The sequence below is a fragment of the Nicotiana sylvestris genome, chromosome 8, assembly GCF_000393655.2.
Source record: "Nicotiana sylvestris chromosome 8, ASM39365v2, whole genome shotgun sequence".
NCBI lineage: Eukaryota > Viridiplantae > Streptophyta > Magnoliopsida > Solanales > Solanaceae > Nicotiana > Nicotiana sylvestris.
Window position 1 is genome coordinate 165,960,925 of NC_091064.1, and position 71,766 is coordinate 166,032,690.

General features: G+C 37.4%; 5 protein-coding genes across 6 annotated transcripts; 3 read left to right on the plus strand and 2 right to left on the minus strand.

The window, feature by feature from the left end:
* Positions 1–10,389: 10,389 nt before the first annotated feature.
* LOC104242743 (endoribonuclease YBEY, chloroplastic) lies at positions 10,390–28,135 on the plus strand. Its single transcript, XM_009797823.2, has 12 exons — positions 10,390–10,867; positions 11,823–12,074; positions 12,145–12,240; positions 19,130–19,304; positions 19,432–19,500; positions 19,593–19,693; positions 19,840–19,932; positions 21,510–21,581; positions 23,300–23,419; positions 23,501–23,551; positions 26,421–26,609; positions 27,657–28,135. The coding sequence occupies exons 1-12, from the start codon at positions 10,478–10,480 to the stop codon at positions 27,822–27,824; spliced, it is 1,776 nt and encodes a 591-aa protein (XP_009796125.1). The 5' UTR covers positions 10,390–10,477; the 3' UTR covers positions 27,825–28,135.
* Positions 28,136–29,908: 1,773 nt separating this feature from the next.
* On the minus strand, positions 29,909–31,209 carry LOC138876515 (early nodulin-93-like). The gene is made up of 4 exons (XM_070155582.1): positions 30,946–31,209; positions 30,723–30,784; positions 30,348–30,423; positions 29,909–30,255 (listed from the first exon to the last, which is right to left on the minus strand). The coding sequence occupies exons 1-4, from the start codon at positions 30,986–30,988 to the stop codon at positions 30,179–30,181; spliced, it is 258 nt and encodes an 85-aa protein (XP_070011683.1). The 5' UTR covers positions 30,989–31,209; the 3' UTR covers positions 29,909–30,178.
* A 1,136-nt stretch (positions 31,210–32,345) lies between these two features.
* On the plus strand, positions 32,346–33,282 carry LOC138875958 (uncharacterized). Its single transcript, XM_070154838.1, has 2 exons — positions 32,346–32,995; positions 33,051–33,282. Exons 1-2 carry the CDS (start codon positions 32,346–32,348, stop codon positions 33,280–33,282), a joined length of 882 nt encoding a protein of 293 aa, XP_070010939.1.
* Positions 33,283–33,285: 3 nt separating this feature from the next.
* Positions 33,286–35,802, plus strand: LOC138875959 (uncharacterized). The gene is made up of 5 exons (XM_070154839.1): positions 33,286–33,505; positions 33,618–33,983; positions 34,076–34,231; positions 34,507–35,141; positions 35,314–35,802. Exons 1-5 carry the CDS (start codon positions 33,286–33,288, stop codon positions 35,800–35,802), a joined length of 1,866 nt encoding a protein of 621 aa, XP_070010940.1.
* Positions 35,803–62,394: 26,592 nt separating this feature from the next.
* Positions 62,395–67,291, minus strand: LOC104242741 (early nodulin-93). 2 transcript variants are annotated; one of them, XM_009797821.2, is made up of 5 exons: positions 67,084–67,291; positions 66,819–66,967; positions 64,829–64,890; positions 64,340–64,415; positions 62,395–62,715 (listed from the first exon to the last, which is right to left on the minus strand). In XM_009797821.2, the coding sequence occupies exons 2-5, from the start codon at positions 66,928–66,930 to the stop codon at positions 62,630–62,632; spliced, it is 336 nt and encodes a 111-aa protein (XP_009796123.1). In that variant the 5' UTR covers positions 66,931–66,967; positions 67,084–67,291; the 3' UTR covers positions 62,395–62,629. The 2 variants fall into 2 exon arrangements, with proteins under 2 accessions (XP_009796123.1, XP_009796124.1); XM_009797822.2 differs by having other exon boundaries at positions 67,094–67,215.
* Between the last annotated feature and the right edge of the window lie 4,475 nt (positions 67,292–71,766).

Here is a 71,766-nt window from a genome sequence, read left to right on the forward strand (position 1 = left end):
GAGAAACTTAGTCTCTTTTAAGAAGGCTTACGTTGGAAACAGTCAACCGGATGTTGACTTATGTGTTAGAAGGCTCGGAAGTGAGTTCCAATGGTTTGGTTAGCTTCGGGAGGTGATTTGTGACTTAGGAGCGCGATCGGAATGGGTTTTGGAGTTGTAGAGAAGATTTAGGCTTGAATTGGCGAAATTGATATTTGGCAAATTCCGGTTGATAGGCGAGATTTTGATATAGGAGTCGGAATGGAATTCTGAGAGTTGCAGTAGCTTCATTGTGTCAATTGGGATGTGTGTGCGAAATTTCAGGTCATTCAGACGAGATTTGATAGACTTTTTGATCGAAAGTATAATTTAAGAGTTCTTGGAGCTCTTAGGCCTGAATCCTATGTTAAATTGGTGATTGATGTTGTTGTGAGCGTTCCGAAGTTTTGAGCAAGTTTGAACGATGTCATGATATGTGTTGGTACAATTGGTTTGAAGTTCCGGGAGTTCCGGGTAGGTTCCGGGATGTTTTAGTGCAAAAATCATAGCTGTAGCAGGTCTACAGGGGTTGCAGGCCCCAGAACTCACCCATGCGGTCCGCACAAAAATAGGTGCGCCCGCGTTGAGTGCTGTGCGCACCGCACAAAAGCGGACGTGGCCGTGGTATGTGTCATGCGGACCGCACAAAATGGTGTGCGGCCGCGGTGGGGAACGATCCGCTAGTCCTACTTCGGAAGCTCATATCTTTTAATCTACAAGGAATTTTGAGATGATTCAAAAACGAAAGTTGTAGCCCTTCGTGTCTAGTTTCCAGATTAAAGATGTCGCAATTTGGACATCTGTAGCAAAAGTTATGGCCAAAATACTAAAGCCTGTCACTGCAGAGGGAGGCCTGTGCGGCCGCACGTTGCCTTTGCGCGGACCGCATTGGCTTGCACGGACCGCGTGAGTTTTGGTGCAGCCTGCGGTAGCTGATACCTGAGGGGTACCTATAAATACGAGGTTTTGGGTTTTATTTAATATTTTGACCTAGAGAGCTCGGATATTGGCGATTTTTCGAAGGTTTTTCAAGAAATTCATCGGGGTAAGTGATTTTAACTCAGATTTGGCTAGAATACATGAATCTATCACTGAATTCATCATTTAATTCGTGATTTGAGATGGAATTTGGGAAGAAAATTGTGAAACCTTTCAAAAATGTAAAATGATGATTTGAAGGACCAAATGGTATCGGAATTGGATAATTTTGGTATGGTTAGACTCGTGAGGGTATGAGCATTCTGAAAATGTAAATTTTACCCGATTTCGAGACGTGGGCCCGGGGCTCGGGTTTTGCTAATTTTGAGATTTTTGATATTTTTCGAATGTTTTCACTTAGGCTTTGTTCCCTTAGCATATTGTGACGTATTCGTTCTGACTTTGGATAGATTCGACGCGCGTGGAGGCCAATTCGAGGGGAAAAGGCATCGCGAGCTAGAGAATTAGCCAGTTCGAGGTGAGTAATGGTTGTAAATGATGTCCTGAGGGTTTGAAACCCCGGATTGCACATCGTAGTGCTATATTGAGGCAAGATACACGCTGGATGATGAGCGTGGGGTCTTTCACCACTGGGGATTGTGACTTGGTCCATCCCGATTGATGACTTTACTGAATATTTGACTGAAATCCATTTGTTATCATCATGATTTGGGCTGATTGCCATATTTGGGCTTCGTGCCAACTATTTGAACCCTTCGGGGATTTTTATCACTGTTTCCTTACTGCTTGACTTATTATTTGAACTCAGTCCTGTTGATATCTACTGTTTTACAAACTCAGCCACTTTTACTCAGATTTGAAACTTAAATGATATTTCTACATCATGTTTTGGGCTGAGAACTACTGTTTTACTAATGCCCAAGGGGCTTATGATGATTTCTGGACTGAGTGATATGAGGCCGAGGGCCTGTGATACTATTTATGCCATGCGATGGCCTGAGTGATGTGAGGATATGCTGAGTGATGATGCCACGAAGTGGCTTGATATAGCGCTTGGGCCGTAAGGGGCCCCTCCGGAGTCTGCACACCCACAGTGAGCGCGGGTACCCATGTGATTTGAAACAGTGGTAACAATCACACTGTATGATGCAATTTGGTCAGATAAAAATGGCTGACCATTATGCTGAGTGATTGTGAGGTAGCCCGAGGGGCTGATACTGTACTGAGAGTGAGCCCGAGGGGCTGATACTATGCTGAGCGATTGATACTATGCCCGAGGGACGGATTTCTACTTGTTAATTACCTGTTAAATTACCTGTTTTACTTGTTTTAAAAAGGAATATCATTTGATTTCTTCACTGATTTACTGTTTTAAGTGATTTTATTGCTTGATATGGAATTGCTTTGTGCCTTTACGTGTTTTCATACTTTCAGCCATTATTTGTAATTATTACTCACTGAGTCGGAGTACTCACATTACTCCCTGCACCGTGTGTGCAGATTCAGGTATAGCAGAGTCCGCACCTGAGCGCTTATTCCTTCCAGGCTAGGCAGTGATTTGGAGTTACGAGGTAGTTGTTGACGTTCGCAGCCCCTTATCTCTCTTATCCTCTATCATTTATGTTTTCTTCAGACTGTTGTATCGGATTCCGTACTTTTTAGACCTATAGCAGATTCTGTAGTAGCTCATGACTTGTGACACCCCGGTTTGGGTTGTGTCGAGATGGTTCCTACTGTTATTATCGTTAAAATTCCGCAATTTATGAGTATTATATTATATGTTATTACTGTTTATGATGATTAACTGTTTAAAAGAGGTGTTCCGTTATGGTCTGGCTGGCCTTGTCTTTATGAGAGGCGCCATCACGACCGGGTTCGGGGATTGGGTCGTGACAATCACTCATCCAAATCATAAAATCTATCTCCCTCCTAAAATCGAAATACAACACACATAAACAACATTTCATATAATTTTAAGATAAAAACTTCAACATTTTAGAAACACGTACCTTCAATATCCTACTTGAAGATTCCATTTCTATAAAATCATGAAAAAAAACGTATTACAAATTAGATAAATAAACACAATCAGAATCCAGTATATATATGAGAAATAAATCACAATCACAACAAAGTCTACAAAAAGTAATGACAAATAAAACATAATTTTAGTCTAAACAGAACTCATCCAGTATAATATATTGGAGAAAAAGCTTACACATAACAGAAATCCCGTAAAATATACTGGAATGAAATAAAACTCAAACTATATTATAATATTCATCCAGTATAACATACTGGAAGACAAACATTCACATGACAGACTTCCAATATAGTACACTGGACAAAATTTTACTAAATTTAATAAACAAAAAATATAATAAAAAACCACACAGTATAAAAAAATTGGGATACAAGCCTTCAGAAGACACATTTCCGTATAAAGATGGCTCACTTCATTTAAAAAATACTGAAATCAAACAAAACTCAAGTATTATATACTGGATCAAAGAGCATAATTAAAAAAAAGACAAATAATCATTCAAAAAAAAAGTAATCACAAATAAAATAAAATTTAAGTCTAAACAGAACTCATCCAGTATAATATATTGGAGAAAAAGCTTACACACAGTAGACGTCCCGTAAAATATACTGGAATGAAATAAAACTCAAACTATATTATAATATTCATCCAGTATAACATACTGGAAGACCAACATTCACATGACAGACTTCCATTATAATATACTGGACAAAATTTTACTAAATTTAATAAATAAAAAATATAATAAAAAACCGCACAGTATAAAAAAACTGGGATACAAGCCTTTAGAAGACACATTTCCGTATAAAGATGGCACACTTCATTTAAAAAATACTGAAATCAAACAAAACTCAAATATTATATACTGGATCAAAGAGCATAATTAAAAAAAAAGACAAATAATCATTCAAAAAAAGTAATCACAAATAAAATAAAATTTTAGTCTAAACAGAACTCATCCAGTATAATATACTGGAGAATAAGCTTACACACAACAGACGTCTCGTAAAATATACTGGAATGAAATAAAACTCAAACTATATTATAATATTCATCGAGTATAACATACTAGAAGACAAACATTCACATGATAAACTTCCAGTATAATATACTGGACAAAATTTTACTAAATTTAATAAACAAAAAACATAATCAAAAATCACATAGTATAAAAAGCTGAGAAACAAGCCTTCAAAATACAGATTTTCCGTATAAAATACTACACCATATTTAACAAGAACTGGAGAAATTACACAACGATTACAACATTACAACATAAAACTAATAACAGAGTGATAAAATTACCAGAAATAAGACAAACTAATGAATAGAGAAAAAATCGTAAAAGTTAAAATACAACAAATATTTAAACCCTAACGGTACGGAAATCAAACTTAAATGTAAAGAACCAACAATAAAAACGAAAATTCAAACACATTATCATAAAAACAAAACTCACCCATATAATTTTGAAGAAAATTGGACCTAATCCAGACAAGATTCGAAGAAAAGTGCTCTCTCAAGAAAGCGAAATCCGTACACTGCTGTAAAAATAAAGAAAGGCGATAAAAAGTAACTAAACAGTATGTTAAAAAGGTCAAGGGCAATTATGTCATTTACCAATATATTTTAACTTAAAATGGCTAGAAATCGATTACATTTTGATCAGTGGCTATTTTTCGATAGCCAACCGTAAAAATGGCTACGCCATGCCATTTTGACGATTTTAATCAATGTTGCCCATGACTTTTGCTAAACACCGGATATAGAAAACAATCTCTTCCTCTTCAACTTCAATTTTGTACTTTTGTATTTGTAGTTGTTTCTCCTTCTTTTGCCTTTTTAAATATAGTTTTACCCAACATGCAAATTTTTTGGTTGAGATTAATGACTTCTCGATCCCAATCCGTTGATGATACTTGTATGCGTAGTAATCCTAAATTGTAGGAAGAAAATTTTGGCTATAGTGTTACAGCGCTTACTCAAGTTTCAGCGGCTCTGTTCATACTTCTTTTCTGCCCTCTTCAACTTCAATTTTGTACTTCTCTGTTTGTTTCTCCTTCTTTTGCTCTTTCAATTAGTTTTAACCTACATGAAAATTTCAGTCCGTTGATGATACTGGTATAGGTATTAAGCCTAATTAAAAGAAAGAAAATTTTAGATATTTGTTCATGGGTTATCTTAAATTTTGCAATGTCACAGCTGATTTTCCTCATCCTTAGCTTTTTCCCTTCTTCTAATTTTTGTCCTATCTTCTTTATGGTCTGTTCATGAATTTTATTTTTGCAACTTCGTTGTTGGTGTGTGTTAAATCAAGCGATAGAAAGGCATTTTTAAACTCGACCCATACTCAATTTTGATTTTTTTTTTTGATTTTCTCAATGTTCACCTTGCGACTGAACTTCTTATGCTGGATTTGAGAAAGCCCGCAGCTAATAAACTTGAATTTAAGAAAGGTGCTTGACATGGTTCTCGAATTTGATGATCTTCACATGTTAACATTTGTACAACTTGAATCATTGAGGATCTTAAAGCAACAGAAGCTCGAATGCATAGCAGCCCCACTTTTAGGACCTTTGATGTCTCCTTTCCCGGAAAATCACCTTTCAATAGAGGGTCTAATGCTTCAATAATTAATTTGTTGTGTAGAGTTTTCACACCTGAAAATTAAAATGACAAATTTACAAAGTTTCGGCAAATGTAACTTAATACTGAGAAGAACAGATTAATAACATATATGATTACTGAATTTTATTTATTGTAACGATAGTCACAAAACTGTATTTTTCCAAAAGTTCTTAATTTAAAGTTTTTACTTATGAAGTTATTTGCGAGGCGCCTTATCTTTCTGTAAATATTAGAGACAGTGTGATCAAACTGGTTGTTAACTCTGAGGATGTACTAACTTTTCAGCTTTATCCTTTATTTTGGTTGGAGTTATGATACTATTTGCCCCCGATTTATTCTCTTTGTTATTGCAGTTCTTGCAATTGTGTTATTCAATAGTCTTCAGATCATAAGGTAAACTTTATGATCAACTTCTTACTTTAAAGCTTTTGATACCATTCGCTCGATTTTGCTTATTAGTGGAAGAAACAAAAAAGTCGACGTTCTGAAATGCATTTCTTAGTATGATATCTTTAGTTTTGGCAAGAGTGAGAACTTTTATGCCCTCTTTGACCTTAAGGTTTCTCTCTTTTGTAATTAACCTTTAACAGCTTAAGCTTTGTTATGGCTCGCCACTGTTAGTGAAACAGCTGAATCGAGCTACTAATACTACTGGCCTACATTTTTTCCTTAACAAGAATCCCATATATAAAGCAAAAGCTATCATTCCAACAGTATTTAAAATGCTACAAACTCTTCCCAAGTCAAATTTATTTTCAACAGGTTCAAAAGAAACCCCTTCTGCCCTTTCTTTGACAACAGAAACTACTCATGTCAAGGTACAAATTACAATAAGCCATTGATGAGATTGAATCGACGAGAGAAATTCCAGCAATGGAATTCAAATTAGGAAGCTAAGCAAGAACTATGTCTGAGACAGCGAACACAATGTACCACTCTATTGTACTTGGTGGGGTTAAAATGGCAATGATCAGAACCGCATATTGCTTGAAAGAAAATCTTCATAGTTCTACCTCCGACCATAATTAATGTAATGCAAGTGCCGCCTGATAGGTACATGGTTGGAAATAATGCCAAAATCTTCCTCAGCTTTTCACCTGCAGAACATTTCATAAACTTGGTCCAATTTTTTTTTAAAGAGGAGAGATTAAAGGAGGAAAAAAGAGAAAAAAAGAAAAAGCAAATTGGTATATATTAGAACATGTGAGTCCAGCGTCTAGACTAACTAAATATTCTGCATCTGTGTTATTTTTAGTCTAAGAAAAACTTTAAAAAGAAGAGCAAACCTGCAGCTAGAACACTCACCCTTGGGAGCAAGAACACACAATTCTGAGAGTGCCTATGGAGACTGAAGAAACAAAGTACAAAGAAAGAAACGAAAACAGCTACTACTATGTTCGAATGATCTGCAATTTACACATACCGATACAAAATGAACGCTTAAAGAGACACGTAAACTATGTCATTGCAAAGACTGAAATGCCCTTAATGTTTTCTTAAAAGACTTTAAGCAGCCACGTCGAAACATTGGCTCGAGTCTATCATAAATTTGGTGGTATTTGGTGTTGTATCATGGACATCATTATTTTTGTTAACATGAAATCAACTTTGTAGTAATTCTTTTAACGTTAATGCTTGACAGGGACAAGACTGATATAAGAGCTGGGTTGAAGAAACCTTGAATTTCTTCTGGATAGTATTGGTCAGGCCCGGGTATGTGCCTTCCTCCTCCTCCTCCTCCTTTTTTTTCCAGACTTTCAGTCCTTAAAATTGCAACGAAATGCTGTACAATTTTTATTTTATTTTTTTGCTTTAGTGTTAATAAGTTCTTATTTTTGTTTTCTCGCTTTACCCTTTAATTGAAAAGGAGCTTGTCACTTTTCCTCGATTCACGCTTTATACAATACTAGAGATTAGTCGGATAACATAAATAAATTAATATAAGAAAATGAAAAAAAAGAAAAGAAATAGTTGTAACTGGAGGCGGTGAAAAGCTGCCACATAACTATGTCATAACTTTGTTTTAGAAAAGATGAGTTTAGTGCATCGTGGAAAATTAAAACTTAATAAAAAACGGGTCACTCCATGTTGAACAAGACAAGATAAACCTACTTCTACCATTGAATGAAGAACATGTGTTAATAAAATACACATACTGACCCGATATTTGCTAAAAACGCACCTAAGAGAAAAATTATCCAAGGCTATGCATCTTCCTACTGCTTTAGTCCTTAACATTGTTCAGCTTATACCTCAAGTATTTCGAAATTTTAAAGATTTCCAACTACACTTTAAACAATTGACAATGTTATTGTTCCCTTTGACCTTATCATGAAAATATTGCACTTTAGAATTACAGCTTTCATCTCACTGTATGATCAATTCTAAGAGAACAGAATAGATAGCTGAAACGTGAGATTTTAATACGAATACGACTGCTTTAGAATTTTGTGAACAATAGTATGGGATTTTGCAGATAATTTCCTTCTAAATATAATAAAGCAATTTGTTTAGATGTTACAATTATTAATATTTTGCATGCTAATGAAGCAACCAATTAATTAGTCCACATATTGTACCAACTACTGAATTGATTTAAATTATAGTTACATTCTTGCATTTCAATTCAGAATCTTGGTGGTTGCTTCTGTGCTTTGTTATTCCATTTCACTTTCCCTTCTTTTCTTTTGCAATTGGATAAAAATGCAATCTTGCTGTGAATTCTGCAGACGAATTTTCAATTGAAACGTTGAAGTTTTCCATTCTTTCAATATTCCAAGTGTTTGTGGTTGCTTTTGTGCTCAGTTGTTACATTTCAATTTCACTTCATTTTCTTTCTGCTTTTTTGGATATAGATGCATTTCTCCTGAGAATTTTGCTATAATTTGAGAATTTTTTTAGGAAAACTTAAAGTCAGTTCATTCTTTCATTTCTATTCAAAATCCTTTTCGTTGCCTCTTTATTTACAATTGCAGCTTTTATGTTTAGTAGTACTTTGTAACTATCCAGGAACTTATAAGTAATAGTGTTCTGTTTGAGTAGTTGTTACCTTTGAACAATTTTTTTTTATGTGTTTGCGTGCGCGCCAGCAGTCACATAAGAAATCCTCTAACAGGTCACTAAAGTTTATGTGTGCCCACATTTTGTATGTGCGTGTGTATGAAGCAGTCACATAGAAATCCTCTAAGAGCTCGCAAAGTGGATGTGTGTGTGCAACTAGAAGTGGCAAAGTGGTTCAAAGAAAATGATTATCCACGCATATTATCCATTAAAAATGGGTTGAATAATGAACTTTTTAAAAATGGGTCGAATATGGATAAGAACCATATCTTCCACTTAGAAAATGGTAAACCAAATGGATAACAAATGTGTTTAGCTTTTACATTTATAAAGCCACAAATTAGGGGTTCAACTTGAGGGTTCCTCAAATTTGGGAGACTAAGAATTCTGCCATAAGTTATTATATTCAAGAAGCCATGGATAACATGGATACTCATATTATCCGCCGGATAACCCGGTTTTTATCCGTCTCAACTGCGGGTCAGATCGGATAATTTATCTATTTTTTTAATTACCCATTTCGACCCACCCGTTTTCCACCCCTATGTGTAACTTAGAAGAATCTGTGAATATGTATAGCAGCTATTGCTGCTGTCACCGGAAGTGTTGGCACAACTGGTTACCCTACTGGTTCGTTATTTATTTTTTGCTTTTTAATTTTTGTGGGGATATTATCGGCATTGTTTCAATATTAATGGGTTTAAAGACATTTTAAAATTGATATTGGAATTGTCATATGCATCTGAACGAGATCTGGAAATGAAGTGAAATGAGCTGAACAGAAGGAAATGATACAGAGGATTCTTCTTATAGTGGGCTTCAAATACTTTGGGATTGAAGTCCCTATGATGTGTGAATCAGTCACATAAGAAATCTTCTAAAAGCTCACCAAGTCTGTGTCTGTGCGTGAAGCACTCACATAAGAAGAGTTATTTCGTGTTTGAACCAATGCACTTAAGGGATTGTGAATTTTATTTATCCATTTTTCATCTCTACTTTACTGTGTATCTGTGATACTACCATAATCTTTCTAACATAATTTCCTTTATTCACTGATTGACTATTTATTACCAACTTAACAAACACATTATTTGCATGAAGATATGTTGGCTTCTTTTGACAATGAAGTGTAACATATTTATTTATTTGCAGGCATTTTTGGTCAAGAACCACTAAAAAAAAGATCAGAAAGAAGACCAAACACCACATATAGAGCGAATATGTAAATAGTTATGTCATACCTGTTGTAATTACTATGGCACTTTAAGTATCCCTTAATTTGATGCTCTCATGGATGAAAATATATATTTTGATCAAAATGTATGTAAATAGGTATCTGCCAATTAACATGTAATATTGTCTACTTGATTTCACACTTACAATATCAATTTCCATTAGATCTGCAATTAGAAATCATACAAAACTAAATAATGTTGCACGGGCCGAGCCCACCTAGTAATCTTAATGAAAGATAGTTTCTTTGGGCACTTAGCTTATTTATTTTTGCTATAATTTTTATTTACTCGAAAATAATATAAAGATTAACGATTAGTTTTATTTTCTCTATCATTCTTTTTTAATATACAATGTCTTGATTACTTGACTAGTGTGCAAGTTAGTATAGAAGACGGAGGTCATTACCGCGCCGCCGTCTAACCCTCCGTCCAGCGCAAAGGGTCGCGCTGTTATCGCTAAATTAACGGCATTCGCAGCACCACACAATCGAGCGTTACATTTTAAGCAAAAAAGATACACAAATAAATACTACTCCTACATTTTTCAACCTGAATGCTATCTCTTCTTTGCCGCACTCTTCACCCTCCACCACCACTCGCCATGGCGGCGCGTGTTCTCCCACGCGCTCTCCATTCCGCACACGCCTCCGCCATGGCTTTCTCCGCAAACTCGCATTTTCTTACTCTTCCACTGCCTACGGTGGCTCATGTTTCCTTCGCAAAATCCTCGTCAATTTTTGGTCGGAAGTTTCACAATGGCTTGAGTTGCACAGGGGATAGGAAATGGAGTGTTGGCGGATGGTACGGTAAAGTGTTTGCTTCGCAGAGAGACTATCGGAAGTTTCGGAAACGGCCGCTGAAGAAGAGAGACAAAGAGAAAGAGTTGGAACTTAGTGTAAAGATTTGTATTGAAGAGCAATTGCCCGATGATCCTGAAATTCTGGTAATACCTGGGTTAATATTTTGCAAATTTGGTAATTTTGATTTGCCCATCATTTTTAGTTTAAGTTCTATACACTAATCATGTGGCTTAAACTAATTGCAGGTAGCTCTATTAAATTACATTGATTGGTAACCTATAATAAATGGTAATTAACCTGCTATAACAGGTTAAAATACACTATTGGTGTAAAAGAATCATTACATAGTGTATAAATCCTTTTTTATTATATGTGAAGTTTTGAACTTTAGTGTTCAATTGCAAATATCAATAGGAAGAGCAAATGCAAATCATATGTATGCACATCTTTGGCACCCATTGATCATTTGATGTCCCTCATCCGTGTAAACACGGCGTTTATGTGGATAAGATGAGAATATGTTCATGAGCAATATTTGAACTTCTTTACTCTTAAGTCTTAACTTTGTCTTAGTATCATTTTCCTCTGGGAAAAAATATCTACTTATTGTTTAGAATGCCAAGGACTCAACTGGAGAATAAGTAGGTCTTGCTAATTGAATTACAGGTATCTCATGATTTCACTTCCAAACTGGGCTTAGTAAGAAAGAGATTGAGAATTAGTACTTAGAAAAAGACAACGCAATGTAAATCCGATAAACGAGTTTCACGGGCCAGGAAGGAGATACGGTCATGCATACTTCCACAATGGATAATAGGGATTGAAGTTGCAAGAATTTCAGCATCAAATATTCTTCATCAAAAGAAAGAACTTCAGCATCAAATATGCCAAAATCAGTAATATAGGCAGGAACATATATGCATTTTAAGTAAAGTAATCCACCCCTTTTGAGCTAGTTGAAAATTCCAAGTAAAATTCCATCAAGAAAGTTTATGCACTAATTCTTTGCAGCAACTCTTATTTGTAAATTTGTTTCTTATTTAAAAAATGTAAACCCGTTTCATTCTATTTTATTCATTCCCAGTTTTGCCACTGCAGGATATTGCTGAAATGCTTCGTCTTAATGTTCCAATGGCTATGAAGTTAGCATTTGATAATTTGAAAGACTCAGAGTATCAAACGAGGGATAGAGTAATTAATGATGTTGGTTGCTTTGAAACTGTTGAATTATCAGTACTGCTTTGCAACGATGAGTTCATCCGCGAGCTTAATAAGGATTGGAGAGATGAGGACCACCCTACTGATGTTCTTTCAATGTCTCAACATATACCTGAACTTGAGCTTCCAATTGTAAGAACTAGCTGCATTATTCGCATGTCACACCTCATTTAAAAAGGCTTACCAGGTCCGTGTTCTACAGTTAATGTTGGGAGACATTGTGATTTCGGTGGAGACAGCAGCACGGCAAGCAGAGGAAAGGGGACATAGTCTACTGGACGAGATACGCATCTTACTGGTAGGTTTCACATACCTCTGAAAAACTCACTGTATGCTGCTGTTAAATCCGAGCTGTCTTACAGTTGATGACCGATTCCTGTCCCTAATTTATGATGCAATATGTGGTCATCTCGGAATATTTTCACTAAAAGAAAGGCTAGTCCGCAAGCTTGGTTGTCAATATATTTCCATGATAAGTACCCTTGGCATTTTTGTACTAGGTAGTCCATCCATTAGTGTCCATTAAATATGGACATGCATCGTTTCTTTCACTCCTTTATTTCGGTTGCTCGATTCATGCAGTCATATGGTTATATATTTAAAGCCTTTTGGATTGTCATTTTCCTGAAGTAGGAAGGAGCATAGTAGTTTGAACCAACGGTAGCAGAATTTGATACTCCCTCTCTTTAAAAAAGATAGGCACTATTTCCTTATTGGTCTGTTCCAAAAAGATTGATACCTTTCTAAATTTGGTAATCCTCTTACTTTTGAGTTCCATTACTACCCTTGCTATCATTCCCTTTAAAAAACCGACAACACCCCACCGAATACAACAACAACAACAACAAAGAACTCAGTATAATCCCACGAGTGGGGTCTGGAGAGGGTAGTGTGTACGCAGACGTTACCCCTACCTTGAGGGTAGAGAGGCTGTTTCCGGAGAAGATTTCCGCTGCCGGGGTTTGAACCCGAATTCCGATAATCATCATTGGATCCCCACCGAATACAAAAATAAATAATGTGGGATTATTATATTAGGTAGAAAAGTCCGTGTTTTAAAAAGTAGGGCTACAACGTGTCAGATCTCTTTCATTTTCTTACGATTTGGCTTTTACACTTTATTCTTTTCTACTCTTTTGTTGCATTCAAGCATTCAACATTGAAGACATAATACAACAAACAAGATTTGGATTTTACTTTATTCATTCTTTCTCACTTTTGCTGTAACTTGTTTAAGCAAAACGATATCTTAATTTGTGAATACTTTGACATTAAACATAACTAAAGAAACAAATCCATGGTTTAATCTGCTAGGTCACGTACGTATTCGACATTTTAATTAAAATATACTAAAACTTCATTAGATATGCACCATATTTAGACGGGAAATCCAAACAAAACAAGCCTAAGTTGAAGAAGATGATCTTAGCATCTCAAGATAAAGAAAGCAACTCCAATGGAATTTTAAATTTTTTGTCGGAAGTCTTCAAACTTCGGAAATTGAGCAAGCTTCTCCCCAAAGCAGTGAACCAAGAAGCACAAAATAATTTTGGGAGCAAAACACATCAGGATACAGTCAACATCAGCGAGATTAATTTCTTCGAAAAACTTGGCCTTCATATTTTTATCAATCTCTACCAACCTTCATTATAAACGGGGACAAAAACCAGATTGTTACGATAAATATAGTTTATTAAAGATACATAAACTTAATATTACCATTTCTTTAAATAGAGTACATGAGTCTTAGATTACAGACTTAATGTTTATACGTTTTTAAATACACCAAGTGTGTACAAAAAGTCAAAAAGAGCTAACGTAAAAGCTATACTCCAACTACTATTCAAGGTTATAAATCAAAAACAAACCTTACAAAAAAAGCTATAGATAACCTTGACGTATTACTATTTAATACCACCTTAAAATACAACTAGAGCTTCATTAACAATGTTAATTTCACAACAAACTTGAATAGGAAGATTTTCCCCGTCGTTCTAGCATCTCTTTTTCATATGTGGCATTTTGTAGTTGTTCCTACCTTTATCTTTCATCACCTCCACCATGCAAGATTGTAGATTGAGAAACACGTGATTCAACAGTTCAACTTTCATCTCATTAAAAGATCTCTCAACTACATTTATTAACTCATCAATATTTGAAGGAGCTATTTGATGTTGAAGGGATTTGATAGTTCTAAAGAATCCATAGTCCAAAACATTTAGATTGTTACTATTAGGAGGTTGAAAACATAGCCTAATATCAAATCCATCTTCTCGAGCAGCTTCAGTAAATTCCAAGTCATCAATACTAAGATTAGGTCTTGCATTATCTTGTTGATCAAAATAGGAGCATTTGATTGCGAAAGTGACCACTTTGATCGAATCGCTGGAAGAACTTTTTCTATTAAGCAAATCCAATGACCTTTAGTGACATATAAAATAGGCTTAGTTTCTAAAGTTTCAACAACTTTATTTTGCTATTCTTTTTAGCTGGTTCCTTGACTACAAAAGGAAAAATGCCTATTTTTTCGGAAAATAAGTCAACTCCATCTTCATCAAACCTAGGTTGCCGCAACGACACTCATAAACATAACTTTTGTCATGAAGCTCTTACTTTTGCAAGATCTCTATGGGTTTGGCTCATATGTTTTAGGAAGTTGGTAGAACTTTGCAGATTTTCGGTTAGAACGAACCATTTTTCGTCTATATAAACATAATTAAACATATCTATAAACATAAGATTTGAATGGAGTGCACCAGACTCAATCATTGATAGGTAGAACTGAACTATTGCTTTCTTATTTTCTTCTGTCAAATAAGGCTTTACGACATTAGTATGTGACCTTATAGATCCTTCTTTGATACGCCGAAAAACAGTTGATGTTGACATATTTATAACACAAGCCAAAGATCGAATATTTGTTCGACGACAAAGAGGGGTTTCCTTGACCAGATTAACATTGATGTGAACTCGTTTCCTCCCAACTTTGCCGGCATAATTAGTAGACACATCTAATGAATTTCCATTAGCAACACTTAATTTTGCCTGTTTCCAAATTCGTACCACTATTCTCTTTGGAGTATTAAGCAAAAATTTTGCTTCCTTTAGAGACCCATATTTAAGAGGTCCTCCTTTACTTCCCTTTAAAAGTCATTCTGCAATAACTTGGGGCTCCTCATTTTTTAGTTGTATCCTCATTTTTTAGTTGTAACAAGAATATAGATAAATATAAAAAAGAAACAGAGGAAGCAAAAATGAGTTCATCTCAATATCTATGTATAAATATATAAGACTTTGACTTAATCTAAAGTGAAATTCTGTGGCGCCACAACAAAAATTATACCCACCCTAATATCAGTAATAACCAAAAGCTGCTATATTTCAGGAAAAGAAATTTGGCTTCTTCTCCCAAAAATTAAACTCTGTGCCTAGTTAAACTAAGATAATCTTTTTGAAACAGAGGGAATAGGGTGAAATTCAAAAGTAGCCAGATTTACAACTGGTCGTTCAAAAATAGGCAGTTTCAAAAGTAATCGAAATTTAGCCACTTTTCATGTAAAGATAAATCTGAGCGAAAACACTGTTCAAAACCCGGAAAATACGCCAGTATATTATGCTGGAGTTCCAGCATAAGTATACTTGAACTCCAGCATATTATACTGGAGTTCCAGGATAAGTATGCTGGAACTCCAGCATAATATGATGGAGTTCCAGCATAAGTACACTAGAACTCCAGCATAATATACTGGAGTTCCAGTAAGTATACTGGTCCAGCATAATATACTGGAGTTTGGAGCACCGATGCTTCAGTCTCAGTCTCCAGTATATTATACTGGAGCCGGCAAAGTATACCGGTTCAGTATAATATGCTGGAGTTCATACACAGGTGCATCGAACTCCAGTATATTATACTGGACCGGTCTCTGTTGCAGCAAAATAATGGCTATTTTTCATTGACTTGGTAAACGCTAGCTATTTTTAAATGACCAGTCCGAAAACAGGCTATACCGTGCTATTTTTACGAGGGAATATACCAAGTTCCAATTATACTCTTAAGGGCCAGCTAACTAGATTTTGAATGGAAAATAGATAAAGTACTTGACATGGTCCATCTTCTCTCTCCACATTGGTGTCCTTTCCCCGGTAACTTACCCCATCCTGGAGCTTTCCCATTTCAACAAAATATTCACCGTAAGCGTTTTCACCAAGTCAAAAGGAAAAACTTTCTTTCTCTACGAATGGAGTGAACAAGATTTCTATGGATTTATCAGCAAACCAGGTTTGAACAAGATCTCTATGAATTTTTTATTCTAGATTTGGTGAATATTTTTAACCAACCATATTGATGGGATGAAAACATATTTCAAAATTTCTTTTCCTGAAATTCAGCAACTTTTGGCTATTACTGATATTAGGGTGGGTGAAATTTTTGTTAGTGGCGCCACTGTGAGATTAAATGAAAGGCTTATCTATTTATACATATATATTGAGATGAACTCATTTTTGCTTCCTTTGTTTCTTTTTTATATTTATCTATATTCTGGTTACAACTAAAAAATGAGGAGCGCCAAACTATTACAAAATGGCTTTTAAAGGAAAGTAAAAGAGGAACTCTTAAATATGGTTCTCTAAAGGAAACATAAATTTTGTTCAATATTTCAAAGAGAGTAGTGGTACAAATTTGGAAACATGCAAACTTAAGTGTTAGTAATGCTAATTCATTAGATGTGTCTACTATTTATGCTGACAAAGTTGGGAGGAAACGGGTTCACATCAAAGTTAATTTGTCAAGGAAACCCCTCTTTGTCATCGAACAAATATTCGGCCTTTGGCTTGTACTATAAATATGTCAACATCAACTGTTTTGTCGCATATGAAAGAAGGTTCTATAATAAGGTCACATATTAATGTCATAAAGCCTCATTGACAGAGGAAAATAAGAAAGCAAGAGTTCGATTCTGCGTATAAATGATTGAGTCTTGGTACACTCCATTCAAATCTTATGTTTATTGATATGCTTATATAGGCGAAAAATGGTTCTTTCTGACCGAAAAATATGCAAAGTTCTACTTTCTTCCTGAGGAACATTAGCCAAACCCATATAAATCTTTTAAAAGTAAGAGCTTCATAACAAAAGTTATGCTTATTAGTGCCGTTGCGCGACTAGTTTGATGAAGATGTAGTTGAATTATTTTTTTGGAAAAATAGGCATTTTTCCCTTTGTAGTCAAGGAACTAGCTAAAAGGAATAACAAAAATAGAGTGGCTGGAACTTCAGAAACTAATTTTGTTTTATCTTTCACTAGGATTTGCTTAATAGAAAGAGTTCTTCCATCGATTCAATCAAAGTGGCCACTTTCGCAATCAAATGCTCTTATTTTTATTCAACAAGATAATGCAAGACCTCATCTTAGTGGTTGATGACTTGGAATTTACTGGGGCTGCTCGACAAGATGTTTTTGATATTAGGTTATATTTTCAACCTCCTAATAGTCTCGATCTAAATGTTTTGGATTTTGGATTCTTTAGAGCTATCAAATCCCTTCAATATCAAATGGCTCCTTTAAAGATTGATGAGTTAATAAATGCAGTTGAGAGATCTTTTAATGATATACAGTTGAACGGTTGAATCATGTGTTTCTAAATCTACAATCTTGCATGGTCGAGGTGATGAAAGATAAATGTGGGAACAACTACAAAGTGCCACATATGAAAAAGAGATGCTAGAACGACAGGGAAATCTTCCTATTCAAGTTTGTTGTGACATTGTCATTGTTGATGAATCTCTAGCTGTTCTTTAAGGTGTATCAGATAGTAATACGTCAAGGTTATCTATAACTTTTTTTGTAAGGTTTGTTTCTGATTTATAACCTTGACTACTGTTGGAGTATAATTTTTGTGTTAGCTCTTTTTGTACACACTTGGTGTATTTAATGAAGCTATAAACATTAAGTCTATAATCCAAGACTCATGTACTACATTTTAAGAAATGGGAATATTAAGTTTGTATATCTTTAATAAATTATATGTATCGTAACAATCTGGTTTTTGTCCCTGTTTATAATGACAATTGGTACAGATTGATAAAAATATGAAGGTCAAGCTTTTTGAAGAAATTAATCTCGTTGATGTTTACTGTATCCTGATGCGTTTTGCTCCCAAAATTATTTTGTGCTTCTTGGTTCACTGCTTTGGGGAGAGGCTTGCTCAATTTCTGCAGTTTGTAGTTTGAGGACTTTTGACTAGAAATTTAAAATTCCATTGGAGTTGCTTTCTTTATCTTGAGATGCTAAAATCATCTTGTTGAAGAGAACATTGTATTTTGTCATTTATTATTCTGATGGTTGAGATTACAATTCATTTTTTAAGCAATTGCCAATTTTTGAAAATTGATTTGTGTTGTTTATCGCTATAGGTTTAAGTGATGTGATTATTTATGGTTGATTATCTAGTTACTCTAGTTGAAAAGTGTTGCACTATAGTGGCTATTTAGAAAATTTTGGTGTGAACCTGAGGTTCCTGGAGCTTAGTCGTTTTGTTGTGATTTTTCATCTAAATATGGTGCATATCTCATGAAGTTTTAGGTTGTTTTAATTAAGGTGTCGAAGACATACGTGACCTAAAAAATTAAATCATGGATTTGTTTCTTTGGTTATGTTTAATGTCAAACTATTCATAAAGTAAGATATCATTTTGCCTAAACAAGTACTCTATCTTCGGTGTTACAACAAAAGTGAGAAAGAATGAAAAACATGTCAAATCCAAATCTTGTTTGCTGTATTATGTTTGAATGCAACAAAAGAGTGGAAAAGAATAAAAGTGTAAAAGCCAAATCTTAAGAAAATGAAAGAGATCTGACACGTTTTAGCCCTACTTTTAAAACATTGACTTTTCTACCTAATGTAATAATCCTAGTTCCCGCATTGTTTACTTTTGTATTCAGTGGGGGTCTTGTCAGTTTTTTAAAGCGAATGATAGCTAGGGTAGTAATGGAACTCAAAAGTAAGAGGATTACCAAATTTAGAAAGATGCCAATCTTTTTAACAGAGAGGGAGTATATTTAAATGAGCTGGCAAAAGTCTTCTCCCAAAAATTAAACTCCGTGCCAAGTCAAACTAAGACAATCTTTTTGAAACGGAGGGAGTATTGTGTTACAAATGAGACAATCGTTATTTGTCTCCCCTGCAGGTTCATGGTTTGCTACATCTTTTGGGGTTCGATCATGAGCTTAGTGATGAAGCTGAAGCTGAAATGGAGAAAGAAGAGGAGATCCTTCTAAAAAGTCTTGGGTGGAAGGGAAAAGGATTGATTCAGAGTGCATATGATGCTGAGGATGCTGATAGTCGTCCTTTGGAGAACATTGGTAATGTGCCTAATAATAACAAAAAGATTGTGTCTTTCTTTGTTAAATTACTCTCTTCCAGTTATGTTGTTACTCTCTTTCGTAAGTTTACATTGAAGAGATAATCTTACATGCCAACTGTGTAAAGACAGGAAGAAAGAAGGGAGTCTTCGATTTTACAGACCAAAGTTTAGCTACATCTTCTGTGATATGGATGGTAAGAAAACAGTTGTGATTCTTAGAATTGGTTCCTTTAATCTGTTTCACCTGTTTATTATCTTGTTGGTTTCTTCCCATTGTTGATGTAAGGTACCCTCCTCAACAGCAAAAGTCAGATTAGTTCAGCAACTGTTGAAGCTCTAAGAGAGGCCACTTCTAGGGGTGTAAAAGTGGTGATAGCTACTGGAAAAGTGAGGACACGTTTTTTTTCTTTTCCCATATCCTACAGTAGTTTTCTGATTTCAATTCTGATCTAATAGTATCTCCCTATGCAATATACCATTTTTTTCCTCTGCCTCGGAGTAACTATCATAAGCTTTGTATTTTGTCTTGGCAGACCCGTCCTGCTGTCATTACTCTGTTCAAGAGTGTAGGTTTAGCTGGAAAAGACGGCATTGCTTCAGAGGTTTCTCCAGGAGTATTCGTGCAGGTTAACTTACTGTCTTACTCCATCCCTATCCTTAGTCAATAGCATCTTCAATTTTCGAACCATTTAATCTTTCCAATTGGATATGGGTAATAGTCATTCACTTCAAAATTACGGAGAGATTCATTTAAGATAATCATAACGTCTTTTACTTCCTAAAAAAAGGGATTTTTATTGGTTGCAGTAATCTTTCCTTCTCGTAACTTTGTCCCATTTGCTTTTTCACATAGTTTAAGTGAAATAGAAGGGTTTTACATGTTTTCCATTCGGGAACAAATATGACCATTTCGGTACTACAGAAACGAAAAAAGTGAAACGATTAGGGATAGAGGGAGTAGCCTATTTGTGAACCATATCTGATGATGTTATTTAGGATAAACCTTTGCTTGGGAAACAACTGCTTAACAAATTCTTTTCTATAGCATGATTTGTTCATTCTATTTCAGCAGCTATGACATCAAATTGTCTGTTAGAGGGAGAGGGAGAGGGAAGGAGGGAGAGAGAGAGAGAGAGCCCAAAAAGGAAAAGCGCGGAAAATACAAGTAGGTTGAAAGGATTATCAAATAGAAGAAGTTGCCTAAGATGGAGAACTAGAAGGATGATTATGCAGGGAAATTTGGCAAACATATTCTCATTAGCAATGTTTTTTGGAGTCTGGACATCTCTATATGTTGAATGCCCTTATGAGATTCTTATTTCCTGTTTCCTTTTAGACAAATATGAAATAAACAGGTACTCTTTGTCTCAATTTATGTGGCACTGTTTGAGTGGCACGGAGTTTAAGACAAACTTTCGAAATTTATGGTCTAAAACAAGCCATATACATTTGTGTGGCGATAAATCATCTCATTAAGGGTAAAATTATAAGTTTGATAAAATAGTTTAAAAATATAGAAAGATGCCATTCTTTTTGGGACAAACTAAAAAGGAAAGTGTGCCACATGAAATGGGTTAAGGGGAGTATGAAGTAAACAAATACTCCTACTTTAATTAGGTAAATGTATTGACTGGACCTGAACTTTATTGTATAGTTTAGAGCGGAGATGAAGTTTAATGAGAATGTTAGCATTTTTAAGTATAAAGGTGGTCCCATTTAACTTTTTGGTTATAAGATATCGAATTAGTATCGGAAGTTGGGAGAAAAAGGACACATTTCCTTTTATGAGTAAAACGAATATATTTTCTAACATCCCAAAATGTAAAGTTGGTCATTGATTTTCATCTTCTCACAAAATCACCCCAAGCAACATACAAACCCACATTCGATTCATCTCCAAAATCCACCATGAAAACCATTGTGGCGGCACACCCCCTTGGAAAAATATGTTACTAATTAGATTTTGTTAGTGGGTATAACACATATGACCCAAAATAATAAAGACCGGGGCATATTCAAGACCAACTATTAACAAGTGGCATATATGAGCCATTTTCTCAAGTTTGTGGCATATTTGAGGCATTAGTTTTGCTAAAAGGGGTAATAGTTTCTTTTTGTGGTATAGAATTTTATAGCTATCACTTTTCTAATTTTTCCCATGGCTATAAGCTTCTTATGTTTTTCAAAACCATACAATTGTTAGGGGTTGCTCGTTTATGGCAGACAAGGCCGGGAAATTTCTCGAAGAAACTTGGATCTGAATGTGTGTAAAGAGGTATGTGCCTTTGCTTGTGGCTGTCTTAGTTCACTTTCATTTGTTTACAGTCTTGTTCATCTCGTTCTTTCAAATCAAGATTTTTATACAATGCTATTTCATAGCAAGCAACATGTTATACAACATCTCTCTTTTATCCACTACTCATATATCATTAATCAATCTCTTTGAATAAAAATAAATATTATAGCACTACAAAATGTTGTGATTTACTCGGGAGTAAATTATGGATGTAAATCATATGTTTCACGTGTCAATTTATTGGTTCTCTTATTTTTTAAAATAAAAATGACGTAACTTCAATAGCAAATGGTTCTTAGATGCGCTCAAGGGTTGTCCATTGGTCAACGAAGTGGATGTAAACCTGAAAAACCAAGGTTCAACACATGAGGCAAAAAACACTATGTGATGTCTTCCCATTTGCCAAAGCCGAGATGGACAAAATTACTTGGTATTTGCACTGGTGGGAGGTGCACGCGAGCTGGGTCTGAACACTACCATTATAAAGAAATGACTCTTAGATTACCTTTCCTAAGTAATTTGGAAATCTACTTATTATGACTGTAAGGCTACCAATACATTGTATGTTCAATGCAGTTAGAATATATGCCACTATTAAATTTCACCCTTCAACAGTTAAATGCACACATCATGCATTTGGAGGTCTATGTAGGGCGCGATTAATCCAACTTTAAGCGACCTTTTCTCATTTTATCCACCATTCAGGCTACTTGCATCTTTTGTAGGATTTGGTCATTTCTATCATGCGTAGTATTTTATATGACAGCTCCATCTTAATATCTGCATTTATATGGCATGTTTTGTGGATATAAAACCCAGCATCATTCTCATATAATGGCACTGGTTTCACAACCATTGTGTAATCCTTATACGTTGATGGACTTCGTTAGTTCAAGGAGTTCAAGTCCTTTATAATTTGTAAAGTTAAGCACTTCCCAGCTGCTGATTTTTGTGAACTACTTTGATTATCAAAAACAAAATAAAAATGGTTTATTTTAAGGTTTGAACATTATCTCGGAGAATCTTTTTAATGAATTTTGTTTTTTCATTGTTTCTCTATGTTATAGATGGAAAGTAACTTCTACATTCTTCTAAAATATATATTAGTTAAAGTACAAATTTGTGATTGCGCAATTTTTTTCTGAAAGGTGCAATTTTTTGTTTTAAATGTGAGTTTATAGTGATTTGTCTGCGAGTATAAGAACATCTGGGTACTTTCTGTTTGTCTTAATTACTTTCTATTTTACTCTTATTTTATATATATATATATACTTAACCTGTATTTCACTTTCACTTTTATTTTATTTTGATATGATGATAATATGAGTTGAGAGCTTAAAGAATGAAGTGAGGATTCATACAGCCGACCCCAATTTGTTTGGGACTGAGACGTAGTTGTTGTTGTTGTTGCATGATTATCATATACTTGGGTGATGCCGGATTTGTTGATTATCTATAAGTTTATGATAGTACATACATACTGTTAGTGAGAAATGCTCTTTACTGAGATTACGGCATACCAATTGTAAAACAGGTACTCCATCCACAAGGGTATATATGTAAACTATGCTCCATAAGGTCTCATGCTGACATCAACACATGCTATTACATTTGCTGGTCTCATGCTGACCTCAACACATGCTATTACATTTACTGGTCAATATGAGACCAGATTCTGATCATTCTTCAATTTACAGGCATTTCTGTACTCTCTTGAGCATAAGGTTCCTCTCATTGCATTTAGTGAGGATCGTTGCTTAACATTGTTTCATCACCCTCTTGTGGATTCACTTCATACTATATATAACGAGCCAAAGGTACCATACTTATCAATAGTCTTTATCTCACTAGACATTATACATGCCTTGCTGAATGCTTCATATCTAATCTTTTGACAGGCGGAGATTATTCCTTCAGTCGACCAACTATTGGCACGGACGGACATACAGGTATGTTATTAAAATTAGCTGCTAATTATATGACTAGTACTTTCCAAGTATCGGACGGTATGGGAAATTAACTGTAGGGTCACACTGTTGCCCTGAACATATACTATTCATCACTGAGAGGGAATTGCAGTTTGCACTTGTACTACACACACAAGCTGAAAGGAAAAAGACATCAGTATTCCCCGGAAGAGTCTTTATTCAAATTATTAGCTGACTTAGGATGCTACACATACCTAGGTAGTTGGTTAAATTCGACCATAGGCCTTTTCTAATTTTGGTGGCTTACAGTTTGTGATGAAAATTGCAATATTATGGAGGTGAAGCCTCCCCTCCCCAACTAAAGTTTGTGTGGACATCAAATTCCTCTTCAAATGTTCGAAATAGCCCGTTCCCAATTTTTGTTTATTAATGCAAGTCGAGCATTGATTAGTTTTTTTTTTTTTTTTTGCAATCATTTTTCTTATCGGGTTTGAGTTTCATAATTTACATATTATTGTAGTCACAGAAAAAGTATGGGAAGAGGTAATGAGCTAGAACACGAGTGAGTTCCATAAAGCAAAACAAGCGGAGAGAAAAGGAAAGATAAGAAATAAAAGACAATCTAAAGAGGTAGATTTCCCTACTATATTGAGGGTCGGCTTGTCGGTGAAGATGCAAATGCCAGTTTGCTAATGTGTCGGTTATTTTGGATTGTACATGGTGTTTGCACATGGTGTTTATTGACCTAGAAAAAGATATGACAAGGTCCCTAGGGAAGTTATTTGGAGATGCCTGGAGGTAAAAGGTGTTCCGGTAGCTTATATTAGGGTGATTAAAGACATGTATGATGGAGCGAAGACTCGTGTTAGGACTGTGGGGGGCGACTCGGAGCATTTTCCCGTTATGGCATTACACCAAGGATCTGCGCTCAGCCTGTTCTTATTTTCTCTGGCGATGGACGCTTTGACACACCATATTCAAGGAGAGGTGCCATGGTGTATGTTATTTGCCGATGATATAATTCTGATCGATGAGACGCGAGGCGTTGTTAACGAGAGGTTGGAGGTTTGGAGACAGACCCTCGAGTCTAAAGGTTTCAAGTTGAGCAGGACTAAGACAGAATACGTGGAGTGCAAGTTTAGCTGCGTATCGGGAGAAGCGGACATGGACGTGAGGCTTGCCTCTCAAATCATCCCCGAGAAAGGGAGCTTCAGGTACCTGGGGTCGATAATCCAAGGGAATGGGGAGATTGTTGAGGATGTCGCGCACCGTATAAGGATGAAGTGGATGAAATTGAGGCTAGCGTCTGGCTTTCTTGTGTGACAGGAAGGTGCCTCTGAAACTTAAAGGTAAATTGTACAGAGCGGTGGTTAGACCGACCATGTTGTATGGTGCAGAGTGTTGGCCAGTCAAGAATTCTCATATCCAGAAGATAAAAGTGGCAGAAATGAGGATGTTGAGATGGATGTGCGGGTACATTAGGCTGGATAGGATTAAGAATGAGGATGTTGAGATGGATGTGCGGGTACATTAGGCTGGATAGGATTAGGAATGAAGATATCCGGGTGAAGGTGGGCGTGACTTCCATTGAAGACAAGATGCAGGAAACTAGGCTTAGATGGTTCGGGCACGTACGGAGGAGAAGCCTAGATGCGCCGGTAAGGAGGTGTGAACGGTTGTCCTTGACGGGTATGAGAAAAGGTAGAGGGCGGCCTAAGTATTGGCGAGAGGTGATCAGGCAGGACATGGTGCGGCTTCAAATTTTCGAGGACATGGCACTTGATAGGAAGCTGTGAAGGTCGAGCATTAAGTTTGTAGGTTAGGAGCTATGGGGCTAGTCTAATAGTGTTTTGTCTTAGGCTGCTAGTAGCTCCTGTGGTGTACATACTAGTTCATTAGGGTTGCAAGTTAGGTTGTAGGAGGCTAGTTTGATAGTGTTTTGTCGTAGGATGCTAGTGGCTCTTGTTGTGTCCTTATTACTTCTACTGTGTTTGTAGTACTGTGCCATTGTACTGCTTATTGTTATTGCTTTTCTTTCCATTTTCTGGTTATTACGTTGCTGGTATTATCTTTCTAGCTTCCTGTGGTGTTGCTGCTCCACTGTCTCTTTCCATCGTCGTGAGCCGAGGGTCTATCGGAAACAGCCTCTCTACTCCTCCGGAGTAGGGGTAAGGTCTGCGTACACACTACCCTCCCCAGACCCCACTTGTGGCATTCCATTGGGTTGTTGTTGTTGTTGTATTTTGGGTTGTAATATTTTGGCCTTCTCATGCTTATGGTTATTTTGTGTCTTCAATGGAAGGTGAAAGGGGCCAGTTGCATCATTGCACAGTCTTGTTAGTTTTCTCAGGTTTTCTTTTTTTTTTTCTTTTTGGGGTGTTGATGGGAGGGTGGGGCCTTCTTTTTATTGGGGGGGAGGGAGGGAGGGGGGGGGGGGCTTTCGGAAAACACATGGTTAACACTCCATTTGTAGAAAGGGAAAAAAAACTCCCCCTTTCTTTGGCATGGCACGCAAAGTAAACCGAGGTCCAAGCTAAATGGCAAACAGTTACGACCTTTTTTGTTTTCTTTCTATTGTGTTCTACATCTTTTTATGCTGATTAAAATAAAAGTGTTTTAAATCTTTTTTCATGTTTCTGTTTATTCTTAAATTTCACTTTGGCCGTCCTCCCCGTTTCTTTGGTTGTTTAAATGATCTTTTGATTTCTGTAAGAAGGCTATTTGGCTCCCCCCCCCCCCCAACACACACACACACACAAAAAAAGAAGAAGGAAAATCCCTTGTCAATTTGTGCACCTGTTCTATTGTACTAAGAGCAAGTTGGATTTCTTTCATTCAGCATCCATGTTCTAGGTTTGGTTGTAAATAATACTTCATTTCCAACTTGCAGAAAGTGATCTTCTTAGATACTGTGGAGGGAGTGAATACTACATTAAGACCGTACTGGGCAGAGGCTATTGGAGATAATGCCTCTGTTGTCCAAGCTTGTCCGGACATGCTTGAAATTGTTCCTCCTGGAACTTCCAAGGGCAGTGGAGTAAAAATACTTCTTGATCATTTGGGTGTTAGTCCTAAGGAGGTGAGTGCTGTTTTAATTTTGTTCCATAATCTCTTCTATTACCTAGAAACATTGGAAGTTATTCAGAATTACATTGACAGAGTATTGATAGTTATCTTTCCAAAGTTTTAACTTCTTAGCATTTAATCCTGATACACTTTTAAGTTTACCGAAAATTTCCCTAGGTACCTTTATTCAGCATAAATGTTGCGCCACCTACATTTTTATGTTGCTTCTATCATTTTCTTTCCTGAAACATGCTTCATTCTCTCTGCACAATGCACATCTGCAGATGTTAGGGTAAATGGATTTTTAGCCCGTGAAATGTGTAATAGTAGAATACCAGAAAAGTCTACCTCTTGTATGTTTGAAGAAATACGGTTTACGTGCTAATAACATTTAGCTTGTTAATTCACGGGGCTTTACTGTATACATGTACTCACGTATTTTTCAGTCAAAGATAAAGTGAACATCAAAGTGGTTAAATATGAGGACGGCACTCCCAAATTATAGACTTAATTGAGCGATGTCACCTCAGATACCTTTGAAATTTCTGAACCTTTGGTGTTCCTCTGGTATAGACCTCTGGTATATACTTGTTCTTTCACTCGATATGGTGCAAATCTTATGATGCTACAGGGTGTCAGTGCAATAGTTTCAATATGAAAAAATTGCCTATATGAAGGAGTGAGCAGGAGATATCTATACTGTAAAACCTCTCAAAATTCATGGAGCATTTTTTATTGGAAGATCTGTTAATGTTTTTCCCCTAGCCTCTTAAAACAACAATGATTTGGTTGACACTATGGAGCTTTCCTTCTGTTGCTTCTGTTGGGTAAACAATTCCTTGCTCTACAGCTTTGATGGGGCCATGATTTGGGAGACTGATTGATTTTTCCATTGCATATTGTCCCTGACTAGTCTAAGCTGGAGGCAGAAATATGATGAAGCTGGTATCAATTTAGCGCTACCGAACCATTTTTAGATCTCCATGGGCGTGCGCTATCTAAAATTGTGTACTCTAGTTATAGAGTTTTCTCCAACTTCTCTTCCACTTTCTATTTTCAGATAATGGCCATTGGTGATGGGGAAAATGATGTGGAGATGCTTGAGTTGGCTTCTCTTGGTGTTGCTCTCAGCAATGGTTCAGAGAAGGCAAAAGCCGCTGCAGATGTGATTGGTGCCAGTAATGATGATAATGGAGCAGCTGATGCAATCTATCGTTATGCTTTTTGAGGCTGTGTTCAGGAATGGAAGAACCAGAAAAGGGGAAATGGAGAGGTTCAAAAGTTTTAAAGGTTTAGTTTTTTAATTTATTCAATTTCGAGGAAACTTTTCATTAAGCCAGCAATAAGGCTGAAGTGTGGAGCAAATTGCTCCCTTATTTCATTCCATAGGTCCCATATAATGAGTTTAGATCAAGAATTTGCTTACTGTCATTTACCTTTCCTCAGAAGGAATGAGGAAAGAACCACATTTTTGTAACTGCAGAGAATATCTTTTTTTTTCCCCTGAATATAGGGAATGTCAATGGCATCTTATACTCATTGCATGTGAGCCTGAGCTCATACATATCACAACCATGATTTAATTCTTAGAACTCTACATGCAAGATAAATATGTAATGCTCCAAGTCCCCACATATGTGCAGATATTTGATTTGATAAAATACTGGTTCATTTTATCATTTTGCTGTCTAGACTCTGAACAGGTAAAATGCATTCACAGATTACTGCTTGGTGTATAATTGTTGGCACCACGCCAATTTTGAGGCGAATGGAGCATAGGTCAAATGGATTCAATTGAACGCAAAAATTTCGACACAATACGGATACACTGTGAAGAAGTACTAGAACATTAATAGATCGGCAAATGACCAAATATATCCCTGTACTATCAAATATTGTTTAAAAGTATCTTCCGTTATACTATTTGGTCAATTGTGTCCCTACCGTTATACTTTCGTTCAAATCTACCCCTAATTTAAACGGTTGACCACGTGTCACTACCGGACTTAATTGATCCATCTCCACTTTAAAATATCTGATTCCTCTCTTACCGACCCGTTACCTAACCCTAAAACCCTCCACTTAATATAACTCCATCAAACACCAGCAGGTTTCCAACGTTGTTCCTAGCAATCACTAAAAGAAAATTTTGGCGTTATTCCTAACAATCATTATTTGACTCATCTTTTTTGTAAGTAAAAGTTGGAACAAATAAATGAAAATGGGATTAAGTTGAGAGGACAAATGAATAGAAAGTTCATCACGTGATTGTGCTTTCTTATTAGCTAAAGTCTGAAGCAATATTTTGCACGATGACCGAAAAGATTGCAATTAACACGAGCAGATTTTTAAAGGTCACCTGAAAAGATATTTATTAACAGGAGCAGATATCTAAAAGTCATTGGAAAATTAAAAACAATGAGCAGATCCAAGGATTTTTAGTGGGATCTGGCGGGGATCCATTTGCCGGCGAAGTTCAAAAAGTGCCAAAACCTCCTACTTTTTTAGATGTAACAAATTGCAAAGAAGAAAGAGAAATTGAGTATAAAAAATGAAGGAGGGGGTGAGGCAGTGGTAGTGATCTTGTGATTTTTCCAGCGAGTTTTCCCCAGTTCCATTTTTTGCTACTTTTTGGTGGAACAAAGTTGCTGTTTGAATGACGAAAGAAGAAGGAGAAGAAGAAGGTGGGAGATAAAGAGGAGTCCAGCACAATGGAAGTTAGTGTTGCTGGAGGGGTTTTCTGATGAGCTGCCATTTCCGGCGATTTTGGTGTGACGTGGGGGAAGAAAAGAGAAGAGGGAAGAGAGGTAAGAGCGTGGGGCTGGGATCATGTCTAGTAGGATTATTTTGGAGGGGGTGTTTAGGGTCGGGTAACGGGTCGGATAAGAGAGTTATCGGGTAATTTAAATTGGGGATGGGTCAATTGAATATGAGAATGACACGTGGCCAGCCGTCTAAATTAGGGGTAGATCCGAACAAAAGTATAACGGTAGGGACACGATTGACCAAATAGTATAACAGAGGGTAATTTTAAACAATATTCAATAGCACAGGGGCAATTTTGACCCTTTTCCGTTAATAAATAGTAGATTCTAACCCATTATTTCAAAAGTTTAAAGAACCTTTAAGAGTTAAGTTCATCAAGTTTAAATTTTAAATTCACCTCGTATTGCAATTAAAGAGACTTAACTATATCAAGGACTACATTTGGGCAGTTTGGAGATGGCTTATATCGCATGAATTGTATTGCTGTGAAAAAAGAAATTTGTAGTAGGACAGAAAATTTGAGAATGCATGGCAATATTATGGAAAATATATCTTAAAATATTACATAAAATGTCGTAAAGGATCTAAAGCGAACAAAAAAGGGGAAATAATCTTTTCTTCAACTGACATTAATAAATGAGTAGGGAAACCGATGTATATATATATAAATGAAAAAGGACAGCATAGCCATCTCCCTAAACTAAAAAAATTTACAAAATTTAAGGGGAAACACAAGCAAAATATTATCTTTTTATTATTGTAGGATTTATTTTTTCTATTTTCCAAAATTAATTTCTTCATTGTATAGAGTCATGGTCAGTCCCCTTTTCCATGACCACGGTGCTTCTTCACCATAGATTGTTCAGCACTGAAGGCAAAAGAAGCTGCAGTCACTGTGGAAAAAAAAAGGCAAAATAATTGAGAAGAATGAAATGATTTTAATTGAAGATAAAATAATGTTACGTTATAATTTTAGATTACTTACATGCTGATATAATGAATGTTTTACCAGCATAGTTTATATTTCTCTTAGTCCATGGACAGTAGCGAGATGCAGCTAACTGAAAGAGAAATGAATATTTTTAGCCGCCCCTAAAGAAATAGCTATTTTATATATTTTTAGCTAGCAAATGCAATTAGTTTGGAATGACCGACCACTATTGTATTTTGTCCAAACTGAAACATTATCCCCAGAAAAAAGAGACATTTAGGAAGAAACAAAACGCACAAATACACAAAGTATTTCATTGGAATTATCTATAAAAATATAAAAAAAGAATAAAGATCATTGTTGTTAATATATAGGAGTACAAAGGAATAAAAGGAGCAATATTTTTCGAAAAGGGAGAAAATAGATTACCACAACTAGAGAAGTAACTGCACATGTCATGGAAGCTCCTTTAAATCCATCTTGAATGATATCTGCATAATGAATCAAGATTAGAAGATTAAAGAAAACAAATGAAAGGATTAGACAAACAATAAGTAGAAATAATACGATATATTTCTTTTAGAAAAAAGGAAATGAAGGATCTTTATCTTTTTAAGAGCAGAAAAAATGAATGAAGAGGAAAGAAAATTACGTTGAACGTCCTGATTTTTTTGCTCTTCGGTAATCGGAGGCATTTTGCTTATTTCTTTCTGTAATTATGATTAACAGTGGAATTTGATGCCTTTGAATATCAAGAAAGTGATTAAAAGTGTTTGCTTAACAAATTCTCCAAAACTTAAGGGAAACTATTAAATTGAGTGGCCAAAATTTTGGTGTTGTTTGCTCTTTGTGAGGAGGGATAGAGAAAAAATTGAGAAGAATAAAAAACACTTTCACTCATCTGGTGCCCATCAACTTTGATCTCCATTTCGGTAGGGTCGCAAATGAGAAAATATCCTAAATTATTCCTCACTTTTTGGAGGAAATGATCTCATATGACCAATTAGAGTTTGAGCAGAAGAAAATTATTATAAATATCTCATATGTCATAAAACTAAAATAATGTTTGTAATCGGCCATAAATATCTTCCATTTTCGACATAGAACACTAAAATCTATTTGATCAAACTTCAGAAAATTACTTTTTTGAGAAACATTTTCTTTAAAAGAACTTTTGAAAAGTAGCAGTTTGTATTGGATCAATTGGTTTGAGAAGTATTTATGAAGTGTTTGATAAACTATTGTGTTTGGACATTCTTTCCAAAAGTATTTTTGAGTGTCAAATAATTATGAAAAAATAAAATAAAATCAAAGTTCATTGTACAATTAGTAGGAGTATTATTTAAGTATAGAAATGATTTAATTATTTATGGGAGATTTTAATTATTTCTATCTACTTTAAATATAAAGTATAAATTAAAGTTTTTAATCAGTACAAATATAGAGAGAGAATTGACAAAAAAGGAAAACGAGGAAGAGGAAGTTATATTTACAAAATTGATGGATTAAATAATGAGGGATAGTTTTATAAATATAAATATTTGGTAAGAATATTTTATTTATTGCAAAATATGGATTTACTTTTACTTTTCTTTTTTCTCCGTCAATATATATATATATGACATTCTTATTTGTCTATATTGTATCTGAATTGCCATTGTAGTAACTGTTGAGATGGTTAAAGTGACAGCTGGTGACAGTTGCACAGTTGAAGGCTTGAAGGGTGACAAAGTCAGTTAGGTGATAGCTGTGTATAGTAGCAAGTTAGTTAATTAGTTAGTGTTAGGAAATAATTATATATATCTTATGTGTACAGTGATAAAAGGATGATTAGCCATTGTATTCTCTTGCTTTTGCTCTTTAATTGAAGATCATTTTCTAGAATCTTCTTCTTCTTTCTTCTTCGATTCAATCTCAGCCTCAATTCTCCACCATCTAATGGTGGATTTTATCATGGTATCAGAGCTTGAGTGATTCGATCGAGGACAGAGCATAGCATCTCTACTGTAAGTTCATAGATTCTTCTTCTTGAGTTGAAATTGAAGCTCAACAATGGCAAATTTAGATATTGATAATCCTAGGCATCCACTATTCCTGCAACCGTCCGATAATCCTAGCAATGTGATAATTTCAATTCAGTTGAAAGGAATAGAAAATTACTCCGTCTGGAGTAAAGCTACGGTGATTGCGCTGCGAGCGAAGAGGAAATTAGGGTTTATTGATGGAAGTTGTACAAAGTCTCAATTCGCTGAAAATTTGGGCGAGGACTGGGAGAGAGTTAATGTAACAGTGTTGACATGGATTATGAATACCGTGTCTCCAGAACTGGTAAATGGCATTGTGTATGCTGAAAATGCTCATGAAGTCTGGCTGGATCTTGAAGATCGATTCAATAAAGTCAATGGTTCTAGAGTCTACAATCTACAGCGAGAAATAGCCACAATTTCTCAAGGTACCTCTAGTATCTCTGTCTATCATTCTAGGTTGAAGCCGTTATGGGATGAATATGGTTCTCTAATACCCTCACTCCCAGTTACTGCTGGTACTAGAGACTTTATCGAATATTTAGAACAACAAGAGCTTTTTCAGTTTCTAATGGGATTAAATGAATCATATGGAATAACTAGAAGTCAAATTCTGCTGCAATCTCCATCACTTTCTGTTAGTCGTGCATTTGCAATGCTAATAAATGAGGAGGGAAAGTGTGTGTTTCTAATTCTCAGATTAGCTTAGCAAATGAAATGAATGAATCTACAGTTTTCATGAGTACAAGAGGAAATCAGTCAAAGTTAAAAGGCAAAATGATTTGTATTGTGAGTATTGCCCGTTCAAAGGTCATTCAAAGGATACTTGTTACAAGCTACATGGATATCCATCTGGATACAAAGGGAAAAGACAACAACAATACAAACAGGCAAATGCAGCTATGAATAGCAACAGTCATGTTCAAGAGAATGCTATAAATAAAGGAAAAGCTGAAATGCCTTAAGGAATGACAAACTTCTTCACTGAGGAGCAGTATGGGCAGATAATAAGATTTCTGAACAAGGACAAGGCAGAGGGGCACACAGCTAATATAGCAGGTAATGATAATTCAAGTTTGTTGAAAGACTGTAGGGATTCTTGGATTATAGACACTGGAGCAACATATCATATGGCTTCAAACCATAATATGTTGGATGATATAGTAAAGATGCCTGAACATAGGAGATGTAAGTGGTAAGTCTGTCCCTGTTACTTATCAAGGCAGATATAAACTTACAGGAGATGACACCATACATGATGTGTTGTGTGTACCTGAATTTAAATATAATTTGTTGTCAGTTTTTAAGCTGACAAGAGAGTTGCAATGCTCAGTGAATTTTTTCTCAACATTTTGTGTCTTCCAAGATCTGTTCATTGGGAAGGTGAAGGGGATTGATAAAGAGAAAGGTGGCTTGTATATCTTAATTCCAAGGAAAACAGACAAATACAGGGAGACCCAAAGGATTAGGAGTTGTCTTGCAGCAGAAGTGAAGATTGATGTTGAAACCTGGTATAAGAGGCTTGGACATATTCCAGTAGCTGTCATGAAGAAGCTGGATGTTATGAAAAATAAAATCTTTCTAGATTGTAATCTCAATAATTATACTGTATGCCCTTTGGCTAGACAGACTAGAAGATTGTTTCCCCTTAGCGACAGTAGAGCAAGTGATGTTTTTCAATTAGTTCATGCAGACATTTGGGGTCCATATAGAGTCCCAACATACAATGGGAACTGATATTTTTTTTAACACTTGTAGATGATCATTCCAAGATGATTTGGGTGTTTTTGATGAAATTGAAGAGTGATATTGTTGTTCTGTTGAAACCATTCTTTAAACTTGTGAATGTGCAGTTTGTGAAGACAATTAAAATGTTAAGATCAAATAATGGTGCAGAATTCTTTAGCAAAGAATGTAAGGATTTCTTATATAGTTCTGGAGTTCTTCACCAAAGTAGTTGTTCATACACTCCACAACAAAATGGAATAGTGAAAAGGAGACATAGACACATACTAGAGGTGGCAAGAGCATTGAGGTTTCAGGGGAGCATCCCACTATATTTCTGGAGATTAATGATGCTCAAGAAGACATCTCATGGACAACTGCACCAATGGTAGATCAGGGAGCAATTGGAACTGATGCAGGATAGGATGTAACCACCACAATTGATTCTTCACTTGCTGAACCAGCCTGTGATACTCAGTATGCAGCAGTTAATGAGCATAACTCTGAAGGACAACTTCAGCATGATGCATTTCCTACAACTGATCCTATTGAACCAGATCCACTAAGGAGATCTTTAAGAGATCCAAAACCACCAACTTGGCTGAAAGACTACATTTGTCCAGGGAAGACTAGTTCATCCTCCAATTACATCTATCCTATATCCAATTATTTAGACTACTCCTCTCTTTCACCAAAGTACCAATCCTTCTTAGTTGCTACTTCTGAGACAGAACCTGCATCTTATATTGAAGCAACGCAGGACCCTCGATGGATTGAAGCTATGAAAACAGAAATTGATGCCCTTGTCCTCAACAAGACATGGGAGGTAGTTGATGTACCTAAAGAAAAAGTCCCTATTGGATGTAAGTGGGTGTACAAGATCAAGTATAAATTCAATGGGGAGATTGAAAGATTTAAGGCCAGATTAGTAGTAAAAGGTTATAGTCAACAAGAGGGATTGGACTACCAGGAGACATTCTCTCCAATAGTTAAGATGGCCACAGTTAGGGTGGTTATTGCCCTTGCAGCCATGAATAAATGGAATATCTATCAAATGAATGTCTATAATGCTTTCCTTCAAGATGACCTTGAAGTATATGTAACTCCCACCTGGTTTTGGTAGTCAAGGGGGGAACAAGGCATGTAGACTACACAAATTCTTATATGGACTCAAACAGACTTCAAGTCAGTAGAATTTGAAGCTCACTGAGGCACTGATTACTGTAGGCTTTACTCAAAGCAAACATGACCATTCTTTGTTCACTTTGAAGAAGAATGCTAAGCTTGTCATCATCCTTGTTTATGTTGATGATCTCTTTATCACATGTAATGATGCTAATATGATTCAAGAAGCTAAAACAATCCTTCATAAGGTATTCAGAATCAAGGATTTAGGTCTTTTGAAATACTTCTTGGGAATTGAAGTTAGCAGATCCCAAAAGGGCATATTGTTGTGTCAAAGAAAGTATACAGTGGAACTAATAGCAGAGTTGGGCTTAGAAAGGTCCAAACCTGTAATCACTCCAATGGAGAAGAACATGAAGTTGACAACAATTGAATATGATACACACTGCAACTTAAAGGATGATCCAGCACTCACAGATGTCAAAGGATATCAAAAGCTCATAGGGAAGCTTTTGTACTTGACATTAACTAGGCCTGATATAGCCTACACAGTACAGACTTTAAGCCAGTTCATGCAAGCTCCTAAGAAGTCACACTTAGAGGCAGCACAGATTAGTGAGATACCTGAAGAATGAACCAGGATTGGGCATTCTAATGAGTGCAGATGGTGATATGACTCTGAGAACATACTGTGATGCAGATTGGGCAAGCTGTCCAAATTCAAGGAAATCAGTAACAAGTTACTTGCTGAAATTTGGGAAGTCCTTAATCTCATAGAAGACAAAAAAGCAAAGTACAATAGCAAGAAGTTCAGCAGAATCAGAGTATAGGAGTATAGCACTAACAATGTCTGAATTGATTTGGTTGCTAGGAGTTTTCAAGGAGCTAGGAGTTGAATTGCCTACTCCAATTCAGTTGTTCACTGATAGTAAAGCAGCAATGCAGATAGCAAGCAATCCAGTATTTCATGAACAAACTAAACATATAAAGATTGATTGTCATTTTATAAGAGAAAGGGTACAAGAAAGATTGATTCAACCTATGTATGTTCCTACAGAAGAACAAGCAGCAGATTTTTTGACTAAGGGGTTTGGAAGTGTTCAACATCACCATCTGATGTGCAAGCTAGGTGTTTTGAACATTTTCATGGCACCTAGCTTGAATGGGGTGTTGATATGGTTAAAGTGACAGCTGGTGACAGTTGCACAGCTGAAGGCTTGAAGGGTGACAAAGTCAGTTAGGTGATAGCTGTGTATAGTAGCAAGTTAGTTAATTAGTTAGTATTAGGAAATAATTATATATATCCTACGTGTACAGTGATAAAAGGCTGATTAGCCATTGTATTCTCTTGCTTTTGCTCTGTAATTGAAGATCATTTTCCAGAATCTTCTTCTTCTTTCTTCTTTGATTCAATCTTAACCTCAATTCTCCACCCTCTAATGGTGGATTTTATCAGTAACAGGTAGTATAGATCATGGAAACGCAAGATACTATTGTTAGCTGTGATATTATCATCATTTTCATTCTGTGTGTTTTCACTCCTATTCCATTCAAATTCTGAAAAGCAAGGTGAAAGGACCATTTTGTTAGAGTTGAAGCGTTTATGTGGAAATCCAAACATGGATTCGACATGTTAAGCTGATTTGCTACATTTACAATGAGAATTCAAAACTAGTTGTGGTTACATTACAAGAAAAGAAGTGTATTATTCGTCAGTCCAGCCCAGAATAATGGAACATCCACCTAAATTTTGGACACCTTACATCACAAGTAAGCTACCCTGACTTCCCGTTAGACCTAGGGGAAAACTTGTAGTATCTTCTGTTGAGGGTTTTAGGGTTTAGGGTTTAGGGTGTGAATGGGAAATAGAAGAGGCACCTCTTGGATTGCACCTCTTCATCTCACCCTTTCATTGTCTATAAATTTATAGGCTTGACCTCATTTTTTATACATGGAAAATATGAAAACTTCTCCACTCTTTTCTACATTGTTGCATTATTTTTTCAAATAAATAAAGTATCAAGTGTGATTTGCTCCATTTGTTGTCGCTGAAGTTCTGTAATTTTGATTGTCAGTATTACAGAATAGTTTTTCCATTCTATCCTAAGAGGAAGAAATCCATAATCTTGCGCAACAGTGAAGGGATTAAATTCCTTAAGAACACACAACCAACTTGTGGGCTCGAGATTATTTTATGATTTGTTTATTGTACTAACGTTTTTTTTCCTATGATTTTATGATTTCAAACACAAATTATTAACAATCTTAGTGAATTTAACATTTATTTTTTGTGTTCGTCTTAACATCTCCGACAAAAAGAAGAAAGACTCAAAACGTCATGGAAATGACAAAGTCGGAAACAATGTTATAGCATTGCAATATTGTGCCATGCAATTTTAGAGAAGAGTATTTTAGTATTCAAAGATGGGAATGCATCGAATGAAATATGTTCAGATAAATAAAAAATATTTTGTTCTTGAAATTTTGTGGAATGCCTTTGATATGTTCGAATCTGAATTTCGCAAATTTTGTGTTTCTTGATTTGTTTATTTCTAGCATTATAAATTGGTAATTGCCGGGATATTTCATCAAACATATTATCTATATATAATTAAATAATGACTATATGATTTAATGTATTCTTAACGTAAATACAATTGTTTACGCTCATTTGGATCTAATTGTGAAATGGTGCATGGAAAAGATATCAAAATTGAAGAAATAATCAAGTCACATTTGACTTGAGTTGTCATATGAATTAATTATTCTGTGATACCAAATGTTGTAAACATAAGGAATGACCATGTGGGAACAACTTTCAAAGGGCTAGTATCTTTGTCTCTCTAGAAGGCATTTTTCTATAACGGTGCATTCACCTATCCGCACCTATTGAGTCAGATTATAACGGCACGACATTTCTTGCCTTGGAAAATGTTGGCTGTGATTTTCTCTAGAAAATCCATGTAACAAGGAAGAAGAATTTTGCTTTTGATATATACAGCATCCAACAGTACGCATGATCTAATGTGTCCTAGCCATTGAAAAAATACACATTTCTTATAACTCTGAAGGAAGAACGTTACTAACTATGCCCGCGTGTCTGTGTGTATGGAAAGCGTTAAGGAAAGTAGCTGGGATTTGAATTGGCCGTCGCCGACTCGCCATTTGAAAATAGTTTCATGAAGTATAGCCATCATGTCTCGTCTTTCATATAGTGATATTATTTCCTATACTGGGATGAAGGAAATAGCAGTGATATATGTATGGTCAATTTGGTGTAGCTTGATAGATTTCAAGTAGAAAACACTACTAGAAAACTGGCATAATCCGCCCACAGAATATCGACCGAAAAATAAATAAATTGGACGCGAAATCAAAGAAAAAATATCTGATAACGGAAATAGTGGTCTCACAACAAAGATATAAAAATTTCGACCGAGTTTGGTCAGAAATCAGTCGATTTATTCTTTCCCACCCAAGGCAATTGATTTTTTAATATTATATATAATATATATATATATACCGAAATAAGTTTTAATTAAATTTTTCTGATCGAATTCGGTCGGAATATCAATTTAAATCTTTTTAAATATTAATTTAATGAAAATACTGACCGAAGTCGGTCGTTTTTAGTTAATTTATGTAAATAGTTTTTAAATAAATAATATTTAATACTTAATTGATATATAAATGTGGTCCCCGTTATGACTGATGATGAGTAGAGGAGACTCGAGAGATTTGGGAGGCTTCAGCCTCCATCATATAGCAGGGTTGAGTCAGTAGATGCCCGGGGCTTCTTGGACAAGTGTCATCGGATTCTTTGTTCAACAGGTATTCTAGAGACCAGTGGGGTCTTGTTCACTACCTTTCGTTTATTGGGGATGCCTTCAGATGGTGGAAGGCTTATGAGAGGCGTAGGTCGGTCGGTGCAGCACCACTTACATGGCATGAGTCCTTCGTTCTCTTCTTGGAGAAGTTCGTGCCGCAGTTTCACAGGGAGGAGCTGCACAGATAGTTTGAGCAGCTACATTAGGAGGGCATGTCTGTGACTTAGTACGAGATGAGATTTTTAGAGTTAGCTCGGCATGTAGTTTGGTTGGTTCCCACTGAAGGGAGAGGATTAGGAGGTTCATTGATGGCCTCACATATCAGCTGTGGTTGCTTATGACTTGGGATAGGGTATCTGGTGCTACTTTTGACGAGGTGGTCAATATTGTCCGGCATATAGAGATGGTCCGTAGCTAGGATTATGGGGAGACGGAGGCCAAGAGGCCTCGTGGATCGGGTGGTTTTAATGGTGTTCCTTCTGGGGGTTAGTTCTACCACAACAGGGGTAGTCCTTATAGGCACGCTCAAATGGCTTGTCCAGTTCACCGTGGTGAATTATCCAACCATGGTTCATGCAATGCTCATCAGGGTCAGTCATCTCTTAGTGCCCTTCCAGCTCAGAGTTAGTCCCGTGCTCCATCGGTTCAGGGTTCATCTATGTCGGGTCCTTGTAGCAGTTATCCCAGTGCTCGGGACTCCCTTCAGTCCCCACCACCAGCATTGGGGAGTTACTTTGAGTGCGGGGAGTTTAGGCATATGTGGAGGCAGTGTCCTCATCGCCCGGGAGGTCAAGTGCAGTAGAGGAGTTAGGTTGCGACTTACGCACTAGTTGTTTTACCACCCGTACAGCCAGTTCAGGGAGGGGCCCAGTCAGCTTGAGGTTGCCCTACATGGGGAGGCCGATCAGGTGGCTGTCAGGTCCGATTCTATGCTATTCTTACCAGACCAGATGCAGTGATCACACGTATTATCTCAGTATGCCACAGGGATGCATCTGTATTATTTGACCCTAGTTCCACTTATCCGTATGCATCATCTTATTTTGCTCTTTATCTGGATATGCCCCGTGAGTCCTTAGTTTCATACGTTCATGTATCTACGCTATTGGGCGATACTATTATTGTAAACCGTGTATATCGGACGTGTGTAGTGACTATTAGGGTATTAGAGACTAGAGTTGATCTCTTGTTGCTTAGTATGGTTGATTTCGATGTGATATTAGGTATGGATTGGTTGTCTCCGTGTGATGCTATGCTGGATTGTCATGCTAAGACCGTGAAGTTGGCGATGCCGGGGTTTCCAAGGATCGAGTGGAAAGGTTCTTTAGGTTATGTTCCCAACAGAATGATTTCATATTTGAAGGCCCAATGGATGATTGGAAATGGTTGTTTATCTTATTTGTCCTTTGTGAGGGATGTTGGTGCTGATACTCCTACTATTGATTCTGTTCCGGTGGTGCGAGATTTTTCGGATGTGTTTCCTGTAGATCTGTCGGGCATGCCACCCGACAGGGACATTGACTTTGGTATTGACTTGGTGCGGGTACTCATCCTATTTCTATTTCTCCATATCATATGACACTATCTGAGTTGAAGGAATTGAAAGAGCAACTTTAGGAGCTTCTTGATAAGGGTTTTATTAGGCCTAGTGTGTCATCTTGGGGTGCACCGGTTCTATTTATGAAGAAAAAGTATGGTACTATGTGCATGTGCATTGATTATAGGCAGTTAAACAAAGTTACAATCAAGAACAAGTATCCTTTGTCGCGCATTGATGATCTATTTGACCATTTTCAGGGAGCGAGGGTGTTCTCTAAGATTGATTTGAGGTTTGGGTATCACTAGTTGAAGATTCGGGACTCGGATATTCTAAAGACAGCATTCAGGATCCGTTATCGTCATTATGAGTTCCTTGTGATGTCATTTGGGCTAACCAATGCCGCAACAGCATTCATGCATCTAAGAAACCATGTATTTCAGCCTTATCTCGACTCGTTTATCATAATATTCATTGATGATATCCTGGTGTACTCTCGTAGCCAGGAGGAGCATGTCCATCATTTGAGGATTATGTTGCAGCAGTTGAGGGAGGAGATGTTTTATGCCAAGTTCTCTAAATGTGAGTTTTGTCTTAGCTCAGTGGCGTTCTTGGGGAATGTGGTGTCTAGTGAGTGGATTCAGGTGGATCCAAAGAAGATAGAGGCGATTCAGAGTTGGCACAGACCGTCCTCAGCTACGGAGATTCAGAGCTTTCTTGGTTTGGTTGGTTATTATCGTCGCTTTGTGGATGGTTTCTCGTCTATTGCATTGCCTTTAACCAAATTAACCCAAAAGGTTGCTCCTTTCAGGTGGTCGGATGAGTGTGAGGAGAGCTTTCAGAAGCTCAAGACTGCCTTGACCACAGCTCCAGTACTAGTTTTGCCTTCAGCTTCAGGCTCTTATACAATGTATTGTGATGCTTCACGGATCGGTATTGGGTGTGTCATGATGCAGGAGGGTAGAGTGATTGCTTATGCTTTGCGATAGTTGAAGCGTCATGAGAAGAACTACCATGTTCATGATTTGGAGTTGGCTGCCATTGTTCATGCATTGAAGATTTGGAGGCACTATCTCTATGGTGTGTCTTATGAGGTATTTACAGATCATCGGAGTCTCTAGCACTTGTTCAAATAGAAGGATCTAAATTTGAGGCAGCGAAAATGGTTGGAGCTACTAAAGGACTATGATATTACTATTCTGTATTAATTCCGGGAAGGCCAATGTAGTGGCCGATGCCTTGAGTAGGAAGACGGTGAGTATGGGTAGCCTTGGGTTCATTCCTATTGGTGAGAGACCGTTTGCAGTTGATGTTCAGGCCTTGGCCAACCAGTTCGTGAGATTAGATGTTTTGGAGCCCAATTGGATTTTGGCTTGTGTGGTTTCTCGGTCTTCCTTCAGCACGATGATGCTAGAGATGTTACTATTGGGGATAATGGGGTGTTGAGGATGCAGGTCCAAATATGTGTGCCCAATGTAGATGGGATATGGGAGTTGATCCTTGAGGAGGCCCACAGTTCATGGTATTCCATTCATCCGGACGCCGCAAAGATGTAACAGAACTTGAGGCAACACTATTGGTGGAGAAGAATGAAGAAGGATATAGTGGGGTTTGTAGCTCGGTGCCTTAACTGTCAGTAGATAAAGTATGAGCATCAGAGATATGGTGGATTGCTCTAGAGTCTAGAGATCCCAGAGTGGAAATGGGAGCGGATCACCATGAATTTTGTAGTTGGGCTCCCATGGACTTCAAGGAAGTTCAATGCTATTTGGGTGATTGTGGATCGGCTGACCAAGTCCGCGCACTTCATTCTAGTTGGGACTACTTATTCTTCAAAGCGGTTGGCTGAGATTTACATTCGCGAGATTGTTTGCCTTCACGGTGTGCCAGTGTCCATCATTTCAGATCGGGGCATGCAGTTTACATCACAGTATTGGAGAGCCGTTCAACGAGAGTTGGGCACCCAAGTTGAGTTGAGTACGACATTTCACCCTCAGACGGAAGGACATTCTGAGCACACCATTCATATATTGGAGGATATGCTACGCGCTTATGTCATTGATTTCGGGGGTTCTTGGGATCAGTTTCTGTCGCTCACGGAGTTTGCCTACAACAACAACTACCAGTCGAGCATTCAGATGGCTCCGTATGCGGCTTTTTATGGGAGATGGTCTCAATCTCCAATCGGTTAGTTTGAGCCGGGTAAGGCTAGGCTATTGGGTACTGACTTGGTTCAGGATTGTTAGTTTGTATGAGTCCACCAAACAGTATAGAGTACCTGGTCCTCTATGAGTTTCCACTGAAAATACTAATAAACCAAACTATATAGAGATTTGGTCCTATATCAGTTCCCATAGTGCTAACTACTGAACCAATATGTAAATGAGATACATGATTTTTACGCGGAAAAATCCCAACTCAAGGGGACAAAAAACCACGACCTACTCTGGTAGGATTTCAACTTCACTAACTTGTACCTATTACAAGCCACTTTGTAATGACTCCATTACAAAGAATTCAACTCAACTAACTTGTGGTACTCTCACCGCAAGCCACTTTGTCACTCTTCTAGTTACAAAGACTTTAACTAACTTGTGATGCTCTCACCACAAGCCACTTTGCCACTCTCTAGTTGCAAAGACTTTGATCACTCTAACTTGTAACAACTCTATTACAAGTCACTTTGTAATAACTCTATTACAAAGACTTCACAACTCGACTAACTCTAGCCAAGACACAAACTTAGATGGTTTATGATTTTGAGTTTCCTAAAACAAAGCTTCTAATAAAGAAATATAGGAGTTACAATGAAGAACAAATAACAAAGACTCAACAAACCTAAGGACTTAAGATATCTTCAATCTTTGGATCTGGTCCTTGAGGTTGCAGCAGCTTTGTTCTTGAGAGAGGTGTTTCTAGCACCTGAAAGAATATTACTGAAAATGCTCAAGTCGTTGTCTTATGCCTTGCACCAGATTGTTATACTACAAAACACATCACCATAGTGATGTCAATTCACAATAGTGATGTCAAATCTTGGTTAGTACATGCCTCTTTCCAATGGGAAGTGACTGTTGCACTATCGCGTGTACAGTTGCAGGCAATCACTTTCTGCAGTTGCTTTCCAGCTGTATAGTTGACTTATACTTCTGTCAGGGGAACACCAAGGGATCAGGTCCCTAATCTGGTTCTTGTGAATCTAAACATACACTGCCCAGATTATCTTGAGTTGATTAACTTGAATGATTGTACCAGGCGGCATGCTTCAGGTCCTTTATCTAGTTATATACAGAACATTTGTTAGATCATCAAAACATAGATTAAAAGACCTTAAGCCCATCAATTTTTCCCTTTTTGATGTTGACAAACTTTTAACATTGATGACAAACTTAACCAGATAAGATACCAACAACTGCATATGTACCCCTGACTCTATGCTTCCCCTTTAATTACTTGCTACAAGTTCAGTTTTTAATTTTAATCGATTCTTCCCCATTTTGGCATCAACAAAAAGACACAGTCAGACAAAATGGCATAAAGAAGTCCAACAAAGCTAACTCATGCCAGATATGTGCACACAACATGATAGAAAAGAGAAGCAAAAAGGAAAACAAGCATTGCACAAGCAAAAGAAGAGTTGTTTCATTGATAAGAAAATAAAATTGTTTCAACAAGAGCAGCAACGGTGAAATCAAACATGCCATCACAAAAAGACAAAACAAAAAGACAACAACATCCACAAAACATTAGAGCAAAAGATAACTGGCCACTAAGAGGATCCTAAGGGGCACTAGAAGAGGGAGGCTTGGAAAAGAAGGCAGCAATGGTTTTAAGAACCAGGTCCATGTGGGCATTTGCAGACAAATGTTAGTCAAGAAATTTCTCTCGCAGGTTCTCCACTTGTTGCCTATGTCCAGAAATTGTCTCATACCTGCCATTTCCAAGATTGTTGGGTCAAACGTGCGACTCCACAAAACTTTTCTGAGTTCTCCAACTCTCCTGCCCAAGGCCACTTTCACTTGGAATGGTCTTCATTGAACCAGGTCTTCCCATAGTTTCTCACTTTTGTTTTCTAAACATTTTAGCAAACTTCCTGTTCCTGCTTGCAACAGCCACAATGTCACCTTCAAACAAATCTTTCTTAACCACAAACTTTTGGACTTTTGTAGATCTTTTCATTAAGGAACTAGGTTCCTCCATAACACTTTATCAACCTCAACCACTGGAATGTGTTTGTTAGCCACAACTTCCCCCTATTTCATCAACCTCTTCTTCTTTTTCTTGATACCCAGCTTACTCTTCTGCAAGGCAGACTCAAAAGCCTTTGTCTTCTACAACCTCCTAGTTTGTTGTAGCTGAAAGAGAATCAGGTTCTTCAACAGGTTTTTCTGTGATAGTGGCATGAACCGAAGACTCGAGAAGCACCAGAGTCCTTTCATCCCCTAAGAATGAAGTTTCTTCCCCCTGAGATTCAGGCAGAAGGGAGGCTCCTTCATTCATAAGACTCTTAGCAGTGATAGCCATGATATTCAGTGCCACTTCCTTTTTTGGTGATTCCGTGGGAGCCACTAAGCCTAGAACGGAGGAGTTCAAGTAATGATCGGGATCTTCCTCAGAGACCTCTGACGCCTGAGGAGTAGCACTTTTGGTTTGTTCCGAAGAAAGAAGAGAAGTAGGGTTTGCAACACATGGAAGTGAGACAGGGTTTGACGGAGGAGTAAAGGTGATTGGAGATGAAGAGAAAACCGGCATGGGTACAGTAGTATCAGGGATAGTGAAGAAGTGGGTTTCAGGTGGTGGTGTTACGAGAGGTGGAGATGTGGGAGTGGTGTTGATGGCAGGAGAAGGAGACGATTGTTCATTGGCCATGGTGAGAGAAGTGGTAAAGAGTTCTGAAGGAAAAATTAAAGAGATGCAAAGGGAGATAATTGTTCAGAACTATTGGGAGTGTGAGGATTTTATGGAAGAAAGAGCTAATGATGAGAGGTGAGAGGAACGGATTCTGAAGAGTTTTGAAACAATGGTAGGTTTATAGGAATATGTAACATGCAGAGGAAGTGAAAGGATTTGAGAGACAAGACATGTTATGCAGACTCTGAAAAATCGGATGATGTGGCAGTTGAATTAATTTTGCTATCCTTTTGGAATAATCATGCGAAAAACACATTACTACTAACCTATGGTACATGAACCAGGTTCCTGACCTGTTTTCGTAAAAGGGTTTTGCAGCTATCCTCCGAAGTTCAACACTGTACCTTTAGCTTTTATGATCATCATGTGTGTTTACCTACAACGGTATAGATGTGAGTTAGGCCTAGTTAGAAAACACTTTAGCCAATTTTACCTTAGTATGACTATCACAGACATATCAACAGAACCAGGTTCTTAATTAGGTTTAAGTAACCCCAGTGCCATCCGGTTTCTCAAAGTGTTCCCTGCTCAGAGCTTTGGTGAAGATATCTGCAATTTGATCTTCTGTGCAACAAAATCTTATACAAATAAGACCATTTTCCACATCGTCCCTGAGAAAATGGTGTCCGACATCAATGTGCTTGATTTTCTTGTGTTGAACCAGGTTCTTTGCCATGTTGAGAACACTGGTGTTGTCACATAGAAGTGGTACACAATCAATGTATACACCAAAATCTTCCAATTGTTTATTGATCCATAATGAATGAGCACAACATGTGGCAGCTGCAACATATTCTACTTCAGCTGTTGAGAGAGCTACTGAGTTTTGTTTCCTTGTACCCATGAGATAAAACATGATCCAAGGAAATGAGCCAATCCAGATGTGTTTTTCCTGTCCACCAGATAGCATGTATAATCAGCGTCAGCATAACCAATAAGGTTGAAATTTTCACCTGAAGGATAGTACAGAACCAGGTTCTGTGTTCCCTCAAAATATCTCAGAATTCTCTTACAGCCTTTAGATGAGATTCCTTAGAATTTGATTGGAACCTTACACATAATCCCACACTAAATACAATGTCTGGCCTGCTGGCAGTTAGGTAGAGTAGACATCCAATGATTCCCTTATACATTGTTTGATTTATAGGTTATCCAGAATCATCCATGTCCAGCTTAGTAGCAATAGCAATAGGGGTATCGGTCACCTTTGATGCTTCCATATCAAACCTTTTCAAGACTTCTTTAATGTATTTCTGCTGACTGATACACGTTCCCTTTATGGACTGCTTCACTTGAAGAGCTGGGAAGACATTTAGTTCCCCCATCATACTCATTGCAAACTCACTTCCCATGAGTTTATCAAATTCTTCACATAATGAGTCAGTTGTAGCTCCAAATATGATTTCATCCACATAAATTTGAACAATGAGCAGGTTCCTTCCCCTTTTCTTCAAAGACAATATATTATCAATCTTTCCTCTTGTGAAGCCATTTTCCAAGAGAAACTTGGATAGTCTATCGTACCAGGCTCTAGGGGCCTGCTTCAATTCGTACAGTGCCTTATCCAATTTGAATACATATTCAAGATATACATGACGTTCAAAACCTTAAGGTAGCTTGATATAGACTTTTTCCTTGAGAAAACCATTCAGGAAGGCACTCTTCACATCCATTTAGAATAGGGTGAATTATATATGTGAAGCAAAAGCAATGAGGATCCTAGTAGCTTCCATGCGAGCTACTAGGGCAAAAAGTCTCATCATAATCGATCTCTTGCTCCTGATTGTGTCCTTGGACAACAAGCCTTGCTTTGTTCCTTGTAGTATTTCCATATTCATCCAGCTTATTCCTGAATACCCACCTGGTCCCTATGATGGTTCTGTCTGAGGGTCTAGGTACCAGGTGTCATACCTTGTTTCTTTCAAATTGATGTAGTTCCTCTTGCATTGCAATGGATTTCCCTGCACTCCTTATTCTGTTACTTATGGAGTGTCTTGCACTGCATCTCCAACTCTTTCTTCAGCTTCAGTGGTAGTAATTGAAGTACCAGGTTTCTCTTGAGAAGTGAAAGAGGATGTTGCATTATCTTCACCTGTCTCCTTCATCTGACTCATTATATCAGCCTTCCCATTTGAATCATTAGATATTTCTCAGAGACCAAAAGTGGTTCATTATCTTGATCATCACTGTTTCCTTCTTTGTTAGATAAGGGTGTCTCATTGAATAGCGCATGAACACTTCCTTCCATACAGTGTCCCCTTTTATTGTAGACTTTGTAGGCTTTGCTTTGAGGGGAGTATCCCAGAAGGATTCCTTCATTGCTTTTTGTATTAAACTTCCCAAGCTGGTCCTTCTCATTGTTGAGAACACAACATTTGCATCCAAAGGTTCTCAGATGAGTTATCTTTGGTTTTATTCCATTGAGCAGCTCATAGGGGGTTTTGTTTAAGAGGGACCTGATCATACACCTGTTCACCAAGTAGCAAGCAGTGTTTATTACTTCTGCCCAAAAAAATTTGGTGATTCCACTATTAATGAGCATTGTCCATTCCATGTCTTCTAGAGTTCTGTTCTTTCTTTCAACAACACCATTTTGCTATGGAGTCATTGGTGCTAAGAAGTTGTGAGTGATCCCATTTTCGTTACAAACTTATCAAATTTGGCGTTGTCAAATTCTGTCCCGGGGTTAGATCTGATGCATGCTACCTTCAATTCCATTTTCACTTGGATCTTCTTGACAAAGGCCACAAATACCTCGATAGTCTTATCCTTTGTTCTAAGAAACAGTGTCCAGGTGAATCTTGAATTTGGCGGACCACGAACCAGGTCCTTCTGAATCAATTTATTCAAAAGTGAGAAGCTTGCATGCCCCAATCTTCTATACCAAAGTTCTGCGTCATCATCAACTAACTTCAAGCATCTTATATCACCAGCTTGTAGAGATTCAAAGTTAGCAACGTAGATGTTCTTGTATCTTTTGGCTACTAAGACAACTTCGCCAGTTACCAGATTGATAACTGTGCACACTTTTGATAAGAACTCTACTTTGTTCCCTTTATCACAGATATGAGAAACACTCAGGAGATTGTACTTCAGGCCATCCACATAGTACACGTTCTCAATTGAGTGTCAAAGAGGCTTTCCAACTTTTGAAACACCGAGAATGTACCCCTTTTTTCAAAGGATACATTCCCTTCCTGCAGGGCTTTCAGTGAGAGAAAATCCATGGTGCTTCCAGTCATGTGCTTTGAGCATCCATTGTCCATGGTCCATTGCAGTCCGCTTCCTCTCACTATTCCCTGCACATGTAAATTATGGGTTAGACTTAGGAACCCAAACTAGTTTGGGTCTCTTGTAATGAGAAAAGGGATGAATAAGAGCTTTTCTAGTCCATGTAGGCAACATTCGTTTTTTGCGAGTGGTACCTGGTCCCTCTTTAGTAGTCACTTTTTCAACAAACACTTGTTTTTCTGTACAGATTGAACCCTGGCCTGGCAATTTTCTTTGAAGTGCCCATTGTTCCTACAGTGGGTACAAAGCCAGTTATCAGGAACCGTGACGTACTTGCTGTGAGGGTTGTAAGGAGTTTTCTCCTTTTGGAATCTGATTCCCTGCCTATTTCCACTATTGTTAAAGTACATGGCAGTGACAACATCTGAGGACCAGGTCCACTTGAGAGATTTTTCAAGATCAATATTTACTTTTTTCAATTCAGCTTGAAGCTGCCTATTTTTCTTGAGTTCACCACATAGACTAGTTCTCACATCATTTAATTTTTTATCAAGTTTGATATGTGTCTCACTAGCTACTCCCTTCCCCTTTTCAATACTTACATGCCTATATTCAGATTTGAGTCCCTCAATGGTTTCCGCTAGATCTGTGATAACCACCTAAAAGTCATCTCTTGCTTGCTCGGTATCAGCAATTCTCTCTTCTAGCGCATTCTTTTCTTTGCTTAGGTTTTCTATGGTTTCCTTCAAGTCAACAACCACTACCATCAAGTCATCTCTCTCATTTTCTACACTATTTATTTTTTTCAGTTAGAGCTTCCTTTTATTTTTCAATATTAGTTATGGTATCATTTAAAATCACCACACAGACCACCAGACCATCTCTAGATTGTTCAGCATCTCCTAGCTCTATGGTCAGGACATCCTTATCATTAACAAGACTATAATATGCATCAATTAGAACATTTTCTAATGAAATCAATTTCTTAGAAGAGTAGGACTTCAGATTTCTCTGAGCATCCCTAAAACTTGCCTCATCATTATCATCCTCTTTATCATTATTGGACTGAGCCATTAATGCAAACAGTGAATCATATTCCTTTGCTTCATGTTCCACTACCATCATGGAACTATTTTCTACATCTGGTTCCCCTTCTAATTCACTGGAGGAGTCTCCCCAAGCAGCAAGAGTTTGCTTCACAACATTGTCAGATACACTTTTTCGGCTGAATCGTTTGTCAGGAACCGGGTTCCTTTTTGCTGCTTTATCAGAGTTTTGTTGGCAATGCTCCTGTTTCAAAAGTGGGTAGTCTTTGATGAAATTCCCTGGCTTTCCGCACTTGTGACAGAGATCATAGTTTCTTGGTTTGCTTGTACTACTTCTCTTAGGTATACCACCATTTCTTCGAACCATCTTTTGAAATCTTTTAGTGAGATAGGCCATATCATTATCTTCTTCACTTGAGTCATTGTTTTCAGCCTTGAGCACCAGGTTCTTCTCCTTCTTCGGCTCTCTTCTTTCACTATCTCTCTGTCTTTTCATCTCCTATGTCTTTAGATTTCCAATCAGCTCATCCATGGTTAGAGTTTGTAAATTTGTAGCTTCGGTGATAGCATTCACCTTACTCTCCCAAGAGCCAGGTAGAACATTGAGAACTTTCCTTACAAGCTTGTTTTTGGGGATAACTTCTCCAAGTGAATGAAGCTCATTTATGATAGATGTTAATCTACTGTGCATATCTTGTATAGACTCATCATCCTTCATCCTGAAGAGCTCATACTCGGTGGTGAGCATGTCAATCTTGGACTGTTTAACCTAAGTAGTTCCTTCATGTGTCGTTTGCAATGCTTCCCATATTTTCTTGGCAGAATCACATGTTAATATTCTATTGTACTCATCAGGACCTATACCACATACCAAGATTTTCTTAGCATGAAAGTTCTTTTCTACAGCTTTTCTGTCCATATCATTGTATTCTTTTATATTTTTCGGCATCATTGATCCATTTTGTACAAGCTTTTTCATAGGAACATGTGGACCATCACAAATGATGTCCTACAGCTCTGAATCTTCGGCCATTATGAAATCATGCATACGAGTCTTCCACCAGCCGTAATATTGACCATTGAACCTAGGGGGTCTGTACGTTGATTCTCCTTACTCAAAGTTAGGTGGACCAACCATTGAGATCCTTTCTAGGTGTTAACCTTTTAGAAAGAACCTGCTTTAATACCAATTGTTAGTTTGTATGAGTCCACCAAACAGTATAGAGTACCTGGTCCTCTATGAGTTTCCACTGAAAATACTAATGAACTAAACTGTATAGAGATCTGGTCCTATATCAGTTTCCACAGTGCTAACTACTGAATCAGTATGTAAATGAGACACAGGATTTTTACGTGAAAAAATCCCAACTCAAGGGGACAAAAAACCACGACCTACACTGGTAAGATTTCAACTTCACTAACTCGTAAACACCTATTACAAGCCACTTTGTAATGACTCAATTACAAAGAATTTAACTCAACTAACTTGTGGTACTCTCACCACAAGCCACTTTGTCACTAATCTAGTTACAAAGACTTTAACTAACTTGTGGTGCTCTCACCACAAGCCATTTTTCCACTTTCTAGTTGCAAAAACTTTAATCACTCTAACTTGTAACAACTCTATTACAAGCCACTTTGTAATAACTCTATTACAAAGACTTCACAACTCGACTAACTCTAGCCAAGACACAAACTCAGATGGTTTATGATTTTGAGTTTCCTAAAACAAAGCTTCTAATAAAGCAATATAGGAGTTACAATGAAGAACAAATAACAAATACTCAACAAACCTAAGGACTTAAGATATCTTCAATCTTTGGATCCGGTCCTTGAGGTTGCAGCAGCTTTGTTCTTGAGAGAGATGTTTCTAACACTTGAAAGAATATTACTGAAAATGCTCAAGTCGTTGTCTTATGCCTTGCACCAGATTGTTATACTACAAAAGACATCACCACCATGGTGATGTCAATTCACGATGGTGATGGCAAATCTTGGTTAGTACATGCCTTTTTCCAATGGGAAGTGACTGCTGCACTGTCGCGTGTACAGTTGCAGGCAGTCACTTTCTGCAGTTGCTTTCCAACTGTATAGTTGACTTATATTTCTGTCAGGGGAACACCAAGGGATCAGGTCCCTAATCGGGTTCTTGTGAATCTAAAGGCACACTGCCTAGTTTGTCTTGAGTTGATTAACTTGAATGATTGTACCAGGCAGCATGCTTCAGGTCCTTTATCTGGTTCTATACAGAAAGTTTTTTATATCATCAAAACATAGATTAAAAGACCTTAAGCCCATCAAGGATGCTTTGGACAAGGTTAAATTAATTCAGGATCGGCTTCGCACGGTGTAGTCTAGATAGAAAAGTTACACTGATAAGAAGGTTTGTGATGTTGCTTTCATGGTTCGGGAGAAGGTTCTACTTAAGGTTTCGCCCATGAAGGGTGTTATGAGGTTCAGAAAGAAGGGCAAGTTGGGTCCTCGGTATATTGGGCCATTTGAGGTACTTCAGAGGATTGGAGAAGTGGATTACAAGTTTGCCTTGCCACCTAGTTTGTCGAGTGTGCATCCGGTATTTCATGTTTCTATGCTCCGGAAGTATGTTGGTGATCCGTTTCATATTTTGGATTTCAGCACGATTCAGTTGGAGGGTGATTTAACTTATGATGTGGAGCCGATGGCCATTACGGATCGGCAGGTTCGAAAGTTGAGGTCAAAGAACATAGCTTCAGTAAAGATGTAGTGGAGAGGTTAGCTAGTCGAGGAGGCTACTTGGGAGACCTAGCGGGAGATGCGGAGCAGATATCCACACCTATTTGAGACTCCAGGTATGTTTCTAGACCCGTTCGAGGACAAATATTTATTTAAGAGGGGGATGATGTAACGACCTGGCCGGTCGTTTCGCCCCGTTCCCCTATTTACTACTCATTTTGTGCTTTATAGCTGTTATGTGACTTGTCGGGTTAATCGGTTCGGGTCCGGAGGGATTTCGAAATGAATTGAGACACTTAGTCTCCAGGTTGAAAGCTTGAGTTGAAATGGTTGAACGGATGTTGACTTATGTGTAAACGACTTCGGATTGGAGTCATATCTATAATTTAGTTTGCTTTCTTGGAGTCTCTTACTTTGTTCCTTATACTGTGGTATCAGAGTCAGCCCGTCCTTTCGGAGGGAGGAACAGTTTACTAAATATGTCTAAGTCATTTTCATCATCCTCTTCCCTTGCAAAAATGAATATGTTTCCTACTCTATACAAAACCTTGTCCAAAAACTATGATTACCTCTATGAAGTAGATATCCTGCCCGATGAACAAAAAGTATCCTCCACTGAACTACCCCTCATAAACTCCTACTCAGCTTTCGCCAAAAAATTATTTGCACCCTGGACCCAAATTCGTTCCTTAATCCAACACAGACCAAAAGGAGTCAAAGAATATGTTGCTGCCTCAAAACTTGACCAGCATCCTATTCTTGCCACTCGAGAGGAACAATTTATCACTCTTCAAATCCCAGATGATTTTCCCAGACAATGGAGAGATCATGGTTTTACCCATATCCATTTTGGTGCTATCAGAATCGTTTTAACATATCATGGAAGGTCAACCTGTTGTAGCTCGACTTTCTCTTCTAGATAAAAGATACTTGGAGTACCAACATGCAAATTAATGTTGGGACTGTCTTCATAACTATCTTTCCAAATTTCAACATGTCCCTTTATGATCCATACTTAACCGAAGCTCTAAAAATCCAAGTCCAAATCCAAGGAGCCCCTCAAGCTAAAGAGTCCATCCAAGCCACTCTTCATCACCAAATGGCGTGGCGAGTCCAAAATCATGCCATGGATCTTTGCCTTCCCGGAGGAGAAAATGCTTTACTCCTAAATATTGATGCTACCAAAGGAAACACCATGTGCACCCAAATACCCAGAAAAATTTCCAGAGATGAACTTGTCAAAATTCTTCCTGATTCCTAGATCATAAATTATGAAAAGTTAAGAGAATCGGAGGAATCTCTACAATCTGGTGAACCAACTTTTACCAAAAGAAATGACAAAACCGTTTGTATAAGCTTTGACCATTCTCATCTCAAAAAACCTAATAAAACCATCTTCTCTTGCCAAATAATTCAACCCAAAGATACAACAGATACATACCCTGAACCTGATGGAGAGTTCTTTTGGAATATACAAAGCATCATGGAAGAACATGACTGGTGTCAAAATTTTGACAAAGAAGGAAAAAGGACTTGGTGGTTCAAATGACCCTTTACGGGACACTGCCCTTGGGATCTTGCTTGCAACTATCAAGACTATTTGGAAGATCCAATTGGAGAATATGATGAACACCACCAGCGTCATTGGGAAAGGTTCGGCCTCAACAAAACCAAACCAAAATCCAAGAAAAAGGGGAAAACCACTAAAAACAATTTCGAGCCAAATATGAGAATAACGATCCTTTAATTGGCTCATTAAGTCATCTAGGTAAATATGAATTTCTTGTCAGTTACAAACCCCAGGAATGGCCAAAATTACCAGAAAAATTCACTCTAAGCTGGGAGGATAGTGAAACCACACCCAAACCCAAATCACCATCAGCTCATACCCCAGAATCCAAAAAGCCACCTGAACCTGAAACTTCACCAATTCAAAAAATCATAAATCTCACAAAACCACAGATATTCATGCTAAGTCCTTCAAGCTCCAGTCATACCCTAGATTTTCCTTCACTTCAACCTTTTGAAAAAGAGGGTATAAGCCATGCTCCAAAAATTCCCAAGAAAAACATAGTGCTACTTACTGGAGAAAAAAAACCAACAAGTGACATCGAAGCAACAATGAACTGGCAATCAGAAAACTCCATCTGCCAAAACAAGGTGTTGAACAACACAGGCAACACCATAAAGAACATGGCCCATACACAAAACAAAATGATGAGCAAAGTGGAAACAATTGAGAAAAAGATGGAGCAGATATCGTCTCACCATGCCGGAATAATCAAAGCCTTGGAACTAAGATTGACAAATTTACAATACGAGATTTATCCGCCAGGAACTTCACTTTTCCAATTCTTCCAACAACAACAAAAGGAGGCGATTTCCATCAAAGGACAAATTCAACTTATGAGAAATGACCACTTTGAGCCAAAAAAAAACCCCAGTTTTCCCCTCAAAACCTACCTTCTTCCCTATGTCTCCACAAACATATTCCCCACCTAAATTAGACTACACCTTTTCTACTTTCCCATCTACCTCACAAAATCCATTCTCTTTCACCCAACCCATAAAAGAAGAACATGATTTTGATATCGCAAAATGATTTGGGAAAGGAAATATGCCCTTGCAGCACAGAAACAAACTAAGAAAAGGCGAGACCAAGGAGAAAGTTCAAAATGGTCCAACCCCAAAAATCTGATGATTTCTGACCAGAAGGCTCCAGACCTCTATATCTCCCAGCCAAGATACATATCAGAAGAAGATACTCCATGGTCGAAGTCTCTGAATTCATCAGACGATGAAATAATGGAATATAGCTCTCAATCAAGCAATGAATCCACAATGAACTCTTCCGAAGATGACAATCCCCCAATATCTGTAAACCAGCCAAGGGACCCAGAAGTATATGAAGTAGATGAGTAACAAGAAGGCATGACAGATGAGCCAATCCCAGAAAGAAGATATGAGCCCATGGCGTCAAAACCAGTTGGAACTGGCTTTCACACTTTCACCTTAGATGACGTCAAGGTTTCAAAATGGCCTCAAAGGATCCAAGACTTCTATACTTGGATGGTGACAAAAAACTTGGTGGAGCGAGAAAAGTATATCATCCTGTCAGAACTCACTTCACAGTTCTCAGGAATCCTCAGAGATTGGTGGAACTCACTTGGAATTCAAGACAAAAATACTTTTCTTACTTCCCAAGATTTTGCCTTCAACATCAGAATCCTACATGAAGTTTTCTGCGGAGATACTGGCCAAAGATAGGAGAAAATGCGAAGACAACTCTTCGAGATGAAGTGTGTGTCATTCGACAGAAATGACATTGACAGGCATTTTCAAAAGATGGCGAAGATATACTTTGAAATCGGCGGAGACATCAATCTGAAGCAAGCCTTTGTCTCTTCCCTTCCAAAGTTGTTGGCAAGCCGAACCATGACCATCATTGAAGAAAAGTTTCAGTCTATAACAATCCCACAAATTGGTTACATCAGGCAAGCTATATTTGTTGCATTGGATGGCATTTGTACAAAGCGCTCAGCCCTAAAGCAAATTATCCAGCACAATCCAACGCTTGACAAGGCATGTCGTAAATCTGATCTAATCACCGGATCAGGATGTTCCTGCCACACATCCGAGCGAAGGAGAGAATTCAGGAGGTTCAGATGGCCAAGAATTCCAGACGGGAAATCAAGGTCCAAGAGACGCACAAAATATTTCAGACGCAGAAGGCCAGGAAGTTTTCACAAGAAGAACAAATGCTTTATTTGCCATAAGATTGGATATTTTGCAAAAAATTGTCCCCAATTAAAAAGATCTGTCAAACTCCTTGAAGAGATTGAAGATTATACTGGCATACATCTTGGAAAAGAGGAGGACCTTGAATCCATATTCTCTGTGGATGATGAACCTAATGAAGAAACTTTATTCTCTCTTGATATCTATGAAGATCAAGGCAATGATCAATACCAAATTTCAGAACCAGTGATCGAAGCCCAAGAGGAGATTAACGCTCTCGCAGTCGTTCCTCAAGTAGAACTCAAAGTCTATTCATCCAAATGGGATAAACCAACTCGAGTTATTGCTTTCATCGACACCGGAGTTGCTTCTTCACTCATAAATCCCGTTGTTCTCCCTGAAAATCAATGGGTGCTGCATTTTAAAGATTTCAACACTGCATCAAATGCAATCTTGACCACAACTGTCATTACAAATCACTCGGTCAAAATTGAGTTCTTTCCAGGGTTGAAGTACAGAACCAAGCTGCTAGGATCTGATGTACCAGGAAAGGATCTTATTATTGGATTCGACATTTACAGACAACTTAGAGATCAACTCCAGATCAAGGCTAACGGGATAGCTTTTACAAAGCAGTTCAGACCTTATTCTGAGATTCCAAGGCTATTCCAAATCACCAACGATGAACAAATCAAAGAGATTGAGCAAAACCTCATTGAACATTCATGTGCTGAATCCCACAAGGATTTCATGAAGAAAGAGAAATGCCCGTTATGGAAAAACGAAGAGTTCTTTTATCAAACTCCCTGTTAAGAAGAATGAAAATATCAATCCAACAAAAGCCAACCATTCAGGGATGAATCCAGATCATCTTCAGCTTGTAAAGAAAGAATGTGAAGAACTTTTGGAATTTGATCTGATAGAGCCATCAGATTCACAATGGGCATGCGGAGCATTTTATGTCAACAAAAGAGCTAAACAGACAAGAGGAAAACTCAGGTTAGTCATTAATTACCAGCCACTCAACCATTTCCTCCAAGATGATAAATTCCCCATCCCAAATAAACTCTATCTTTTCTCCTACTTAGCCAAGGCCAAATATTTTTCCAAGTTTGATTTAAAATCTGGATTTTGGCAATTGGGAATCCACCCTGAAGAAAGACCCAAAACGGGATTTTGCATCCCCGATCATCACTTCCAATGGAAAGTCATGCCCTTCGGGTTAAAAACTACACCCTCTTTATTCCAAAAGGCCATGATAAAAATCTTCCAACCCATCATTCATACCTCCTTAGTTTACATTGATGACATATTATTATTTAGTGATACATTGGAGGAACATGTTAACTTGCTTCGTCAATTTGAGGCATTGGTAACACAGTATGGGATCATGCTTTCTGCAAAAAAGATGGTTCTTGCTCAAAAGGAGATCGATTTTCTCGGAATGCATTTTGTCCAAGGTGAATACAGTCCAGGATCGCATATATGTCAGGAATTACTCAAATTTCCGGATACCAACTTCACAACAAAGCAGATCCAACAGTTCTTGGGGGTAATAAATTATGTAAGAGATTTCATCCCAAATATCTCTACATACATTTCACCGCTCACAGAAATGCTCAAGAAAAATGCTCCATCATGGGGAGAGAAACAGGATGAAGCAGTCAAAAAAATAAAAGAGATATCTAAAAATGTCAAGTCTCTCTACATCCCTTCAGATGGAAAGAAGATACTGCAAATTGATGCCAGCCATGAATATTGGAGTGTTGTTCTATTTGAAGAAAAGATGGCCAGAGGAAAATATGCGGATACGCTAGTGGAAAGTTCAAAGATGCCGAGCAACATTATCACTCCACTTTTAAGGAAATTCTTGCAGTAAAGAATGGAATCAAGAAATTCAATTTCTTCCTTATCCATACAGAATTTCTAATAGAGATAGATATGAATGCCTTCCCAAAGATGATCCAGATAAATTCAAAAATTAATCCCAATCCTCAGATTCTCAAATAGGCCCAATAATTCTCTCCATACAAGTTTCAAGTCAAGCACCTGAAAGGAAAAGATAATATTCTTGCAGGTTTTCTGTCTCGACCGGAAGAATTCTAAAAGATTTTCCCCAGCAAAACTGAAGTCAAAGCAAAAGCTAATTAGCCACGTCTTCATGCTTTCAAATATACCAGGAACAAGTTCATTAAAGCCAACAGATCATCCACCAGAGTTGTTCAACCTCATGGATCCCTTTGATCCGTCGATTATTATGGAAAGAAGAACGTATTATGAGCTCCAAGTTTTCTGGCAATATAGATGATCCATTCTCAAGCCATATGGGGTCAATCCAGAATATCCGTTCTGCCATATATTCATAGCTCAAGCTAAGGATTTTTCACAAGAACTATTATGTTTTTTTTGGTACCTATGCCATCGGTATTATATTTTCATGGAATTCAAATGCAACGTCTTCAAGGATTTTGATAACATTGCACCAGCTCTTAAAGTATTTTTACTATTGTTCAAGCCTAGAAGATATTAGATGAAATGTTTCAGCGATTCCTACGCAACAAAGATATTCATGTTCCATAGGCCAATGAAGATCATTAATGGAAAAGTCCAGGCACAAGCAGAGGCATCATTTTGGTGGAAATTTCCCGTGTCCATTTTATCAATGGAAGAAAAATATAGCGAAGCACAAAGAATCATTTTCTAGCAAAATAGGTGCATCCCAAGAGAGATATGGCCAAAAGATTGGGCAAGCTGGAATTATACCAACACTCATCCTCACTGGGAAAGAGTCCAGGAAGCAGCAAAACAATATAAAACCCCATACGAAGTTATCCGAGAAAAGATCACTCACGACATTTCCAGATTAAAGTTACGGATTACATCTCTCAATCCAAAGGAGAAAGAACAAAGCGGAGAAGGACCATCAAATTCCAGGCATTACTACACAAGGTCTTTGAAAGATGCCTAGAAGACAACCCTAAAATCAATGAAGGATAATTATCTAAATCCCTGCTAATCCCACCATAATCCTACATTACCTACCAAAAAACCCTCAAAAATATTCTACCCATGCCAAGACAAATTCCCACATCTTTCCATACTATCTGGGCCCCACTTTCACTTGTTTTCACATGCTTCGTCACATACAGCACCCTACTTTCACATGTAGTCACATGCTCCCTCGTACTTTCACATGCTACACCATGTATATTCCACCACTTTCACATGTTTTCAGGAGCTTTTTAGTTGTTTTGCCTAAAGTCCTTCACATGCCAAGAAGGACCCATATGTAGATAAGTTTGCCATATAAGATAGGTTTATTTTATTATGTAAGTTTGTCTTGTAATAACCTCCTAGTCCTATGTAGTAATTGGAAGATCATCTTGTAACCTTTGTAAATCTTTTGTGATATATTACATATGAGTGTTTTCTAAATTTCTCTCTTGTTCTTTCTTTCGAATGGATGGAAAGGTCGGTCCACGTTTGAAAATAGAGTAAGAATACTCTTTGAAAGTTAGCTTATTATAGTACGAAAGTTTTCTGAGTTATAAACAGCTAATGTTGGTTATAGTATAAAAGTTTTCTTAGCTTGGCAAACCGTCCCTTATGGGTTGTTGAAGCCAGCCCCTTTGTAGGAAAACTTTTGCAACTATAAACAAATTAACTGTTTCTGTAGCTTGGCAAGCCGTCCCTTATGGGTTATTGAAGTCAGCCCCTTTGTAGGGAAACTTTCATATCTATAATTTAGTTTTCTTTCTTGGAGTCTTTTACTTTGATTCCGTTAATCCCGTTGGGTGATGTTGTACTTAGGAGCATGTTCGGATTTTGTGACTTTTTCCCGATTTTGAGACGTGGGCTCGGGGGGCGACTTTTGAGTTGACTTTTTGATTTTTTATTTAAAGCTTAGTATTTTCTTATGGAATTGATTCCTTTAGCTCGTGTTGATTGTACTGAATTATTTGTGGCTAGATTCGAGGCATTTGGAGGCTGTTTCGCGAGGCAAATGTGTTTTGGAGTAGAAATTTGCTCGGATTGAGGTAAATAACAGTTCTAAATCTGGTTTTGAGGGTATGAAATCCTGTATTATGTGTCTTATGATTGGTTTGGAGGTGACACACATGTTAGGTGACGGGCATGTGGGCGTGCACCGTAGGAATTGTGACTTGGTCGATACCATGGAGCTATGAAGTTGAATAATCTGTTGTTAGTTGTATGCACTCTATGTGTTATAGAATTTGACTGTAAATCATGTTTAGTCTATATGTTGGTACTGTAGGGACCCACAGAGGTTGTGTTACATGTTGAATTATCTACTAATTGCTGCTTGTACTCAATCACAATTTTACTTGCATATCATATTTCAGTCTCTATTATTCCTTATTGATTCATTATATCATTCTGTTTGGGCCGATTGCCATGATTTCTGAGAGCCCGAGAGACTAGAGAGGTTGATCACTGAGTAAGGCCGAAGTTCTGGTTGTGATGATATTTATGGGATCGGGCTGCACGCCGCTTCATGTTTCATTGATTTATTCCATGGTTGGCTTGTTATAGCGTCCGGGCTGAAGGAGCCCCTCTGGAGTCTGTACACACCCCCAGTGAGCGCAGGTACTTACTGAGTGTGAGTGCCGAGTGCACGAGTGCTGAGAGGAATGAGTGACTGTGAGGAATGAGTGATTATGAGGTTGGAGTGAATGGGAGGGTTGACTGGCTATTGCTGTGAGATGATGCATTTGATTTCATTATTCGCTGTCACATATCCCTGTCTTGAAATTTCTGAGAGATATTATATTCTGTTTCACTTGAACTTGACATAAATTAACTGATTTGACCTAAATTGCCGAGCTTGAAAGCATGCCTACCTTCCTATGTTAAAATTATTGTAATTGAACTATAATTGTGAAGCTCGTCACTACTTTCAGTTCTTTATTTAGTCTTGTTACTTACTGAGTTGGTTGTACTCACGCTACACCCTGCACTTCGTGTGCAGATCTAGGTATTTCCGGACACGGTGTGTGTTGATTTCTTTGCACTATTGATCGTTTGGAGATTTCGAGGTAGCTGCCCAACGTTTTGCAGACCTTGTCTCTCCTTCCCTATCTTTCTACTTTATGTATTTAGTTTCAGACTATTATAGATAGTACTCCTAGACTTGTGTTGTATAGACGCTCATGTACTCCGTGACATCCCGATGTTGAGAATTTTCGCGTTGTGTTTTCGATTTTCTATCTTGTTTATGAGAACTTTTATTATTTAGTCTGCTTAACTTATTTCAGATAAAAGTGCTGGAATTATTTTTGAAATGTCGGATTGCCTTGTACCACGTTAGGCGTCATCACGACAAGTTAGGTTTTGGGTCGTGACAAGTTCAAAGATATCAAATCTACCGATTGATCAAGTATATCCGACATAAGTTCACTACGAAAAGCTCAAAGGGAAACCTACTTATCCAGATGTGATTAATCCTTACTTGCGAATCACACAATTTTTATGCATATTTTTTATAAATATGGTCATTCCCCATTCATGTGGGGGATTGTTGGGTTTTTTCAAAAGGGTGTGAATGAGAAATGAAAGAGGCACCTCTTGGATTGCACCTCTTCATCTCACCCTTTCATTGTCTATAAATTTAGAAGCTTGATCTCATTTTTTATACATGGAAAATCTGAAAACTTCTCCATTCTTTTCTACATTGTTGCATTATTTTTCCAAATAAATAAAGTGTCAAGTGTGATTTGTTCCGTTTGTTAATTTCGTTGAAGTTCTGTAATTTCGATTGCTAGTATTACAGAATAGTTTTTTCGTTCTATCCTAAGAGGAAGTAATCAATAACCTTGGGCAACAGTGAGGGGATTAAATTCCTTAAAAACACACAAGCAACTTGTGGGCTCGGAATTATTTTACGATTTGTTTATTGAGCTAACGTTTCTTTTTCCTATGATTTTCTGTTTCGAATACAGATTATTAACATCTTCTATTTACTCTACACCTTCCATCCCGTTTTCGATTGACCTAATATATAAAGGGATTCCTACATTGAATTGGATTATATGATATATTTATTCTCTGTACAAAAATCAACTTCTTCATACTTGCAAAAGGTTCAAGGAAACAGATTCATTACAAACCCGCATTTCCATTTTCTGCAGTTCAGAAAGCCTGAGCACTCACCAGGCAATTATAATATGAGCAGTTAATAGCTTTGCTTGCCTTTTGAGAATGACATGGACCAACCACTTCTTACTCCGGATCCTTGATATACAGAAAAGAGGAAAACAAGTAAAATGATTATTGTGGGGAAGATTACTCATACATGTTACAAATCCAAACTGGCATTTTTGTGCTATGATCAACAAATTAATAAAACTTCCTCAGTTATCCTTTTAAGCCAGAGTACATAGTAATGGAGCACCAGTGTATGCTCTCACAACGAGCATATTAGGATCTCCGGACTAGTGTTTTAAGCAGATTTATCGTAGTGAGTGTTTCTCCTTGCGCATTCCAAGATTGTCTTGTCAGCAGTAATGAAGTATGCAGCAATGGAAGCTGTTCACAGTAAGAAAACAAAGTAAGCACTACAAACTAGGGACTTCAAGAGACTAGTTAGGAGCTGCAGAAAGAAATGAAGGAAATAGAGAAAATATTACTACAACTGATGTAAATATACAAGTATAAGATCACCTAACATGCTATGTCATTCTAGAAGTACAATACATGATAATAATGTCTGGTGACAAAGCGAAAGGAGGTTGCAGCAAACGAAATAATTAATACTCATTGATGACAAGATGAAGCTTTAGCATGGGAGAAACACAAACTAGACATACTAGATAAAGAAACCGGACATTGAAGTTTCTCATCGGTAGATGACTGAAGCATTCAAGAACTTAAATAGACTACCGCACTTTACCAACAATTAACACAAGGTAACTGAAGACGAAGTGATGAAGTACCTCCTGACATTACATGCATTTGAATACTAATAGACGATAAAAATACCGCAAATTATCACTTAAAAAATAGTGCATCATGAGTTGTAAAAAAGATAAGTTCACAAATGCTGCCTTTCATCAGAAGAATGCATCCATAAGGTGTAATAATTTGACAAGGACTTCACTTCCTCTGCCTTCGGAAAGAAAAGGTGCTTTTATGCTCAAATCCATTCTTGATGTTGACTAGATTAACACACTAATAACTTTTCTATCAAAATCTTATAACCATTTTCACAAGGTTTTATTTTTATTCAAAAAGGTTTGCCATAAAAGAGTAAATACCCTCACGTTTGCATATAAGGATATCAAAAGTTTCCACATTTTACGAGGATGATAGAAATTAGGGCTCTTCTAAAAAATAAAGACAATAATTATTCCTTAACCTTGAAAATAACTTTAAGTTTACAAAACATGATGAAATGAACTGTCTGAATTGAAATAAAATTAAAGGGTTTTAGTAATGACTAGAATTAGTTGATGTGCTTAATGGACCTTCTAAAAAGTTTAGGGGTTCCAACTATCTTTTGCCTCAAAAAGAAGAGAAAACACACAGAGTTTAAATAAGTCAAAAGGCAAAATAAATTTCCATAGTAATTGCAGGATTCCCAAAGAATGTTAAAAATTAAAGGAATATAAATGAAAAAAGAAGAATTAACATAGTAGCATGCACACATATAGTTTTTTTTGGTCCTATTAAAGTAAATTCCAGTAAATAAGTTAAAAGGGTAAAATAAAATTCTTGTAGTTAAAACTTTTCACTAAAGAACGAATATCTTCTGGTAAAAGACCAATAGATTGCTTAACCTCAGTGTATATAGGGGTGTGTCCTTTTCTTTTCCTCTTCGTTTGGGTAGGTCGCAAAATTGCATCATAATGAAGTAACTTGGTAATATTAAGTATTAAAATTATTTGGCAACTCGGATTAAATAGTTTATCGATCAAGTAAGGAACTCAACCAGTGCACATGCCAATTCCAGTTTGAGGAAAAAGATCAAACATGAAGAAGATGATGATAATAATTCACATAAAATTAGTCAAACAAGATGGGAGAAATACACTTTGTAGCTTTTATGTATCTTCACATGTATATAAGCCTAATCATAAAATTACAGGCCCTCACGCAATCAACAGTTAAAGGACTTATCGATAAAATATGTGAACATATGTTAAGGTCATACCAGCAGATATGATGAGTGCTTGAGCAGTATAATTGAGATTTGCCTTTGCCCAAGGAATTGTCCGCACAGCAACCAACTGAATATCAGAGAGCCAACATTTATAAGCTACAGAAAATTGATAGAAGAAAAATAGCCTTTTCCCTGTCCATGAATATATTCTCCATCACAGCAATGGTGTCACAGCTGATAGCACCAAAGTGTTAGAAAGAGAAGAATAGATATTAATAAAAGAAGGGTCGGTTCCATGAAGGTAAGATGTCATCACCGGTCATTACTTATCTAGAGCAAGATCATTCGTTATTATCTAGTTTGACCATCAATAGCTATCAGAACCAGAGGACTGCAGATAAAAATGGAACTCTTGACAAACTAAAAATCCAAAATGAAGTTCAAAGACAATGTTGTACCTCTATAATAGCAAGAGTATAGTCTAAATCTAAAAATGCTTGGGATATAATCAGATCACTAGAAGAACATCAGTTCACGAACCGTAGGAATTGCACTAGCAACACATGCAATTGCAGCTGCTTTACTTCCCGCACGGACACCCTCTGCAAATTCAGCAAAATGAAAATGCACAAACAATTAGGTATTAGATATATCTTTTCCACTAAATGGAAATAACCAAACTTTATAAAGAGGCAAACTTCACATATAACATGTACATTAATTAGCATAGCAAAAGAAGAACGAGAGAACTTTCTTTTTACATTGTCAACATAGCAGTTGAACTAATATTCATACCACAACTAAGTAAAAAACAGAGCATTCAAAATTTTGAATGCAATAAAATATGTATAAGAGGAATTAACCTAAAACCAAGCATTGCAAATTTGCAATCAATAACATAATAGAAATCGAGTCAACTTTCTAACAGCCGCTGTTTTCTTTTTTATAAGTCTTCATCACAACCTACAGACATGAGAAGTGAAACAATATAAACTAACAGAACTTGAAATTAGGAAAGAATCATCCACCACAAAGTTTCTTTTCCTTCATGATCATGACGAGATTTATCTACAGCAAACCAATTTCAAAGGCAGAAGAAAATCTAATGTCAGAAACCTGATCACTGTAAGTCTGTCACCAACCAGAAAGCAGAAGCAACATTTTTTTTTTTTTGATAAGGTAGGTAACAAGCAACTTTATAGTATAAAACTTTTAGAAAAAAAAACAGATTAAGTGGGGTATTTTGAAGTGATAAAGAATGCACGGTATATCTGTTTAATGTCAACTCCATATGAAACCCCTTTCTCAAAAAAATGGAAAAAAGAAGCATAATTTGAGAAAACATTTGTTATTAGGAAGTAGGAACTAAAATAATCAGATTGGGATGTGTGATGAAGATGATACTTCAATAGAATAATCAGATATGGGATGTATGATGGAGTTTAGTACTTCAATACTTTGTCAGATATTGATTGCTTGAAAATTTCATTTGAATTTAAATACAAACCAAAGAAGTATGTGTTTGGCAAATACTTAAATGCCCTCTTAGGACTTAACATTGTTCAATGCATACTATCATCACCATTGGAAAGGAATTTATTTATGAAATAGTTACAAAGAGAATCAACTAACTATGTATTTCACCAGTTCATTAAGGAGAAAGCCAAAGAAGCACGAGGCAGTTAAAAAAGCCTTAATTAAAGCTATATTCCCACTGATCCCAACATATGAACATTTGTAGTTTACCACAAACTCCGTCGGACTCAGCCTTAAATTACAGAGGAACCATATCCCACAGTCTTCCTTTTCTTTCTGTTACAGCAATAACATATATTAATCTGGCCTTATGTGGATACTCCTAAGATCAGAAAGTATTCCATGTCAGGACATGCCAAGTATGCAAAGCACAAAAAGTCCCAAATAAAAGCATATCATGTTTTATGCTATTTTCTATTGTAGCAACGCTGGTTTTACCCTACTTGCCAGCTTCGTAGTTTGTTCGAGTGATCATAGTAGTTGGTTCATCCAGGCCATGAAACAAGATAAATGATGAACCAATCACAGGAGGCTTGTGAATTGAGTATTTTCAATGCTTTCTAAAATCGATCTAGAACCTAAACGACAAAACCTTCTCGCTAAATGAGGTTATAAAAGGTTCTTTCCAACATATAAAACTTGCTATACAAAGCTGTTTTCAATGGGAAGCTTGTGGCTGCAGAAGAACACCAATTACAAATACGATCAATTTTCATTTAAAATAAAAAAACAAAAATTGATCAATTAATATTCCTTAACAGCCAAACTAGAGTTGACCCAGAAGAGAACCCCATATTATAAAATGGGGTCCATCTAGTTCTCCACGAAAACTAAGTTTAAGCGCTCAGCAGAATCGTGAGCTAGAGTAGGGACTAACACTTTTCTCTAAAATTAAAATTAAGTTCTTTTCTGATTAGCGCTAATCATAAAACAAAGGTAAATTTCAATGTTTATTTCACCAAATATCTAGAAATGAGAAAAAAAAAATGGGAACCTTGAGTACATTCCCTAGACTTGCGAATTCTGTCCTCCTCAAATGCAGAAGCAATCAACAAAGATTCCCTTCGCTTTGCCCACGAGTCCCTCATCTCTGATGAAATTCCCATCTTTCTCTTTTTTGTTGTTTGATAAATCAAGAAGATTCTGTGTCAGCAAAAACCCCAGATGGATTTTATGCAAGAAAAAACGCAACTTTAATTTTCAAATATAATTTAACAGGAACTAAGAGGAGAAGCAGAAAGATGGATCAAGAAAATGACCTGGGCTTACAGATATAATGGAGATAAATGATATGATGATTGACAAAGCAAAACAAAAACTGAATACTGGAGGGCGGCGAGTTGAGAGTTGTATTCAGTTGAATTTGGACTGAAGGAAGAGAAATTAAAAATTAAAGCAGTATTCAGCGCACACAGAGTTTCTTTTTTATTTTCCTTTTCGGGATTACTTATGGCTAAAAGTTAATCCGCACTCCGTGTAAAGTAATGCATATTTATATAAAAATAAAAATATATCATTTATTTAAACACACTAATAAGAAAGTAATACTAGTATATAAAAGGAAATAGAGGGAATAGTGTATACGGTCCAAATCGGGTTCGTCCATTGTTAGACCAATCGAGGTTGAAATATGGCAGGTTAAAGTTCGGGTTATATCGAACCAAGGCGCAAATTAGATCGTCGAGCTCGTGACCCAAAGACCGAACAAGATCGAGACCGAGCAAGATCGAGGGAAACTTACCGAGCCAAATAACGAAAAGCCAAAATATTCGTAATCAATCGCGGATCAAGGCGGAAATCTAGGCACGTATCAAGAAGAGGCCAATTAAATAGCAAATCATGAGATTTTTTACCTTGTATAGAATTGTATCAAAAGTAGAACACATCCCCTATATAAAGAAGGGTTCTAATCATTTGTAGGACATATGGTAACACGCAAAAAAGAAAGCAATATATTGATCATTTCTAGTTCTTATCATCTTGTTGTTTAGTTCTAACACTGGTTGAGACATTTCTTGGCTCGAGGATGATCAAACTCAGAAGCTAAGGCTGTTCAATATTGTGGTTTACATTTATTTTATTATAATTAATTTCAACATTAACCTGTCTTCTTAATTTGTATCAAGTTATATCACGTATCCTTAAAACCGCATACAAATTCAATTGTTATCCAAAGGTAAACAGTTTGGCGCCCACCATGGGGCTAAGAATAATAGTGATTAACCGGTACAAACTTTTATAACACACACTATTTTACAATTGTTCTTTGAAGTATCTTTGATTCCAGGACCAAAATGTCAAACTCTCAATCAATACCTCTACACGTTGACAATGATTTCGGCGACCACGACAAAAATGATAATATAGCACCAGGGAACGATGTGCCCCCAGTTGGCCTCGATGAAATTCCGGCTGTAGGTCCAATCGACGTCAGCTCACACGTAACCATCAACGCGAATTTGGTCGTCAATCCTGAAGGCAGCGTCTGTAGAGACGTTCGATCAGCCGGTCAAAGTACATATGGCGGCGAAGATGGCGGGATCAGTCTGCGGGTGATCTTCGAAATGTTGCAGACTCAGCAGGCAGCGATAGCCCAGCTCCAAAACCAGAATCACCCACCGAGTAGGGCCAAGCTCGAGCCGTCCCAGGAAGTTGTACATATGGTCGAACCAGTTTCAAGGAAATCGAGCGAGAAAGAATCGGAGACCAATCCTGCAATCATGAAGATGCTCGAAGAACTAACAAAACGAATTGAGTCAAAGGAAAAGTAAATCGAGGAAAATGATAAAAAGGTGGAAACTTACAACTCCAGGGTCGATCAAATCTCGGGGCCATCATCGATATTGAAGGGCCTGGACTCCAAGAAATTTGTGCAAAACCTTTCCTCCCGAACGCGGCTCCTAAGTCGATCCCCAAGAACTTCCGCATGCCCGAGATTCCTAAATACAATGGAACAACTGATCCGAATGAGCACGTCACCTCTTACACATGTGCTATCAAAGGGAATAATCTAAAGGATGACGAGATCGAATCTGTCTTGCTAAAGAAATTCGGAGAGACCCTGTCAAAGGGAGCTATGATATGGTACCATAATTTACTACCTAACTCGATTGACTCATTTGCTATACTTGCAGATTCTTTCGTAAAGGCACACACCAGGGCCATCAAGGTCGAAACCAGGATATCAGACCTTTTCAAGGTAAGACAAAAGGACAACGAAATTCTCAGAGAATTTGTGTCTCGATTCCAAATGGAACGAATGAACTTGCCACCAGTCGCTGATGATTGGGTTGTTCAAGATTTCACCCAATGACTCATTGTTCGAAGCTCAGTGGCTTTATAACAGTTGAAGCAAAATTTGATAGAATACCCGGCTGTTACTTGGGTCGATGTGCATAATCAGTATCAATCAAAGATCAGGGTCGAAGGCGATCAACTTAGGGTCTCTTCCGGGTCCGTTTATCCTATCATACCCGTCGATAGAATCAAGAGGAATATTGACCTAGAACCGAGGTTGAACAGAGATCAATATCAGCCATATAAGGAGATAGTAGGAGTAGCGGATCCGGGCAAAATTTCTGCACGAAATGAAAGGAGAAGTTATCGAGGCCAAAGCTCTTGAAGGCTCATGAGCAAGAACGGCTTCGACAGACCTATCGGACATAAAGAGGCACCACGATGTTAAAGTACAACTTTAATGTTCATGTGGCTGCCATCTTATCATTTATCGGACGCATCAAAGATACCAAGTGGCCTCGGACTTTACAAGTGGATCCAGCCCAAAGGGATACAAACAAATATGCAAATATCATGGCACTCATGGCCACATAATGGATGATTGTTGACAATTGAGAGAAGATGTAGCCCGGTTATTCAACAACATGCACCTTGGGGAACTTCTGAGCGACCGAGCCAAGAATCATTTTAGAAACAGGGATTCCAATAAACCAAATGAGCAATACTAACCTCAACAAGTCATTCATATGATCATTGGAGGGGTCGATGTTCCTCAAGGTCCAATGTTAAAGTGCACCAGAGTATCAATCACAAAGGAAAAACGAACCCGGGATTACATACCAAAAGGAACTTTATCTTTCAACGATGAGGATGCAGAAGGAATCATGCAGCCCCATAATGATGCACTGGTAATATATGTACTCATGAATAAGACTCGAGTTAAACGTGTAATAATTGATCCAGGTAGCCCAGCCAATATCATTCGATCGAGGGTCGTAGAGCAACTCGTCCTACAGAACCAAATCGTGCCTACGACTCGAGTGCTAAACGGATTCAACATGGCTTGTGAAACTACTTAGGGAGAAATAACGTTATCGATAAACGTAGCCGGAACCACCTAGGAGACCAAGTTTTACGTAATCGAAGTGGACATGAGGTATAACGCCCTGTTCGGGAGACCATGGATCCACAACATGAGGGATGTGCCCTCGACCCTTCACCAGGTATTAAAATTTCCAACACCAGAAGGCATCAAGATGGTCTACGGGGAGAAACCCTTCGCAAAGGAGATGTTTTCTGTCGATAAAGTAATTCCGATATCAACACTCTTATAGACAAATGAGTCAGGTTCGAGAGCAAAAAAAAGAAGCCAAATAGTAATCATCCATGCTAGCCTCGACCCAATCTGACAAGCAGGGGACTGACGAAGACGATGATTACGGGGTTCCTCGATCCTTATAGTTCCCGATGATTCCGACGCTACCAAATCAATGATCGAAGAGTTGGAGCAGGTCGTACTGATCGAACATTTGCCCGATCTAAAGATATACCTGGGCACGGGGTTACCCCAGCCTCAGGAAAAAACTCATTCAATTTCTTATAGCTAACATGGATTGTTTTGCTTGGTCCCATCTCGATATGACAAGGATCCCGCCGGAGATCACTACTCATAAGCTGAGCCTGGACCCGAAATTCCATCATGTCAAATAGAAAAGAAGACCCCAGTCCGAGATCGAGCATGCTTTCATCAAGTACGAGGTAACTAAACTCCTTAAAATAAGGTCCATCCTGGAAGTCAAATATCCGGAATGGTTTGCAAACGTAGTAGTAGTCCCTCAAAAAGGAAAAAAAAATAAGAATGTGTGTGGATTATAAAGATTTAAATAAGGCCTGCCCTAAAGACTCTTTCCCTTTGCCTAACATTGATCATATGATCGATGCCACAACTGGCCACGAGATCCTCAGTTTTATCGATGCTTACTCCAGGTACAACCAAATACGGATGAACCCGGATGATCAAGAAAAAACCTCTTTCATCACTAAGTATGGCACATACTGCTATAACATAATGCCATTTGGATTAAAAAATGTCGGTTCCACTTACCAATGCCTAGTAAACCGAATGTTCGAAGAACAAATAGGAAAATTCATGGAAGTTTACATTGACGATATGTTAGTTAATATCCTGCGAGCAGAGGACCATTTAAAGCATTTGCAGGAAACCTTCAGTATATTGAAGAAATACAACATGAAGTTGAATCCAAAAAAGTGCGCGTTCGGAGTTGGATCCGGTAAATTTCTCGGGTTCATGATGTCCAACCGATGAATCGAGATCAACCCCGACAAGATCAAAGCTATCGAGGATATCACTGTAGTAGATAATGTGAAGGTCATACAAAGTCATAGCCTCCCTGGGGCGATTCATCTCGAGGTCTTCCGATAAGAGCCATCGATGTTTCTCATTACTGAAAAAGAAAAACAACTTCACATGGACCCCGGAATGTCAACGGGCCTTAGAAGAACTTAAGAGATATCTATCAAGCTCACCATTGCTTCACACACCAAGGGCAGACGAATGACTATACTTGTATCTAACAGTATCAGAAATAGCGGTAAGTGGAGTCCTAGTCCGGAAAGAACAAGTTACGCAATTTCCAATTTATTATGTTAGCAGGACCTTAGGTGAGGCCGAAACTAGATATCCT

What these genes read in the sequence shown, in the direction of transcription:
- LOC104242743 (XM_009797823.2), top strand. Translation starts at nt 10,478, where the DNA reads ATGCTATCTCTTCTTTGCCGCACTCTTCACCCTCCACCACCACTCGCC. An exon ending in CTGAACTTGAGCTTCCAATT is followed by an intron (nt 12,075 to 12,144) that starts GTAAGAACTAGC and finishes CGTGTTCTACAG; the next exon opens with TTAATGTTGGGAGACATTGT. An exon ending in CATCTTCTGTGATATGGATG is followed by an intron (nt 19,501 to 19,592) that starts GTAAGAAAACAG and finishes TGTTGATGTAAG; the next exon opens with GTACCCTCCTCAACAGCAAA.
- LOC138876515 (XM_070155582.1), bottom strand. Translation starts at nt 30,988, where the DNA reads ATGCCTCCGATTACCGAAGAGCAAAAAAATCAGGACGTTCAAC. An exon ending in AAAAAATCAGGACGTTCAAC is followed by an intron (nt 30,785 to 30,945) that starts GTAATTTTCTTT and finishes TTCATTATGCAG; the next exon opens with ATATCATTCAAGATGGATTT. An exon ending in AACATTCATTATATCAGCAT is followed by an intron (nt 30,256 to 30,347) that starts GTAAGTAATCTA and finishes TTTTTTCCACAG; the next exon opens with TGACTGCAGCTTCTTTTGCC.
- LOC138875958 (XM_070154838.1), top strand. Translation starts at nt 32,346, where the DNA reads ATGGCAAATTTAGATATTGATAATCCTAGGCATCCACTATTCCTGCAA. An exon ending in CTAATAAATGAGGAGGGAAA is followed by an intron (nt 32,996 to 33,050) that starts GTGTGTGTTTCT and finishes ATGAATCTACAG; the next exon opens with TTTTCATGAGTACAAGAGGA.
- LOC138875959 (XM_070154839.1), top strand. Translation starts at nt 33,286, where the DNA reads ATGACAAACTTCTTCACTGAGGAGCAGTATGGGCAGATAATAAGATTT. An exon ending in AGAATTCTTTAGCAAAGAAT is followed by an intron (nt 34,232 to 34,506) that starts GTAAGGATTTCT and finishes TTGCTGAACCAG; the next exon opens with CCTGTGATACTCAGTATGCA. An exon ending in AAGATGACCTTGAAGTATAT is followed by an intron (nt 35,142 to 35,313) that starts GTAACTCCCACC and finishes TTCACTTTGAAG; the next exon opens with AAGAATGCTAAGCTTGTCAT.
- LOC104242741 (XM_009797821.2), bottom strand. Translation starts at nt 66,930, where the DNA reads ATGGGAATTTCATCAGAGATGAGGGACTCGTGGGCAAAGCGAAGGGAA. An exon ending in TTGCTAGTGCAATTCCTACG is followed by an intron (nt 64,416 to 64,828) that starts GTTCGTGAACTG and finishes TCTGATATTCAG; the next exon opens with TTGGTTGCTGTGCGGACAAT. An exon ending in AGCACTCATCATATCTGCTG is followed by an intron (nt 62,716 to 64,339) that starts GTATGACCTTAA and finishes TACTGTGAACAG; the next exon opens with CTTCCATTGCTGCATACTTC.